Source organism: Bemisia tabaci, chromosome 9 (genome assembly GCF_918797505.1).
Source record: "Bemisia tabaci chromosome 9, PGI_BMITA_v3".
NCBI lineage: Eukaryota > Metazoa > Arthropoda > Insecta > Hemiptera > Aleyrodidae > Bemisia > Bemisia tabaci.
Window position 1 is genome coordinate 41,423,215 of NC_092801.1, and position 72,089 is coordinate 41,495,303.

The window sequence follows — 72,089 nt, forward strand, 5'->3', positions numbered from 1 at the left end:
GGGAAAAAATCAGAGAATAAGCATGATTAAGAATTCTAGACACTATATTTTGGTCACGCAACAAGGTGAGAAATGAGGGGAGAGGGGCGCCGTTTTTCTTTTATCAGCAGTAAATGTATCTGTTTTAATTGCAAAGTAATGATGTTTTGTCTAAAATGACATCTATTTCAATGCAGTTAATGAGTTTTCATTATGTTACAAAATAATAATAATAATAATTTTGTCGATTTAGCTATTAGCAGTTGAATCATTGAATTTATATTATTCGAATTTCAAAGAAAAGTATATTCTCAAAGTCCTGGAAATGCTCCTTTTTTCGGTAATATGGCAACATTGCGAATTTTTCAATTGAGGAAAACAGCACTAAAATGTTCGCGAGTACAGGGAATTACGACGAATCACTGAACTAGGATGGCCGTGAAAGTGACACATTTTTAGTTCAATGCTAAGTGTGAACGGAGGCCATAGTTTTTACGGAAAACCGATTTGAATAGTCGATTGGTCCGTTAGAGAATAGTTAGTTACCATAAAATCGTGTCAGCTACATAGTTTATTTTTAAGTTTTATTCCATGCCCGAGATAAGTGAGTTTCTAAAAAATCCGTTAATTTCTTCAATTCTCCTGCGAGGTTTAATTGGACCACATTTTGCGAGGCGGAACCACTGTTTCTGGCTTATTTTAGAAACAACATATATGTCATCAGTTTTCCTATGCAAGAAGGTGCTTTTATGCAGAGATAGTGGTTCTCCATTGCAAAATGTAATTAAGTTCAAATTCGGATAAGTATAAGTTCTTTTTAAAAAAATACAAACTCTGAAAACCGGCATATAGGCAAATTTAGAATGAAAATTGCAGCATTATTCAATGAAAACAGGGGATTTTAAACAGTTCGACAGGTGAAGTTTGCTTTTTTTCTCTAGGGAACTTTTATGCAGAAGTTTTCTTTCATATGAATATTTATGAGTAAACATGATGTACGTATCTAAGGTTATTTTTACAATGGTTTCGGGTCAGTTGAAAAGATATTGTTTGAATACTATAGCCGGAATCGTTGAGGCAAATATATATTTATCGGTATAACGTCAATGTGATAGTGTGAAGGAAGAAATAATGTTAAGCCTTGAACATACCTAAATCTTAGTGAAGGGCCTAAATAAGCAGCGTTTGGTCGAAGAAAACCAAGTTTTCCAGGCGTATAAAGGCGTCTCCTTTGTTAAATCTGATTCATCATTAGATGCTATTTTAAGCGAGTATATGTCGTCACCGTCTGGCCAAAGTCTCACAAGCGCGATGCGACGTTTCAAAATTCCCGCCGCCATTTTATTTTTTACACAGAAATCGTTGGTTGCGTTGGATCGGAGCGTTGCGGGGTATTAACGCAATTGCAGCGAATCGATATGTGCTTCAGTACAATAAATTAGTTCTGAAGTCTTATTTTGATTCTACTTGGCGAGATTTTACTAAATTAGTACTCAACGCTAACTAATTTTTTTCAGTGAATCAAGCATCGTATTTCGGTAGCCTTTTCCTTCGTCATCTTGACAAAAATGTCTCGTCAAAATATCTATAGCTTCCTTGAAAATGGAGCATTTAATCGGAGGAAATTTGGCAATTCTTGAGTACTCGGGAGGCTTTTTCTTCCTAGCACAAGAGTATTGCTAAAACGGTTCTCGAACTGGACTTCAAGTTGCAATTAGGAACTATAGATTGTGTCTCAGTTTAAAACCATCGTATGTGCCATTCGTTTCTCTATCCAGATAAGTGCTTTTACAGATGGGTCGGAAGTTATAGTTCCGAATTGCAAAATAAAGTCCAACTATTCTTTCGCGCCAAGGAAAAACGCCGTATGAACACTCGACAGTTGCCAATTTGCCCCGGATAAAAATTGTATTTTTAAAGAAAATTGTATGCGTATTTTTCCTTAAAGCGACTCGAATGTATGTATTTTTCCTTGAAATTTTCAGAAGTTTTAGATAAAGTTGCGAACAAGATTCTCTGAAAAACTTGGAGAAAAATATAAACGATTTTCCTAGTAAATTAGGTTTTTATTGAAGGAAATGTCAGCGTCGGAGGGGTCATTTGACGTTTTTCCATCGCACGACAGCATTACTCTTCGTGAATCCAACGCGCTTTTAATGCATTTTACATGGTGTAATGAAATTAGACTCGCCGACGTAACGAAGAATTTTTATCGCGCTACCGGTCTCTTTGAGATCACGGAAAAAATAACAGCATTGCACGAATGACGTCAGTAGGGCGACGGATTAGGGGGCGATAACTAAGTTACGAGGGGTGCACGGGGGTGCTGCCATCGTTTATCAAATCATCCCTTGCGATTGGGATGAAGGGATGCAAGGCGCGCACGCTTAAGCGTCGAAAATTTGTCCGGCGTCCCCTCGCATTTGCTCTGTCCCCTGGGGGTGGGGGGAGGGGGTGCAGACGTCGATCCATCATTCTCAGTTTTCGATGACAATGAGGAAAGAGGGGGGGGGGGGTTATTGAGCTAGCTACCGTCGAAAAGTCGGGAGCTGGACCCTAGTCCCATCGGACTGAACATACGAATGTCCTCGCGAGATGACTGAGATGTAAAGGGATATTTTTTTTTAGTTGGGTACCCATTTTCTATCGGAAATGGGTCAGTTGCGCTGGTCTGACTGGAAAAAAAGTCAGTCTGATCCTGTGTCCAGCAGGCCCCTAAAAAATTAGACAGGGAAAAATACTCTTAATTCAATCGCATTTTTGCTCGAATCGAGAGCCGAGGATCTTAATTTAGGTGGATTTCATTTTGATTGAAAATTCGATTGAATCATGAGAATTTGGATCACGTTTAGCAGAAAGGAACCAAGCCACATCAGCTATCGCCAAATTTAACCGGGCAATTACATTTTTTACATGGAAGCGGTTGTTTGGATGTTTGTGCGGATTCTAGTAAAATCTTGCATATTAGGAGGCAAATTCTCTAAAATTTTCAAAAGATTCTGCACAGACGCTTGTTTGTAAAAAATTAATTTGCCCAGTATATTTGGTAACAGCTAATGTGGCTTGGTTCTTTTCTGCCAAACGCGGTTCACTTTATCGTGTTACATTTCTAAGATCCTTGACTCTGGATTCAGAAGATTATTTCCAGTGCACAGAATCGTGTTTTAATGCTTGAATCTTGTAGATTTGCTGAATATAAGCTCTGCCCGGACACCAATTTTTAGTGTATTTTCCGAAGAAAATACACTTTTTTTTTTTTTTTTTTTTTTTTTTTTTTTTTTTTTTTACGTTCAATATTTACCGAAATACCGCGCATTGAAAGAATTGTTTTATGACGTCATCCACTGCGGTAGCAACACACTTGGTCTCCTTGACATAGCCTTCGTCCAAGTTTCAAGTGCAAATTGCGTCTCACTGATTGATGACAGCAAAGTAGAGGGAACAAACAGTGACGTGGCGTGCTCTGCGATCTATCGATATTCCCCTATTTGAAGCTGTGGTAAATATTCGATTATTAAGGTGTTCGCTGCGAACATCCTGTTTATCGATACTTTTCCATGGGTTTAAATGGCCGATCAATCGATATATCGCAAAGCACGCCACGCCACTGGGAACCAAGGGTGTCACTACCGCGATAGATGATATCATGAACCGAACTTTTTAAAGGGCGATATCTCGGTTAAAATTGAACGTACAGAATTGCTGTTTTGAAAAAACATCATATCATTTTTAGCTGATCCACAAGAATCAAACATCACGATTGTAACCGATCAAAACATGTGACTAACACGCGACTAACCCATTATTGAGAATAATGATTGAACGAGAAGCAGTGACTGAACGGCAAGAAGGACAAATATATTTGATATTCCTTTACTGTTGAAATTGCATCAGGCGCACGTATGAAACTCATAGAACTAAAATAAAAATTACTCTAACTACTATTAACAGGTAGTTTTCAATAATTAAAACTAAAAACAAATCTAATTAATTTCTCTTCCGTATGGGAAAATCAGCTTTGTATTCTCGTCTCTTAGGCAATCATCAGGGCCTTTTGCTCTCTTCGTGTTTCCCAACCGCACACATTTTAGCCAGCCTGCCCCCTTCACCCATATAATAATACGTCAAATGCATATAATTCTATACATGCCTTGTCTATATTTATTCATAGGTTAAAGATTTACAATAAGCCAAAATTACTATTATGACATTGAAATTCCAATCGGCTCGTTGAGCTATCAAATGAGAGTAAAAGATGATACATCAAATTACAAGCCAAAAAAACAACAAATGTAATATATTCAATCACATGCTGCTACAACTACAAGCAAGCAATCGGTCAGGTACACTAGTCACAGAATTGTGTTTTGATGCTTAAGTCATATGAATCAGTTAAAAATAATAAGCTCTGTCCAAACAGCAACTTTCTACGCGCTTGAAAAACTAGATGTATGACGGCATCCACCGCGGTAGTGACACTTTTGGTTTCTTCTACCTTGCTTTCATACTTCAAACTTATTATCCCTCCTCTATTTTTACACTTTCTTTCACATCTACTGCTATATAATCGTTTCTAATCCCGCCAAACAGCGCGGCCGCCGGTCGGTTGGATGCATATGAGCGCCTACAAGACTGCAGGAATACTTCACGCATTGCTCCAAAGACAGTGCGTCCGCTGCACTTTGGTCCCAATCCTCTTTGGACCACTCAAAAATCGATTTTTTGAAGTTGAACGAAAATTATTTTGGTAAAAACTGCTGAATGTAGCATATTTGGATCATAAACTTCACTTAATATGCTTTAAAAAATTTAAGTCACTTTGCTCGCGTCACAAACTGTGCAAGTAGTCGAATGTGAATTTTCTGACCCGTAAAATGCCGATTTCAACCATAGCGTTTGGAGTCACTCCTGATCATGGAATTGTCTCTCAGAGTTCTTGCTTATATACACCATTTTTTTAGAGAACTCTATGAAGATTGTAACGCACTAGTTACAATTTTTTCCCGAGCCATTCTGATACATTCCATACGAGGTAGAAGTTGGATACCTATTTTTTTAAGAAATGGGTGAGATTGAATTTATGACGATCGTTCTTTTTTGGCATGTATCTTGATGCATCATATTTCTTTCTTACTTAAAATATAGTTTGTTTTGTTTAATTTGGTACCTAAATTGTTACAAAACCGATAATGTAAAATAGCTAAAGATCATTGTTCAATCTCTATTGTACACACCTTATCCTATAATTTGTACTCATCCCTGCACGTACCTTATATCATCTAATGATCAACATTTTATACCAAGGTTTCTTCAATTTGGACGGAATACGAGTATACTTGAACACACGACGGAAAGAAACTTTACAGTATGATAAAATGCTTACTTCTCTATTTAGTTGTGCGTACATTCTTACAGAACTGAAATAATAGCTTAATACTATTGCTTAGTCCCTATTGTACACACTCTAATTCCTAATCTGTACTTATCTATCGCATTCTCCTTATGTTACACTTTATCTGCTAATGTGTTCTTTTATCTACTGCACGCTCTACCGTACACACTTTAACGCATACATACTTTGAAATTATCATTTAAGTCCAGCCAAACGGTGGGTAGAGGGCATCCGTGAACACATGGGGAGATGCCAGCTTCCGGAGCATCTCTACCATGACAGATTCCTGTGGAGAGTAGGCGTCGCAGAGTGCCCTACCGCGCCGTAAAATCGGCTTATACATACAGACATCATCACTTAAGTCAGTATGTTGGAGTTTTTTAGCCAACGTGCGTTGAAAATTCAGTATAAAGCTGAAAATCTCAATACAGAGGGAAAAAGCGCATATAAGCACAATTTTCCCTCAAAGAGATATGCTGTTTGGCGCAAAACTAGTCACGATCATTCAGGAAGGCAACTGCAGACGCTTTTCGGACTTGTTGGGCCAATCCTCAGTGGAGCGCACTGAGTGAATGGTCGTAACTTGTGTTGCACCAAATAGCATATCTCTTTGAGGGAAAAGTATGCTCATATGAGCTTTTCCAGATTTTCAGCTTTATGCTAAATTTTCAACGCATGTTGGCTAAAAAACTCCAACAAACTGTCTTACGACCCGTGCGTTCACCGCAATCAGTTTGTGTATCACATAAGTCTCTTCGATTTGGATGAAAGATACTTGAACCAACCACGGAATTTAAGCAAAATCGTGGCAGATCCACAGTTTCCTCCAACCGCCCCGCGAACCGAAGGCAATGATGGCTACGAGCGCTCTCTATTGGTCGTAGAAGCGGACTCTTTGAGAAGCTCCTCCTCAGTGGCACACTCCTTGACGAAGTCTTGGCACCGTTTGGCACACCCAGCGCACTGTTTGGCACACCTATCGTACTGTTTGGCACACCTCTCGCACTGCTTGGCACACCTATCGCACTGTTTGCGGAAAAGACGGAAGAAACGCTGTCGCTTGGTGACGAAGTTGTAGTAGAGGATCTTGTATTCGAGGTAGACGCACGGGCTGATGTAGAGCATGACGGGGAGTCTGGTGGCTTTGAAATGGGCTGCCACGACGCTGTCATAGTGGTTTCGGCCCCCTGGCGAGCCGCGGTAGCAGATCCTAATCTCGTTCGGGAATCCGTCGAACAGGAAGTCAGGCCCGTTTTCGTTGTAGAGATGGATCGAATTCTGCAACATCTGATAAGGAGGACCTCGTTTAGCAGAAAGGAACGAAGCAACATCAGCTTTTGCCAAAATTTTTTGGGCAATTGGACTTTTTCTGTCAAACGGAACTAAGCGCCATTGGGGTAGTAAGGTAGAGGGGGGCTTGGATTGGCGGCGGAACCGGGCGTCGGGCTCATTCCGTCCTATACTCGCAATGCTTTTTCATGACGCTTAGTTTCGTTTGACAGAACTCGCTATCCGGCATTCTAAATTCCTCAAAAGGGACTCAAATTGGCGCTTAGTTCCGTTTGGCAGAAATACGTCCAATTTAATTTTTCACATGATATGAAAACGGTTGTGTGGATTTTTGTGAAAATTTTAGTGAATTTCCTGAATAGTACGAGGCAAATTCCTTAAAATTTATATAGGAATCCGCAAAAACGCCCTCTTGTAAAAAATGGAATTGCTCGGTTAAATTTGGCAATAGCTGATGTGTGTGAATGGTAGATAACAAAATATAATACGACTGAGAAATTTATTCGCCTTATGCAGAGCCGCATTTAGAGCAAGTGCAACAAGTGCATCTGCACTGTACGGCAAATTTTGGACACTAGCAAATTATCGATTTTTTTTTTCCTTTTATTTTTTCAATAATTCATAAAATTACGAGTATGATATCTACATCGAGAAGACGATACCGCGACTTTTACACTTTCAGATGTATTGTACGTCATAGGCTATCGTTGAGATCCTTTTATTCCTGATATTTTCCATTTTCCCTGTCTTGAAGTAATGTGCACCTATTAAATTATCCGTTTTTTTGTGGGAAGGATTTTTCAACAAATAGCGGGGGAGAAGGGGATTCTCTGCACATGAGACAAAAAACCTACGTCCGGTTTTGGCCATACGTATGAATTGCGTGCTTTACTCATGCATTCTTCTTTCGAATTGTCTATTGGAACTTTTCCGGTTACAATGTATTAAAGCATGTTCATGTGTAAGAGGCCAGCACATTGAGCTTACTTTCCATTTTATAAAAAAGTAGAGAAGGTGTTTGGCTCACAAATGATTTTTCCGGATTTTTTCCAGCAATATTAACCCACAAAAACCATGCACGGCCTCGCAAGTACAGATCATGGATTGCGGCAGAGGAACTGCGCTAAAAGAGTAATCCGTGACAAAAACGCAAGAAAACTGCAAGTTTTCAAACGCTATCAATCTGACTATGTGAACCGGCGCACATTGAATTGAGTTAACAGGAAAGGTCGGACAGAAACTGGAAATTTCTAGCTTATATTTTCGAAAATATGAAATATAAACGTTGAAGGGTGGTCCCATTGGTTCTTCCGTCAAGTTTTCTTCGAGAGACACCTCTTGAAATTTAATTTGTGACGAAACAAGCAACAAAACTTGAAATTTTAGCAAAAATTTCATGTCCGACCTTTTCTATTAGCTCATTCCTCTATGCGGTGATAGGAATTTCATGACCCAGTCATTTTATTTTATATCCCAGCCTGACCATAAATTTCCAAAAAACATACCTGAGAGAGGGCGTAGATAGACTCGGTTCCACCCCAAACACTTCTCATTCCCACTTGGTCGATGAACTTTTCAATGAGCATGTCATTTATCTCTTGCTCCTCGAAAGGTTCTTCGTCGCTGGATTCCACCTCCTCCCTCCTGGACGATTCCTCTTCATCCCTCCTGAACGATTCCAATCTCTCGCTCTTTGCCTCGACGGAAGCATCCGATGATGAAGAGCGGTCAAGGGCGGGACTTGTGGAGGCGGCGGGTCTGGAGGCGGAGCCTACAGAGGCGGATCGTTTGATACCGTGCTCGAGGGCGGAGCCAGAGTGGGTACGTTTCTTTGCCTCGACGGAAACATCCGATGATGAAGAGCGGGCAAGGGCGGGACTTGTGGAGGCGGCGCGTCTGGAGGCGGGAACAGAGGCGGAGCCTACGGAGGCGGTTCGTTTGATACTGTGCTCGAGGGCGGAGCCAGAGGCGGTACGTTTCGAGTACGGAGAGGCGGGCCCGTCATTCAAAGTGAGTGAAGAGGGAGCGGAATCCCTGGTAGTTCTGGAGGCGGAGTCCCTGGAAGCTCTGGAGGCGGATCGTCTGTGGCTTGAGGCAAGTTTTCGCCGTTCTCTGAGGGTTTCCATAGCGGCAGAACGGATATAAGGATCGGCGGAGGCGGTGTTGAGGATGTTGAGATAGACCGTCTCGTCTTTTTTCCTCTCACGCTTGAGGAAAATCTGGACGGATCTCCGCAAGATTTCGACGGTTGGTGCGGGGACCTCGGGTCGCACTATCCCGAGCTGGTGATGGATGGCTTCGAAGAGGCAGTCACCGTTGCCAGGCATCCGGCGGACTTGCACGAGCCCTCGGTCCACGGTCACCCAGCTGTAGGCTGGCGTCCTTCGTCTGAACGCCACCAGCCACGAACAACCCCTGCACAAACACGATTGGATTTATTGGCACTGGAAAATAAAACACATTGGATCTAGAGTCCAGACTCTTGAAAACATTGATAAAAAAAAAATACTCTTGATTCAATCGGATTTTTGCTTGAATCAAAACGAAATCCGCTTATATTAAGAGGCTCCGTTTTTGATTTAAGCTAGATTCTGATTGAATCAAGAGTACTTTTTCTTGTCGATGTTTTTAAGAGTCTGGACTCTAGATCCAATGTGTTCCCCCCCCCCCCCCCAGTGGGTGGTTGAGTTAGCTCTGAATATCGTCACCTTCCGGCCAAAGTATCACAAGCGCCATGCGGCGTTTCAAAACTTCCGCCGACATTTATATTTTCTTACATAAATTGTTTAATGAGGCTGTCCGAAGATTTCACCGAATTTTCTTCGTGGCGCCGATTAAATTCAGTGTAATTTTTGAACATATTTAACCATCGATATTTCTGTATAAAACAGCTTGTCTGGTATGGTCATGTTCAACGAATGGCGGATGACAGATTGCCTATGAGGGTACTAGATTGGGTTCCTCCTGGGAGGAGACTCAGGGGACGTCCAGCAAAATCGTAGATAGGTGACAGTCAAGATGGAATTACAAGGTGCCATTTACCAGATGACCTCTGGGTCGATAGACAAGCGTGGCGATTAGGTGTCGCAGAGCGGCCAGGCGCGCTGTAAAATCGACATGAATGTATGTATGTTTCTCTGTAAAAATAATAATGTGGGGGCGGAAATTCTTAAACGTCGCATTGCGCTTGTGATACTTTGGACAGAAGGTGACGATATGGAGGTAAACTATAATGTGGACCTATAATGGATAAAATATTTTGTGGGGAAAACAAGGCCAAAAAGTTCACAAATTTCAATTTGAGCTCTAATGAGTACCATTACAAGAGAGATTGAGGGGGGGGGGGAGTGAAACTCAGGTAGATGCATTGATAGATTTTCGGGTAGTTTTATCAATTTATTGGTAGCTTTATGGGGTTTGTCAAAGCGAAATTTAAATTTTTGAGATCAAATGTTCAATTCGTGGGACCAAATGTTCAATTTGTGTGATCAATCTTTTTCTTGTGATAATCGAAATTTCATCACACGAATCAAGTTTTCAATCTTTCAGACCAAAATTTTGCTTCGACAAACCGAAGCATTAATCGGTGTGCCTAGAGCCCGTATCATAGATCAAAGTAGATCTGTCAAAGTGGCATCACGTGGGATCAAGTGACCCTCAAAGATTGACAATCTTTAAGGGCAATGGAGGGTCACGTGAGCCCACGTGACGTCACTGTGAGACTCTACTCAGAGACGGGCTTAATACGGTCGATCATTTTCCTTGCAACGTAAAATAATGATTTTACCAATAAATATTATGAGTCGTAATATTATGAACTGGTACAGTGCGAGCAGATTGCGGTGCGAGAAACGAGTCGTTTTTAGACAGAATGTTGGTGATTCAGCCAACGTGCGTCATGATGCAGGAAAGCTCATTTGAAAAGGATATTCCCACAATGCTCAAATGAGCATTTCCCCTCTCTCATGAGAAATTCAGCGTTGTGCTGAATTTTAAAGCTTGTCGGAAAAACTATGAACACTCTGTTTAAGAACCGCAATTGCTGAATTGGTGAGGCTCAAAGCCAGTTCAGTCTGGACGGGAAAATACATCTTGTTTCTTATGGCTCCCCAAAATTTTCGGTTCAAGTGATGGAACTTTCCTATCATGGCAATCGGACTTTCACGACCAGCGACAAGAACCTCCACTTGCCTCTTGGCGACAGGTGGAAGCATTTACTTTCGGGGATTCAACACTTCCTCGTGGACGATTCTAAGAAAACAATAGTCATCTTACTTGCTAGTTGGATGATGAGCTACGCAGATGACGCCATGAGTCAAGCAAGTTTCCCAAAACTTCGGTTTGTTCGCAAAACGGGACTCCCAACACGACGTTAACCATCGACCTGTCCGAAATTAAAGCTTCCACCATTGCCAAGATACCAGTGGAGGGTCTCTTGTCTCTGTTTCTGACAAACTGACGTTGTTGTTTATCATCTTGTTAACTAGATTACCAATCGTTTAACATGAAAATAGAACATATAAATCTTACTCTTTGATATTTTCTTTGATGTTAATATTGGGCTTTTGCCATAGTATCTTGCCCGGCAGCGAGAATCTGGCCGATTTGACCGCAGACAGTGACGGACCTCTCCTTTCCAAATGATGAGTGTTTGTGCCCTCTTCATAATATCTACCGAAATCCATCGGCAGTAAAGTCGTTCCTATGTACGAAGGAATTCATCTAAGAACATTTTCTGAGACTTGACACTTCTTGTAACGAGAAGATATCTCAGTGTGTGATTTATAAAAACGAGAAATACTGATTTTATACTTTCCTTCATTCCATTGTTTGCAAAAATGTACTATATTAAGCTGATGTATAGTGTCCACTCCAAAATTTTATCGTCTCTTTCCAGTATGCACAAAATGTACTGCTCTTAAAAAATGTCTGTTTTTTTATAAATTTATTTATTTCGAGTTGGTGAGTAACCCTGAGCTTTTGCTAACACAATACGTTACAATTCCTCAAACCCTTGACCCCTTAAACTGCATTACGTAATATCTGAAAGCTTTCAGAGGAATCCCCGGTCCCTAAGTCCCAATAAATATAGATACCTAAAATGTTTGTTCGGATTCTAGATGATCCACCCTTAAGGTCTAAGAAAAATCTCTTTTTGTCATTTCTAGTAATTTTAACAAGTTCTGTCTAAATATTCTGAAGCTTTCCCACAGCCCTTGATTTAACCTGCTATTTTTTTTGAATTTTATCAATAGGAAGATTCAGTAGGACTAGAGTCCTCAACTATTTGAAGCTGGAAACTAAAATATCGCAAGTTTATACCGCACTAAGTGCGGCACGAGGTGTGAGTTCGGAGTTTTACAGAGTGATCCATAAATCCCGCACCAATGAGCAGGCATCTTTCCTATAACTTTTGACGAATAGAGAGAGACTTGATATTTTGTTGGTGGCCCAAGTTTTAAAAAATAACTTTGGGTAACGCCCAAAATCTCAAAGGGACCACCCTGAAAACAGGCAAGAACCTAAAGAGTTTCAATGACTGTGCAGGACTTTTTGATCACCCTGTGCAATGCCGCGTATTTTGCTTTGAAGCGACTTTACATGGAGGACAGCTTTCAGTTTAGATGTTGCTGAAGTTTTCAACAGCATTAATGAGATAATGTTGGTTACATGCTCCAGTCTGAAAACTTTCATAATTGTTAAATGGACTGAAGCGCTAAAAGCCAGGTACACTTTCTACTCTTTTCTTCTAAATCAAACGTTTCTGTTCATTGAGCGGTTTACATATCTTGCGGGAAAGATTCCATATCAGGCACGTTTTCGGAGGCCTTGAACAAGGTTTCACTTGGAACATATGAATAGTTTTAAATTTTTCCGACAAGAAATTCTAAATCCTCATCGTGATTTTTAAGCCATTTTTAGGAGGAAACAACTCTTCTTCTTGCTCGAGCTGAAGATTGCAACAGACCCATTGCTTAGAAATCACAGAAATCAGCTACCCGGTTATAGACTCTGAGCAGATTTTTACCCACAGCTCCAAGTTTGATAACGGTCTCGCTTTCCGGGCGGGAACTGAAAGGAAAGTTTTTAAATTGCATCTGAAACTGCGTTGTAACGATGATGTCTAAACTTGGGACCATACATTAAAATGGGCGTACTTCTGCCAAAAGGAACTATGTGCATTACGACGTGAGCCCTGTTATGCATATATTCTCATGGGTCTCGCGGCTCACATCTTGATGCACATAGTTCTGTCTGGCAAAAATACGTCCAAATGAGCCGTGTCGAGGGTTCAAGTAGTGTGCTTTTGTCGCACTGCGAACCCGGGTTAAAAGAAAACTTTTCGCAACTGTCACATCCAAGCTGGTCACATCATCTCGCACCGAGATATTTTCTTTTTCGGAGTTTCAGGCTTCAAGCACGCGCTATTGTTTTCGGCCCTGGCCAGCCGTCCAAGAATACCAGTAAGCACTTTTTACGACTTAAACACCCCTCCCCTTCCCCCCGAGTAGGTACAACAAGAGTGAGTAATGAAATAAATCTGCAGCATTTATAACTGATTCAATATTCAATACATGGAAAAAATAAAATCTTATTTTTTTTTTCGTTAACTTTTTGAATGTTTAAAATTGTCCGCCTAAAGGCATTTTTGATTGTAGCCTGCGCAGGCGGCCGGCTAGCGCGCAAAGCGCATTCGCGCCTACAAACCTAAGTGGATACTTCAAGCATTGTGCAATGCTTGAAGTATCCACTTAGGTTTGTAGGCGCCAATGCGCGTTATGCGCCGATAGCACGCCGCGCGCCGCTCCGCGTCGGGTTTGGCTTGACCCCTTTTTCTTGGCAACTGCGGGCCAGGCAGCATTCGAGCTTCCTTCTTTCTAAAGCACCGATGTTATTTATTTAGCTTATTATATTGAGCCCTTTTATTGTATCAAAACTGTTCCATGTCCTTTCCACTGAAATCGAAAATGTTACCTTAATGCGAGTAAACTACGAGCAGACCACTCAATTTGCAGTTTCATGAGGTTTTGAACCGTTATTTCAAATTATTGTATCTTCAGTAATTTTAGTACTTTGTAGCCCCTAAGATTTGAGTGACCGTGACTATGGGCCGGCAATGATAAGATGATACTGAAATTTATTTTAAAATATATCGATGGAATGGAAAACATTTTTTTTTCGGCCTCTAAAAACCTATGAGTTTATCTTTTTCCACAAGATGATTCAGATTTGAATTATACTATCCAGCATTAAAGATAATTGAAAAACCACTTTCTACGTTTAGAAAGGCTAAACCGGAGCTCTATATCGGTCAAATTGGTTTCATCACCCAACTAGATCTTGTTAATTTTTGAGCTCAATCTAATCTTATACAACATTTATAACTGAAATTTGGGCGGGTTTTTTCGTGAAAATGTGACTCCATGAATAATGCTTTCTTTGGTCAATGTATGAACAAACATACTTCAAATATTGTATAAAAACACTGGCACACTGGTTTCTTTATGGGCACAGATAATTTTATTTGAGGCCCTCAGTAATCTTCATTAAATGACCTTCCATTTGCCTTTTTCAAAAAAGAAAATGTAGAGATCTACCTCAACTTTTTTCATTAGTGTTGGTTCAGTTGTCCAAAGGATAAAACATTTAGCAAAGCTCACATCGATGGCAAAACTACAGCATAAAGTTTTTGCATGGTGTTTTGATACTCTACTTCATTTCATTATTTCATAATAAATAATAAACCACCAATTCACAAATGAAATGTTCAGAAAATCCTCTTTACAAGGAAACAAAAATTAACCAAAGATGGAATAATTTATTTCAGATATTTTTTCTCATTCGTATCAGTGAAATATGGCTTAATTTGTGAGAGGTTGCAAAACTAATTTTTTTAATCCAAGAATTTACCATCGATATGAAGCCTCACGAAACTGGAGCCTCATTCAATTGATTTTTCACTATAAATTTATAATTATGAAATCATCGCCATGTTCTTAATGATGACGAAGAGTTCACTTAACGACGCCTGTTTTGAATCAAGCAAAACTACTAAAACAGATGAGCTAATTGAAACAAGGCTTGTGTTCTTTTTGAACTAAGTTTCCTTCAATCAATGAGAATGAGGCTCTAGCTTTTTCTTTTAAATGGTAATAGAGGGCATTCAAGTAATACGTAACACACTTAAGTTGTTTCATTTGCTACCTACTACTTTACCTAGCACTCGTAATGTTACCACAAATACGATTTCTCGAGTACCTACTGTTAGACGGGTATCTTCATCCCGTCCTTTTCCAAAATATTGGTAAAAATTTCCCGAAACAGAATTTTCCTAAGAAATGCAGTTTATTTTGTTTAATTTGCAACGCCATGCTTGCTCACAACATCACCTTTCCTCTGAAGTGCGTCACGTATTACTTGAAATACCTCTTTTTGGGGGAAAAAATATTCATGAATAACAGAACTTCATACACTACAGCTGCTGTAAACCATAAAATAATGTATATTTGTAAATTTACATCGTGACTAGTTCTCACCGCAATTTTTAATTTTCTCCTTACGATTACATTTCACTTAAATAGAGGTGCTAGAGGTTTTTTAAAATTTTACACACACACGCACACACCCTCACAATGCTGCAAAGCTCGGATTTGCATACTGTCCGACACCAAAACTTTCATAGCTGTGAAATCAAATAATTTTAATTACCACTTTCCGCCTTGTTTTTCTGAGCGTACAAGCCCTCGGTGGTGCCGCTTGGGGGCTTTCGGGGGTTGACGGGGGCCGATTTCAGTTGGGGTTCTTCGGTTTCAGCGGCCGGTTTCAACTGGGGTTCCTCCTTCACTGGAGCTGCCTTGAGGTTTTTCTCATCGTCGTCCATGTTTTCCTCCTTGGCGTCGGTTGGTTCTTCGACTTGCGGTTTCAACTCGGGTTTCTCGGAGTCAGCGGCACTCTTGTTTACGGGGTTGTCCACGGGGGGCGCTGGTATACCCTCAAGACTGCAAGAGGGGCCATCGTCGTTGAACGTCCCTGCTGTTTTGTCCTCTTGGATCTCGGTGTCACCCATGTGGTGGTACTGCTGTAGTTCTTCGTAGTTGTCCGAGGTCTCCGCCCATTTTTCTTGGTCCGATTCGAACGGTTGGAATAGGTTTACGTAGCTCGATGACGCTCCACCGGCCTGCGCAAAAGAGAAATAAGTCAAAAACAAGCAGTGAACTCCAACACAATGTGTTGATAAGGCGCGTCATTAACTCGCACATATCAACTCCTTTAGTTTTCATTTACAGAGATTTCAAAATAGGCAAACAGCACAACAAGAGAATTCACGATCCAACACTGCGAGGTCAAAGACGCACCTTGACGAGACCGTGTATTGTGAATGTAGAAAGCTATTCGATCGAATTTAAGTTTTTTGATCTGCCTCAAGCAAAATCTTATCAGATTCTTGAAGAAAAGTGCTACGGAATAATTTAAGCGAAGAAAGGAAAAATTCTGTCGAGCTCCTTGAAGATAAAGTCGATTTAAAGGTATTTTGGGGCTAAAATACCCAAATCACCGGTAGTATAAATCCCGTTATATTATTGAAAAGAAATGACTCGATATAAATGCAATTGCTTTAAATACGTCTTGATTTTGTTATTTTAAACGTCTTTCCATGCAAAGAAGTTCAACCATGTCGTTGCTTTATTCATTCATGAATTGAAAGTAAGCAATCTACATCCCGAAAATCTACTGATTTGCCGTAAAAAATTGCAGAAACTTGATATACCAGGTCGATGCACCCACTCGTTGAATTTACCAACCGATTCCGTGAGTGCAAATGTGTGGAAATCAATATGCTATAGTCATTTTGGGTGCATTTATTTTTCATGAAAAAATAATAATTTCAATCCCGAAAAACCATCAAATTTCCGTATAAAATCGAAAAAATCAAAATATGTCGACTCCTCGACGTGAAAATTAGATTCTACGTGTGTAAATACTTATGTATCGATATGCTGAACAGAAACTATGTGTGGACACAGTCAGAAGCCCGCGGCAACATTAATTCAACAGAAAAACTGTAAAAATTAGATCGGATTTTAGCCGCTTTGCCCGCCTCTCCTCGTTACTTACAACAAACCGTTCTTATGCTCATCTCAAAATTTTTCTCGGAGCTTTGGGTTATTATCAGCTTCCATTTAAATTCCGGTTCGATGGCCGAATCGGCTGCCAAAAAAGCAAGCCACTGTTGAAGGGTTCTATGAGAAATTCGTGATATTATCGGCTCTCAGGAAATCACCCCATGGCTAAAATTGGTGGTATAAATGTTTAAGTGCTTAAAATAATCGTATTCAAGAAACTAAGGCATTAAACTATGGAGTCGATTTCTTTTTAATAATATAACGGGATTTACTACCGGTGATTTAGCTATTATAGCCCCAGAATACTTTTAAAGCGCCTTAACGTTCCAGAATCTCGACGGATTTTTTTTTTTTTTTTTTAAGCGTGCCAGAAGGGCTCGCTTTTTGAAATCACTCGGATGTACCATATAGTCCGAGAGCCAGACGACTTTGAGTGACAAACTCGGGATACATGTTTTGACCCCCTAAATCGATAGCCTTGCATGCACTGAAACGGAAAATTTTTGTCTGCCGCCCTCTAGCCTGTGCCATCACCCTCATCTAGGCCCTCAAAGTGGTCCAAAAAACACCATCTGGTGACAAACTCCTGACGCTCGGCAGACAAGTCTATTATTAAAGATCATACCCAGGGTGACTAGAAAAACTTTGTCTGCCGCCTTCTAGCCTGTGCCATCACCCTCATCTAGGCCCTCAAAGTGGTCCAAAAAACACCATCTGGTGACAAACTCCTGACGCTCGGCAGACAAGTCTATTATTAAAGATCATACCCAGGGTGACTAGAAAAACTTTGTCTGCCGCCTTCTAGCCTGTGCCATCACCCTCATCTAGGCCCTCAAAGTGGTCCAAAAAACACCATCTGGTGACAAACTCCTGACGCCTAGTGCGGTTGCAGATGTACTCCTGTGAGCAGCTTGTGTAATAAAGTTTGAATGATACATCATTCTCTTCGTTTTTTCGTGTAGAATCCGATTTTCGATGTTGTCAAGTCCAAAAATGATGCTGGTGCCCCCAATTCAAGATGGCGCCCAAAATGGCCGCCCCGGGGGTCAAAATTCCAAAATTTGAGAATATTGTCGAGTTTGGTATCCATTTATATGTAATTTTGGTCGTAGAATTCATATCTGGTGTCAAAAAATAATTTCAACCCCTTAGGGTCCGTCAAATCCAAGATGGCGGCCAAAATTTCAACTTTAATGATAATTACCCAAGATGCACCTTTCACTGTCGAATGACGTGTCTTCATTTATGTTAATTAGGTCAGAAAACCTACAAGGGAGGTCTACAATGCCACTGCACCCTATGGAGGGCCAGGGTTCACCCCCTCCTACCCCCAATATGGCCGCCGCGGAGGGCATAAATAGTGACATTCTCTCAGAACGTCATAGTAGGTGTCCATTCCTATGTAATTTGAGGCGTAAATTCCAAATTTCAAGTCATAAATCGCAAATGTGAGACTTGCAATGGCTTATACCCTATATGGGGCCAGGGGAACCCCCTCAACCCCCTCTTCTTTCTAATATGGCTGCCATGGGGGGCATAAATAGTGAAATTCTCTCAGGACGTCATGTGAGGTGTCGATTCTTATGTAAGTAGAGGCTTATATTCCGAATTCCAAGTTGAAAATCGCAAATTAGAGGTCTGGAATGCCATTTCACCCTACGCGGGGCCAGGAGCAGCCCCCTACCCTCTTCAAAACGGTCGCCGGGGGGGGGGCATAGTTGCAGTGAAATTCTCTCAAAGCGGCATGTGAGGTGTCGATTCTAATGTAAATAGAGGTGTAGATTCGGAATTCCAAGTCGGAAATCGCAAATTAGAGGTCTGGAATGCCATTACCCCTACGGGGGGCCAGGAGCAACCCCGTACCCTCTTCAAAACGGCCGCCGGGGGGACATAGTTGCAGTGAAATTCTCTCAAAGCGGCATGTGAGGTGTCGATTCTCATGTAAGTTGAGGCCATTTCACCCTACGCGGGGCCAGGAGCAGCCCCGTACCCTCTTCAAAACGGCCGCCGGGGGGACATAGTTGCAGTGAAATTCTCTCAAAGCGGCATGTGAGGTGTCGATTCTCATGTAAGTTGAGGCGTAGATTCCGAATTTTAAGTCAGAAATCGTCAATATCTCAAAGTGACAAAAACACTTAAGCATGGCAATCGCTCTGGCCTTCATCTTGGAATAAAGAATGCATCTTGGGTTGGGTTCAGTTATGTCGAAAGAGCTGGAAATGAATCGGATAATTTAATGGTGATTGACATATTTCACCGGTGTTCTTTTTCAAATGTACACAGAGGATTCATATTGGTTTCTGGTTCTTTCATTATTAGATAACTGGATAATAGATGGTTCTTTTTGTAATCGATTTTCTTCTAGCAGGAGCGTGCGTTTTGTTGCAGATAACGCAGGAAACTGTAGGTGTCGCTTCTACTAGGAGACGAAACCCTGCGCTACAAAAAGCACTCAATTATCCAGTTGTTTTAATTGCAATTAAACTGAGTGCGTTCATAAACAATAACATAGGAACTCTGAATGCAGATACATACTTCGTCGGCAAAAAAATTATATTTTTGTGGGAATTTTTAAAAATGAAAAAAACAGACGCCCATCTGAGTCCTTTGCGTACATAGAAAAAGAATACGCGTGAAATTTGTCAATTACCATTAAAATCACCAATTCATTTCCAGCTCTTTCGACAAAAATGAACCCAAGCAGCATTTTTAGTCCAAAATGTAGGCCAAAGCGGTTGCCATATATAAGTATTTTCGTCACTATGGGATATTTACATGTTTTGACTTGTGATTCGAAATCCACGCCTCAGATTAAAAACAAATCGACACCTACTATGCCGCTTTGAGAGAATTTCACTGTTCCTATGTGGGCGAATATTGGAATAGCGGACATTTCAGGGTGAAAAAAGTCGATAAATCAAGTTCATAATTTCCCTTGGAAGTTATGTGTTTTCTTAATTCTGGACGATTTCTGGGATCTGAAAACGTATATGGTCCCAATGTTATGAATCGACACCTCACATGACGTCCTGAGAGAATTTCACTATTTATGCCCCCCATGGCAGCCATATTAGAAAGAAGAGGGGGTTGAGGGGGTTCCCCTGGCCCCATATAGGGTATAAGCCATTGCAAGTCTCACATTTGCGATTTATGACTTGAAATTTGGAATTTACGCCTCAAATTACATAGGAATGGACACCTACTATGACGTTCTGAGAGAATGTCACTATTTATGCCCTCCGCGGCGGCCATATTGGGGGTAGGAGGGGGTGAACCCTGGCCCTCCATAGGGTGCAGTGGCATTGTAGACCTCCCTTGTAGGTTTTCTGACCTAATTAACATAAATGAAGACACGTCATTCGACAGTGAAAGGTGCATCTTGGGTAATTATCATTAAAGTTGAAATTTTGGCCGCCATCTTGGATTTGACGGACCCTAAGGGGTTGAAATTATTTTTTGACACCAGATATGAATTCTACGACCAAAATTACATATAAATGGATACCAAACTCGACAATATTCTCAAATTTTGGAATTTTGACCCCCGGGGCGGCCATTTTGGGCGCCATCTTGAATTGGGGGCACCAGCATCATTTTTGGACTTGACAACATCGAAAATCGGATTCTACACGAAAAAACGAAGAGAATGATGTATCATTCAAACTTTATTACACAAGCTGCTCACAGGAGTACATCTGCAACCGCACTAGGCGTCAGGAGTTTGTCACCAGATGGTGTTTTTTGGACCACTTTGAGGGCCTAGATGAGGGTGATGGCACAGGCTAGAAGGCGGCAGACAAAGTTTTTCTAGTCACCCTGGGTATGATCTTTAATAATAGACTTGTCTGCCGAGCGTCAGGAGTTTGTCACCAGATGGTGTTTTTTGGACCACTTTGAGGGCCTAGATGAGGGTGATGGCACAGGCTAGAAGGCGGCAGACAAAGTTTTTCTAGTCACCCTGGGTATGATCTTTAATAATAGACTTGTCTGCTGAGCGTCAGGAGTTTGTCACCAGATGGTGTTTTTTGGACCACTTTGAGGGCCTAGATGAGGGTGATGGCACAGGCTAGAGGGCGGCAGACAAAAATTTTCCGTTTCAGTGCATGCAAGGCTATCGATTTAGGGGGTCAAAACATGTATCCCGAGTTTGTCACTCAAAGTCGTCTGGCTCTCGGACTAATAGTACAGCACACCGATCAACCAATGCTATTCAACGGGCCGTCCAAATATTTTTTTCCTCGGACCCGTTTTTCTTGTCTTTGAACCATTATACTGTCAAGCCCTGATGGTCTCTTACCAAAAAACCGAATGAACTGCTAATTGGGAACCCTTGAGAACATTTTCCTGTCAAAACCGTATTATTTCATTTGACAGATCCTTCAAAAACCCTTTTTTACGCTAGAGCGATTTGAATCTAGAATATTTTTTCCCGCCGCACTTTAATGGGTGCTTCGTACCCATTGACTATACAACATGAGCCCTATGCATTACTCCATGATAGAATGCCATATCAAAACAGCTGATATTATTAGCTCTTGGTTCAGCGATTCATTCAAGCTCATGTCTCCGAAATTTCAGTTGTTCGGCACGCTTTTCCAACATATTCATGTTGGATGTTTCTCCTTGTTTTTTTTTTGGCTTAAACGATTCAAGAGATACTGTAGTCCAAAATATAAAGATTTTTCAATTTGGACGTTTAAAAAATGTTTAACTCGTTCAGGCACACCGTGTATTGTATGGAGTACTGCTGTTATTCGACCCTTGTCTTCAGGTCAAAATTCTTACAAAGAAGCCCCTTGCAAGAGGCGAATTTTTTGTAATTTCTCCCAGTTTTTTCACCGTTAGGTATATAACTGAATTGCTTGTCAAATTCTGAGGTCAATTATATTAAATTTAATTTTATACATTTCTTTTTCCCCTCTTCATTTTATTTTTTGTATCGAGAAGTCGAGGTTTTGTTGATTTCTTCGGATTTCGATTACTGTAACTTCTCTTCCATTCGGCCGATTTTTATGAATGAGACCTCTTTCAATTCGTCTTTAAACGGAGAGTAAGGAAAAAATTGCTAGGTACTCGCGAAACAATTTTTTCGAAAATTTGCTGGATTCCAACTTGACGGTGAAATGGGTAATCGAGTGGAAGTAATTAGGTTTGACTGCGGCAAGGGCCGCGAGGGTCGCCTTATTGTTCTTCAGCTGGGAGGCCACGCGGCGAACCGAGCCACGATCGGGACAGTACCTGGGTTTCTGCCTGCTTGTGCACTGTTTTGGCCTGATAGGGGAGTGAATATCTGTATGGACCACAGTTAGCACATGGTCTAATGAGTCTCGAGGCTCATCACAGATTGCACTTACGGGTATCTTGCCTGGTCCAGGCTATCAGAGCAGGGACACCAACTTTTGAAAAGTATAGCAGGGGTATGGAGATCTGTCAAAGCAACGTTTTGAACAAAACGGAGTGAGTGAAATTCTCATTCTTAAAGTGCCGAACTGGTCAGTCATCCTCGAATCAGTTCGCTTGCTTCTGCTTATATATGCATATTTTAAATCAGCGCGTCGTACTCTTAGGCTTTTTTTAAAAAAACCAAGTAACGTATACTCTTGGTATTCACTGCACATAAACTAGAAAGCCCCAGAATGAGAAACAACTTTAAATCATAATTATTGACGGATAAATAAACTTGTTACTTGCTTTGGAAAATCTCAGAAGTTCGCGGTAGTCACTTTTCGGTAAGGAACTAAGGGACTCGGTTATTGTATCGAGCAGGGTTCGAAACGATCGCAAAGGCGGTATACTACGTATACGCGCCAATAATAATGAAATAATAATAGAAGGTGGGCCAATGCGTTATTGTGATACATACTTTATACAGGGTTATCCAAAAGTCATCTACTACCCCTGTAATTTGTTTCCGAATTGACATAGAAATTTGAAACTTTGGGTATGTTCTTAGGTCTTCATCAGCAACTTTTTGATCCCCCTAAAAGTTTTGAAGGAGCTTTTACCGCTTTGTATACCAATTCCAACAATCAGCCTGCTATTCCCATAACTCTTGTTTCAATCGATAACCATATCATCTTCTATCTGTTTCAGAAATTTTTGGGGCTCCTGTATTTGGCGGATAATATAACTGGTAAGTTGCACACAGTATGTACACGGAAAAAATTAAATTGCTGATTTGACAGTTAAATTGCTAAAAAAGTGACTGCAACGTTTCAACGTACATTTTACAACATAAAAATGCTACTTTGGTCACCCTCGTGGTTAAATTAGCTTACAATAGTGGTTAAAGTAGAAATTTTTGGTTGTTAAATCTACGTTGAAACGTTGCAGTCACTTTTTTAGCAATTGAAAGTTAAATCAGCAATTTTTTCCGTGTAGTAAAGTAAAGAGCATGCCTTAAGGCCCTTAAGTGCTTTAAGTGCCTTAAGTGCCTCTAGAACCTTTAGTCTTTTTACGTTTGACCCTAAAATTTTGTGACCAGCCCGAACTAATGTCATAAATGGAATAAATTTTATTTCAGAGAGAGTGTTCTGAAGTAGTACATCACTCGGCACAAATTTGAATGTGCGCATCGTAGGTATTTTACACTCTTTATTTACCTTTGAAAAAATGTATTCACGAGTCAAAATTCGCTCACGGTTCAGTGACCCATTAAGAGGGGCACTAGATCAGAAATTCTGTTCCTGAGATGCAATTAGTTCCCATGAAGGAGCCTTTTTAACCGTTCACGTACTGCAAGGAAACTTTCCGATTTATCGAAAGAAACTTTCCTGAGTTTAAACGTTAGTTTTGCAGACTCGTGGTTGAAATCTGTGAGAGATTTCTCCGCAAAAACACAGCTCTAGTTTCAGCCTTTTGATTGGGTGTTATTTGAAGCCTGCACACGTTTCGAGAACTTTCCGACCACTTAGGACGTGGTGGAAAATCGTAGGAAGGAAAGAATGAGGAATCAATTTCTGTTCTTTTCTAGGTTATTGCGCGTCAAATACGCTCAAATAAAGCTGTAAGCAAACAGGAGACAAAATATTCCAATCAAGTGCTAACAAAGTGAGCTATCGAACACATAAATAGAGGGAATTTTGACTATGAGAACCATAGTCATGGCTACTATACTGTCGTGTGAAGGAAAAACGTCGTATGAATGGACTAAATTTTGCAATAAGGAGCCACAATTTCCGGCCCATTTTAGACACGATACAAGATACATGCCATTGGTTTCTCTATGCGTATATGTGCCTTTTATAAGAGAGCCAGAGAGAGTGATTCCTTATTGCAAAATGTACTCCAAATATTCGAGAGTTGCCAATTTCCCCGGATGAAACATACATTTTTGTAGAAAGCTATGCATATTTCTCCTTGAATTTTCAGACATTTTAGATTCAATTCTGAATAAAATTTTTGAAAAATCTTAAGAAAAATATTAGAAATTTCCCAGAAAATTCGTGTTTTGCTGCAAGAAATACGGCAACGTGTCGTCAAGCTCATACGGTGCTCTTCCTTAGCACGACAGTATACATTAATGTGTCATAACCATTATAATTTCGATATTTTTAGGTTATTCATACTTCCGTCGCTATCAAGTATTGAATTTGTATCTCTATGGTAAGAACAACACCGTAATTATTGGTCTTAATTACTATCAATTACCGACATGTATAGAAACTACTCTCCCCGTACATACACTCTAAGCAGGGTAACATGTGGAACCTTCAGGCATATACCTCAGAAATGGACGAATGTAAGTTGAGTCCCAATGCATTGAGGTCATTAGGAGAGAAGGTAAATTGAGTCCCGACTCCTAATTGGTGGTACGTAAATTGAGTCCCGGTAGCATTATCACTGTATGCGTGAGGATGGGAGAGTGTGCGTGAGAGGCAAGAAATGAAGTAAATGTTTTGTGAAGTTAAGTGATTGTAAAAAGCTTAAATTTTATCTGCAAGTATTCAAGATTCATGGTTACTACAAAGGTCGATTTGTTCCATTGGTTTTCTTGTTATTGCCTGACAAAAAAACTGATACGTACGCAACAGCACTTCGATTTGTCGTCAAGCGCTGTGAATATTTAGGTTTACAGTTTCAACCGAAAGAAGTTTTTTTGGAATTCGAAGAAGGTATACACAAAGCAGCTCGTTGAATATGGCCGAGTGTTAGACTTAAGGGATGTCGCTTTCATCTTGGGCAGAGTTTGCGGCGCCACATACAAAAGTGCGGCTTAGCGACCGTGTATAAAGACTCTCGATCTGAACTCAGCGATTATTTAAAATATTTCTTCGGCTGGATAATAGTGAAGGAGATGTTGACGATGCCTTCGTATTTCTATTTATTTCCACTACTATTCACTGTTCACCAACGCAAATACAGTGGGACTCAATTTACTTATGGGGGATTAATTGACAGGACTCAATTTACCTATGGGTGATTAATTGACGGGACTCAACTTACCCTCAAAACATCATTTGGGACTCAACTTACCTTTCCCTCAGAAATAGCTCAAGTGGACCCCGTCAAAAGTCTCTGTCAAAGAGACACGTATACTCGTAAATTCAGCAAAATTCCGGAGACGAATAGCTGGACTGAAAATCACATCCGCGTCGAAGCTTGAATCGGAAAAAATCATCCTGTGGCGGAAAAATCGAGTTTCAATTGAAGTTGACTCAAGTCAAAATCAATTGTCGGAACTTCACCGGCGTTTTATATTAAATCAGTCGTCTTTGATCCAGCATCTGTGCCGTTAGTTGAATTTCAATTTTCGGACTCTAAATCACGCTGAAATTGCATCGATTTACGATTACTACGACTTGGCGCCGACTAACATCTTATCCTTTCCATTTACGACTTATCTTCCATCGACTCAATTTTCCCAGAAACAAAGGGATTTACGAAACGGAAGGGGTGGGGAGGGGAGGAGGAGGGTCAGCTATATTTACGTCTGAAAACTTAAGCTCTAAAATGATTATCAATCAAGAGTATATAAAATTAGGGATCTGCATCAAATGGGTGTGACACACTGATTCTTAGCATACGGAGAAAGAAGTGCGGTTCATATAGAACAGTTGTGTTTTCCGGTTTAAATTATTGAAAGAAGCCTCTTTTTTGTCAAATTGTTACCATTTATCCGAGAAACTCTTAAAAAAATTATTTAGATTATTATAAGTCAATCAATTTTATTTCAATTATACATAAAAAATGATATTATTCATTTCAAGACGGCCATAAGTGCGATCTTCTGCATGCATTTGTGGTTGCGTTCCAGACGCACAACAAACACATTTACAAGTTAGCAATGTCAAGAAAGGGAGGCATTTTACTTAAAAGCTCTGTTTTCATTGGCTCTCAGGAGGAATAATGCCAGTTACGGCTGTCTTGTCTGAAACTACGTGATTGTTTGCGCACTTACGACTTTATCATAAGTCTCCTTTTCACGCAATTCAGACGAAATTTCTTATTTTACCTATTTAGGTGATTTAATCTAAAAGAGATTAGACAAATTTTGAAGGAAAACTTGATTTCGAAACTTTGAAAGTTACGGTTCTCTTCTGTTTTAATTGGGTCTGTGGAGGAATAATGTCACATACAGCTGTTTTTCTTGAAACTACGTTATTCTCTGCGCATACTTACGGCTTTAAAAGGCTTAGGAGAATTGAATCAGTGAGTTCGAAAACACACCAACTCGGGGAAAAAAATTGTTCAGGAAACACTTAGAACTGCGCAGCGGGCGAAGAAGTTAGTTTCAGAAAAACCTTTTTGGTGCCAAAGGACAAGTACTTAGAGACTTTGTAAAGCACCAAGTTGCAATCGATACACCATGTTTGATGACAGAGAATTAAGCGTTTAAAAATTTCAGAGTTGGTGGGTTTTCGTTCTCACCGACTCTCAGATACTGACTTTCCATATAGTCTGCCCTGAAAAAGGTATATTTTTCGACCTGAATAACGCTTGAATATTTATATAACTTGTTGGTACAAGGTTTACTGAACCAAAAAAAGAGAACCGTAAAAATGGATGGTCACCCGTTTCCCTTGAAATGGCCAAAATTTGGTATTTTCAATGAAATACTTCGATTTTTCCCTTTTCCCGTCGCTGTTTCGAGCACTTCAGATTGCAATTTCGAAACTTCCTTTTGCGTGCAGATGCTTCTATTCATAAGTGTTACTAGACCGAAAAAAAGTAAAAATCGAAAAAACCCGAGTTGGTGTGTTTTCGAACTCACTGATTCAATTCTCAGATGTCTCTACATAGAGATAAGACGTTTGCTATTTTAAATACTTCAGTGATTTCACCTGAAAGAGTTCATGCAGACGAATTTTGAAGTAAACTCGATTTGGAAAATTTGACAGTTTCGACTCTCTCCGCTATCACGGGAGAATATGCATGTTTGTTTTAAGTTTGACTCGCGGCTCGGATTCGTGAATGCTCGTACGGGCTCACCTCCAATCTCGATTCAAATCTGCGGGTGCAGCAGCTATATTGAAGGGTGTTGAGGGAAAACCGAGACCGGAACGTGAACGTAGTGTTCTGCCGTGCTAAAGGAAAAACGCCGTATGAACCTTCAGGCGTTGCCAAATTTGCTTTAATAAAACGTGAATTTCCTGGTAAATTTATGAATATACCCCATCTAATTTTTAAGATAATTTTGTTCGCAACTCCACCGAAAAGTCCTGAAAATTTCAAGGATAAATATTCATAACTTTTCTCTAAAATGAACATTTTGTCGTAGGAAATTTGGCAACTCTGGAATGTTCCTTCCTGAGCACGGGAGTATTGGAGAACTTGGTGCCGGGAGAAAGTTTGCTCCTCGCAGATATAAAACACACGGGCAACTTCGCGACCGGGGCTTTCGATTCCCCGTCGGATCGCTTTATCTAAACACAGCTGCTCTGAAAGCAGGGCGGAGAGAAAACAGGAAACGCGAAATTGCTTTTCTCCGTCGCTCTTCGATTCTTTTCTTTTTGATGTAAAATCGGGTTGTCTGACTGTACAGTTTGGAAGGGGGGGATTTCTCTTGGTCCAGGGCTCAAACTGAGAGCTACTCTATCCCGAAGAACTTTCGCGGAAAAGTACCTGAGAATTTGTGACTAAAATTTACTTTCCGAGCGGGCTGATGGTTGGAATTGGTAGACAAAGCTATAGACAAAGGGAATTTGGAGGGAGCCTCTTGGTGGAAGCGGTTGGTTTGGACGAAGAAGATAAGTGATAGACTGAATAAAATTGCTTTTCCCCGTCGCTCTTCGATTCTTTTCTTTTTGATGTAAAAATCAGGTTGTCTGACCGTAAAAATGGGGGGGAGGGGGTTGAAGTCTTCTCTTGGTCCAGGGATCAAACTGGGGGCTACTTCACCCCGAGGAACTTTCGCGGAAAAGTACCTGAGAATTTTTGACTAAAATTTACTTTCCGAAATTGGTAGACAAAGCTAGAGACAAAGAAGACCAAGGGATTTGGAGGGATGCTATTGGTGGAGGCTGGTGGTTGCAATGCTACCGTGCTAAGCAAGAACACCGTAAATCCATCAAGATTTTAACGCGTTATAAAATAAAAATTGTTTTACCCACGCACCTCAAAATTTTAGGTTAAGTTCTTCATAGTATTTGCGAACTGTAAAAACATTGTCCCAAGGTATCCAAGTTTTTCTGCCATGATACATTGTTTCCAAAAAAAAAATGTAAAATGGCGTTTGCGGCGTTCGTACGTTCCACGGCAGAATGGACGAAGAAGATAAGTAATAGACTGAATAACAGCAACCGATACGAGACCCGACAGTTAGTCCATCCCCTTAGTCTGTAAGAGCCACTGGTTGCGTCGAATAGAATCGCTCTGTACTCTCTATGTCTCTTTTGTCTATAACTTTGTCTATAAATTTCAACAATAAACCCGCTGTTCAAGAAACGACGATAAATACTGCCGACGCCTCTATGCACCAACTCCAACTCTAAGATAAATGTTCAATAGAAACGAAATGGTCAGGCGATGGGAAAGCAACTATTCGAACGTCAAAGCAGTCAAATTGCCTATATGCATAATTGAAGGCGTTTCATTTGAGTACGTGGGAACATTCCTCGTACTTTCCTAGGAATTCCCTCCTTATTCCTTGCACTTGATTTTTTTTTTTTAAAAACTTCGATCGCTAGATACGTTAATGGCAATAAAGAACCAAAGTCATCGTTTAAAAATTAGAGAACAGGTGTGAAATGATCTAGAAGTTATCAACAGCTGAAAGCTAAGAACGTCTTGGAAATTGGGCAAGGTGATCTCGATAAAAAACTCGCGTAAGAAAAATAAAAATTGAAGAGGTCATAGAGCTTGTAAAGTAATAACATGCCAAGGTTCAAATAAGAAGAGGCTTAACTCCACAGAACCTAAATTTTAAGTAGAGAAATTCGCTTTGAGTAGACAACTTGGATCTTATTATATTTGTGAATACCTTTCTTTTCTAGTGTTGTATAAGGTATGAGCCGTTTGGTACACTTCTGTGCCGATCAAGGGCGCAAATTTGCATTATAATCCGTCAATTTCCTGTTACAACACAGCATGGTGAAACATAGAATTGCAAGCTTGTCTCATAGGTTCAAAAAGTGAATCAAGTTCTTGGCGTGAATTTCGTCGTTTTCCTCACGAAATAACGTAACTCCATTTCGATGTTGCCAAATCTCTCCTCACAAATTGCATATTAACCAAGAAAATCTTGGGCATTGCTAACTGAAAATTTATCTGATTTTTCCTCAGATTTAGTGCAAAAATCAGAGAAATTTTGGGTAGAAATTGCAAAGGAACATTTTGGTAAAATAAATTAATTGTTTAAGTCAATTTGGCAACCTTGGGATGTAATTGCGTTCCTTCGCCCGAAAGACGACGATTTGCACCGCATTTTGCAATTTGGAACTATAAATTCTAGCCCGGTTTAAAAACAACGTATGTGCCATTAGTTTCCCTATGCACATATAGTGCTTTTTCAGATGAGCCAGAATTTATAGTTCCAAATTGCAAAATGCAGTCCATTCGACGTACTTATAAGTCCACCTGAAAAGAAGTCAATGACATTCGAGTAATATCGCAGCTCGTCAATGTGTCGTGAGAGAGGGTTGGGGTAGGTATCGGTGAATGTCGAAGCACTCAAAAAGATGTACGGATCAGAAAAATGGTATTTACTCACCACGCAAAGGCAAACGAATGCGCCAAGCAACACGCACGAATTCCGTAACATTTTGCAATCGAAAGAGTTGGGAACTCTCGGTCTGGGCCGTATTTATACGCTCGCGAGCGGCTTAAAAAATGTGAAAAAATTCTCTGACGTGGAAACATGTGTTTTTGCCTTTGCTCCTGGCTCCCATTCCGAAAAAGAGCGGTTGAATCGATGTGCGTAGTTTCTGGATAGTTCCTAGGCCACATCTCAAACGTCACTCAAAAAGTAAAACATCGGAAGGTATACATTCGGTGTTGTAAACCTTCATTTTGTCCGTACCAAACATGGACGTATTTGAAGACTTATCTGTAACAATAGCGGATGTGAAAAATTACCTTTTCGAAACACATTCAAAAAACTGTTTTGACATCGAGAAGCTTTTGAGAAAATACTTGAGATGTGATCTTCGAGATCTGTACATTATGCCAGAGCCAAATGTATTACATTTTTGTGTGAACAAAACAGTTTTTTAAGCGTGTTTCTAAAAGGTAATTTTTCACATCCGCCATTGTTACATATAAGGCCTCATTTCTGCCAAACGGAACTATGTGCATTATAACGTGAGCCCTGTTATGGATATATTCTTATGGGTCTCAGGGCTCATGTCTTAATGCACATAGATCTGTTCGGGAGAAATACATCCACATGGGAATACTATCATATGGACGTGTTTCTGTCAAACGGAACTATGTGCATTATAACGTGAGCCCTGTTATGCGTCTATTCTTAAGGGTCTCAGGGCTCATGTCTTCATGCACATAATTCCGTCCGTATATCAACGACAAAACTCCTAAGCCACGTATCCCGTGTGCGGTGCTTAAAAATCTCCGCCTCAATAATATTTTTTTGAAGGAGAACAAAGAACATCAATACCATTCCTGTACATTTTTCAGAATTTGCACCGCACAGGGAAAAAGACTTTAAGGAGGTTCTCAAGAATCGATGTTGAATAATGTTTCATCTAAAAACTGAAGTACGAGGGGAAGTCTGCAACGTCGCAAACCAAGATACCTTTTTTTTTTTTTTTTTTAAGAACAGATTAAGATGCGTAGTTTGGGTGTTCACCATCGATATGTGGACTCTCGGAGTCACAAAATTTCCGGTTCTAGAGTTGTACCAAAATTGTCAAATACCAATATTTTTTGCGGCATTTCAGGCTTTAAGTTTTTGAAAAATGACATAAGTTTTTTTATACTAAGCTATATAATGGGCCTGTTGCATGCAAGAGATACAGCCGTGCGAATAGGCTTTTTAAAGGTTAAATGACACGAAAATTACGATGGTCATATTAAAAAAGTCTGAAATACACTCCTTACTGCGCAATTTGTGTTGTTAGGAACGCGCTTTTTCAAATTTCCCGCGGCTAGGGGCAGTTTTCTAACGGAAACAAGTAACGGCAACTCGCGGCTATTTCCGGCCAACTAAAACTAACAACATAACCTGAAAATCGGAGATCGTGATATCGTGAAATGAAATGTAGAAGGATTGCGTTGGATATTTAAAAGTTGATTAATTTTGTTACTGCGTAAAGCGTATGTGGACCACTATGAGAGATCACGTTGGGTTAGTAAACAAACTGAAGGAAAAAAGAACAACAACAACAACAACGACTCGGCATCTTCCGGAAATCACCGAGCCCGCCGTTTGCTCGTTTCCGGTGATTAGAAAACTGCCCCCAGACGCGGGAAATTTGAAAAAGCGTGTTTCTAACAACGCAAATTGCGCAGTAAGGAGTGTATTTCAGACTTTTTTAATGTGACCATCGTAATTTTCGTGTCATTTAACCTCTAAAAAGTCTATTTGCGCGGCTGTATCTCTTGCATGCAACAGGCCCATTGTAAATTTTCTATTTTAATTCAAGTTAAACCTTCTTTTCCCGTAACATTTTCTTTTTGAAATCGATTGGTACAATTCTCATAACTTTTGCGGCTGTAGGTAATAAACTATTGATGAATTAATTTGCTTTAAATTTGACACATTTGACCCTTGAAGTGGTCCTTTGAGGGCACGGAGTGTTATTTGGGGTTAGGTCGCATAGCGGCCAGTAGTAGTATACTTCCTGATACAGATTTGCAAGAGAGGATGCTAATTTCAAAACAGAAAGCTATTTTCAATTAATAATACCAGAGCTCGAAAAATACGTTTTTCCTCGGGAAATCCTAGAACAAGAAAAGAATCTTGATCGTTATTTCTTGTCCTCAGAGATAATGAAGCGTGCTATTTCTCCTTTTAATATAACTTTTAAAATATCTCAGAGCCAATTAGGTATCAAAACTTGAATTGTTGTAAGTCCGATTTGAGTTTCTTAAGTCAGGAACGTTTTGACCTTCTCTCCTCGAAACTTCTACTCTGCCTTCAGACATTGCCAAGTTTTCTTCTATAAAGACCAAGTGTAACAAACAAACTGAGAATCCCCCCACCCAAAAAAAAAAAAAAATGGTTTAGAAAATTTCGTAAAGAATTTTATCTAAAATATCTGAAAATTTCAAGGAAAAATATGCATCATACCACGCTTTTCAAATTCCTGGAAAGTTGACTATCACTCAAGCCGTGTAGATCGTTTCCCAGTAAATCGTGTTTTATTCTTCAAAATTGGAATGATTACGAACGGTATGGGATTTCCGCTAAGACTTCAAGGTAACACAGCCGCTAATGGATTCCAATGATGGAATGGATCTCAGTTTTTTTCAACAGATTCCCAAGACGCAAAATGCTTCCTGGAATTCTTTTCAGCATACACTATATTTTTTCCTTCTTTTTCTTCTTTTTTTTCGTGATCCGGTTTAAATTGTTATCAAACAATCATATTCATCCATATTGTTCACGGTTCCAAAAGCGCATCTCCTACAACGCTTCCCGTAAATTGGACTACATTTTGCAATTTGGACCTATAAATTCTGGCTCATCTGAAAAAATACTTATGTGCATTGGGAAACTAATGGCACATACGTTGTTTTTAAACCGGGCCGGAATTTATAGGTCCAAATTGCAAAATGCAGTCCAATTCTTACATTCTCTTTTCAAGGAGAAACGGGTTTATTTGACAATGTTTCTGTCAATGAATGCAACTCAATTCATACCATGACCGGAATACAACTATTCGTCCTCGCAAGATGGCCTTGTTGCATATCCGCTTGATTGAAGGCATCTCGGTTTTTTTTTACCCTCAGTGTTCCTTCTCAACTTTTCCGCGGACACGTTTAACTTAGTTTCTGGAAATCAAGTCATAACCAGTAGCCTTATTGTTCAAATTTTGGAATTGTCGATCTTTTAAGACAAGATTAAGGAGAATCCAGCTCTATGGTTGGTCAGTTTAATCGCTTGTCTCCTTTTGCTCGCCGATGAATAACGTAATCATTGAGAAGCTAAAAGCAATTCTTGAGTTTCCGATACTATGTCGTCAAACCCTGGTTTAAATCCATCATTTTTGGTGCGAAATAGAGTACGGAGGATAAAGCTGACCGTTCACAGAACTCAATTCCTCTTAATACTGTCTTAACCGGACCACAAAGACACAAATTTTGTACGATTTTGATTAAAAATAAAATCTTATTGACGACATACTCAAGAATATCTCTGCCGTCACTTTTTTCTTTAATGAAATTCAAAAATTATGCTAAACGTTATTACACATGGATGCTAGGACTTAGAGATTTTTTCGACCATCGCTCTCTTTTTGTGCCGTATTATCTTAATTTATTTGGCAAGAAAAGCTCCGTATTTTAAAGGATGCCTGTCATTCGTAATATGTTGGAGTGCCTTCAATTTCGTATGATACTATGCAACACACTGTGTTGTGAAATAGTTGCTTGAGGCGCCGCGCCGTGGCACGCCACGGCGCGGCGCGGCCGTCGCCGGCTACAGCGGAACACGCACAGGCGCCTACAAACCTAAGTGGATACTTCACGCATTGCGCAATGCGTGAAGTATCCCTGTTGGGTTTGTAGGCGCCAGCGCGTGTTCTGCGCTGGCAGCACGCTGCCCCTCCGCTGTGTGTTCGGCTCATGGAGTCAGCGTTTTTCAACTTATGATTTTGAAATGTTTGCTAACTCTGCATAAATTATTCTCATTTAAATTGAGTTAAGAAAAAAAAGAAGAAAAACAAGCAGTGAACTCCAACACAATGTGTTGATAAGGCGCGTCATTAACTCGCACATATCAACCCCTTTAGTTTTCGTTTACAGAGATTTCAAAAAAGGCAAGCAGCACAACAAGAGAATTAACGATCCAACAGTGCAAGGTCAACGAGGCACCTTGACGAGACCGTGTATTGTAAATCTAGAAAGCTATTCGAACAAATTTAAGTTTTTTGATCTGCCTCAAGCAAAATCTTATCAGATTCTTGAAGAAAAGTGCTACGGAAAAATTTAAGCGAAGAAAGGAAAAATTCTGTCGAACTCCTAGAAGATAAAGTCGATTTAAAGGTATTTTTGGGCTAAAATACCCAAATCACCGGTATTATAAATCCCGTTATATTATTGAAAAGAGATTTATACTCGATATAAATGCAATTGTATTAAATATGTCTTGATTTTTTTATTTTAAACGTCTTTTCATGCAAAGAAGCTTAACCATGTCCATGCTTTATTCATTCATGAATTGAAAGTAAGCAATCCACATCCCGAAAATCTACCGATTTGCCGTGAAAAATTGCAGAAACTTGATATATCAGGTCGATGTACCCACTCTTTGAATTTACCAATCGATTTAGTGAGTGCACGTATGTGAAAGTCAAAATGCTATAGTCATTTTGGGTGCATTCATTTTTCATGAAACAATTGTAAGTAATTTCAATCCCGAAAAACCATACATTTTCCGTATAAAATCGAAAAAATCAAAATATGTCGACTCCCTGACGTGAAAATTAAATTCTACGTGTGAAAATACTTATGTATCGATATGCTGAACAGAATGCCCGCCTCTCCTCGTAATTTACAAACCGTTCCTATACTCATCTCAAAATTTTTCTCAGAGCTTTGTGTTATTATCAGCTTCCATTTAAACCCCGGTTTGATGGCCGAATCGGCTGCCCAAAAAGCAAGCCATTTTTGAAGGGCTCTATGAGAAATTCGTGATATTATCAGCTCTCAGGAAATCACCCCATGGGTAAAATTGCTGGTATAAATTTTCGAGAGCTTAAAATAATCGTATTCAAGAAACTAAGGCATTAAACTATGGAGTCAATTTCGTTTTAATAATGTAACGGGATTTACTTGTCTTCAGGTCAAAACTCATACAAGGACGCCCCTTGCAAGAGGCTAATTTTTTGTAATTTCACTCAATTTTTTCTCCTTTTTATAATTGAATTGCTTGTCACATTCTGAGGTCAATCATATTAAATTGTAATTTATACATTTCTTTTTTTTCCCCTTCATTTTATTTTTTGTTTGGAGAAGTTTTGTTGATTTCTTCGGATTTCGAATACTGTAACTTCTCTTCTATTTGGCCGATTTTTATGAATGAGACCTCTTTTAATTCGTGTTTCAACGGAGAGTAAGGAAAAAATTGCTAAAAACTCGCGAAATAATTTTTTCGAAAATTGGGCGAATCCTAGCGTGACGGTGAAATGGTTAATGAAGCGTAAGTAATTGGGCGAGGAGCTGAGGATCCCGGCCTAGCTTGGCGACCGTCATTAGCTATTGTTCGTCGAGACGCCGACGCAGTGATCAGGAGCGTGGGGAAGAGAGGGGTAAGTGGATTCCTGTATGAGCCACGTTTAGCTAATGGTCTAATGAGTCTCGAGGCTCATCACAGATTGCACTGTATTTCTTAGTTTTAATAAGAAATAAAATATAATTCTGTAAAATTAGTAAATAAATACCAAGATAATTATTCAGGATGTCAAAGACTGACTGAAAACTTTTTATTAACCTCATATGATAAAAATATTATTATCAGCTGACACTGACATTGTTGTCAGATGAACAGCACTATCAGAGCACGGGTACCAACTTTTGAAAAGTATAACAGAGGTTTGGAGATCTGTCAAAGCAACGTTCTGAACAAAGCGGAGGAGTTAAATTCTCATTCCGAGAGTGCCGACCTGCTCAGCCATCCTCGAATCAATTCGCTTGATTCTGCTTATATATGCATATTTTAAATCAGCGCGTCGTACTCTTAGGCTTTTTTTAAGAAAACCAAGTAACGTAGACTCTTGGTATTCACTGCACATAAACTAGAGAGCCCCAGAATGAGAAACAACTTTAAATCATAATTATTGACGGATAAATAAACTTTTTACACGCTTTGGAAAATCTCAGAAGTTCGCGGTAGTCACTTTTCGGTAAGGAACTAAGGGACTCGGTTATTGTATCGAGCAAGGTTCGAAACGATCGCAAAGGCGGTATACTACGTATACGCGCCAAAATGTATTGAGGGATATTATAATTTTGTAAATATTAAGGTGATTCCATTTTGAGTTCAATGATATCCAAAATACTTTAATATTTTCTTTCATATTTTGTGATTTAACTGCGCTGCAGCGTGGTGTACGCGCAACCAAACGCTCAAAATTGGACGTATTTGACTCCAAAGATCAATGTAGAAATGGGTTAAAACCAAAGTGAGCGTCACAATGAACACAGTTCCGATTGATAGAAATACGTCCAATAATCATTCTGCCGTGCCGTGTCGTGAGTTACGCCATGATATCGTTTTAGAAGTGAAAAGCTTCAAGAGATGCATATTTCTTAGACAGATTGCAAAGTTAGGAGTATATTTCAGACCTTGATGCGTCAATTGTCATTTTGGACCGCGGTAAGCAGAAAGGAACCAAGCCACATCAGCTATAGCCAAATTTCAGTGGCCAATTTAATTTGTTACGTGAAAACGGTTATGCGGATTTTTATGCAAATGTCAGTGAATTTTCTACGTAATACGAAGCAAATTCCTGAACATTTTCAAAAGAATCCGCACAAACGTTCTCATGTAAAAAATTGAATAGCCCAGTTAAAATCGGCTGTAGCTGATGTGGCTTGGTTTCTTTCTGCCAAACGCAGTCCAATTTTGAGCATTTCACAACAAGAAACAACTCTCTTTTTGCCTTGGCTGAAGTTTGCAACAGGCTCATTGCCTGAAAAGTTGGAAGAAAAATATTTTTCAACTTTCCTAATTGATTCGTATTTTATCGAAGGAAATTTTGCAACGCTTGGAGCTTCCTGCGACATTTTCCCTCATCATGGCAATATACTGTCGTGCTGAGGAAGAACACCGTATGAGCCTTTAGACTTTGCCAAGTTTCCTCCGGTAAAAACCGAATTTACTGGGAAAATATCGAATATTATTTTCCATAACTTTCAGACAATTTTGTACGCAATTTAATCTAAAATATCTGATAATTGCAAGGAAAATGATGCATGAAAATTGTCAAAAATACATGTTTTATCAAGGGAATTTTGGCAACTCTGGAATATTCATGCGGCGTTCTTCCTTAGCACGGCTGTATAGGTATATTTAGCTTTTCGCAGACCTGCAGCCACACGCAAGTGCGTGTTTTTTGCACTGCAATTTTTTCTCACCCGTTCGCGCGTTTGTAAAGCACGTACGATGCAAACTTCCAAGAAGACCTTGAACTTTTAGCGTGTATCCTCGTGAGGGGAGAAGGTTGAGAAGCAAGAATAGGCGTCACGCACGTTCGCACAGCACGATATCATACGGTATTAACAGCGATAAACTGAATGGCAAACTTTGAGGGCAATACGGAGTGAAGTGTTCGTCTCGCCGGAAAAGATGTGAGTACAATGCTGCCTTGCTAAGGAAAAACGCCGGATGAACTTTCGAGCTCTGCCAAATCACGATTAATAAAACACAAATTTCCCGGTAAACTTTTCACATTTTTTCCCCCAATATTTGAACGTATTTATGCTAAAGGGAATGGAGATGTTGCATGTGTGAGGAATTTGCGATTTGACTGTTGATTCTTATGTAAAAGTTCGCGAGAAACACGATGGTGCCACTGGTTGTCTTTTAAATCATCTCCCAAGCTCAAAAAAAGCTCTCAAGTTGAGGTCAAAATGGAGGGGATACCCCACGCTATCCTGAGAATCCACCTCTACATCCAAGACAAACTATCCACGCAAAGATAGGGAGCAAATACATTGACAGGGCTGCCACTTTATTTGGAGACTCAAAACTGAAAACACGGAAACACTGTCAATGTATTTGCTCCCTATTTTTGCTTGGAGAGTTTGTCTTGATGTAGAGGTGGACTCTCAGGATAGCGCGGGATATCCCCTCCATTTTGGCTTCAACTTGAGAGCTTTTTTTGAGCTTTGGAGTTGATTTCAGAGAAAACCAGTGGCACCAACGTGTTTCTCGCACACTTTTACACAAGTACCAACAGTCAAATCGCAAATTCCTCACACATGCAACATCTCCATTACAAGCAAGCGGCAAGATGGGGTGTGCTTGTTTGAGCTGCATAAGGAGCAATGTAAAAGTGGATATGGTTCCTTTTGAGAAAATGAAAAAGCGGGATTTGACATTAAATCAAAAGGAACTGAGCGCTATCTCGTAAGCCGCGGTCATATGATAAGAGCGTTGTGGACAGGGCTCATGAGCTAAAGCCCTAAAACGACGAGCTCGTCACCGTTTTGCATCTCGATCGTTGCCGCTGACGTCACTGGCGCTTTAAATCCCCATTCATTCTTATGGCCCGACCACTAACGAGCACACCCCATCTTTCCACTTGTACATAGTTCCATTTATCATAAATACATCCATTTCAGATAATGCTGTTTGCAATTTCACCTAAAGTTCCAGAAAATTTCAAGGATCAACATTCACATTATTCGTCAAAAATAAACATTTTAGAAAAGAAATTTAGCAACTCTCGAATATTGATGCGGCGTTCTTCCTCCGCACGACAGGATGCACCGCTGGAAAAGCGGCTACAATATGGTGGAAATATGCCGGTGTCAACGTTGCCGTAGCGTAGCCCGGTAAACAAAGATCTCGATTGAACAGTCTCAAAATCCTATCTGTTTTATTTGTTTACAGTTTCATTTACACAAAAAAATGTTGTACGTATTTTAAGCAATACACAAGTGAAAATATCATTAACCACACGGAAAAAAGAGGCAGGGGGTAAGTCCTAACTTGGAAATTTCCTATCGTTTGTGGTCGTGCCTCAATAAAGTAGGTTACCAATCTAAATGCTGCAGTACCACCAAATTAATTGGAATGATCCATTTCATCCAAAAATTGGTGTTGTATTAGAATTTAAGGGGATAAGCCGTAAAACTTTTTTTTTTTTTTTTTTTTTTTTTTTTTTTTTTGCGTGTACAATTTAGTTCAATTCCCCAAGATTTGTGGTTTGAAAGAGAGCAGTGGAGGTTAGGAGTCGTAGAGCGCGAGGAAGTGCTGTAAAGCGACCTTTATATATATACAATTTAGTTCATGAGCAGATACAGTTATTCAACCTTGAAAGATTCTTTTGTTGCATATCCATCTAATTGAAGGCATTTCGGTTTTTTGTTGCCCTCGCGATGGTTTCTCAACATGTCCACGGAGGACTTAGAAATCCATGGTTTCCTCTACCTCTATTTCATCAATCAGTAAGATCAATCTTACTGATCATCAATCAGTATGCATAACCGTGGTGTATGACGTCATGAACCGAGTTATTTCAAATCGCGATTTCTCGGTTAATATCGAACGTAGAGGGTTGCTCTTCGGCCAGATCCCATTATTTATAGTGATCTACAAGAATAACCAATCATCAAAATACGGCTCGTTGACCAGCGCAGCTGATACATTCTATAAAAATCACTTGACATCATTTTGAACGACCAATTCCTCAGAAATAGGTTGACCCTCAACCGATTGTATGGCTCAGACTACATCAGCAAGTAGGAATGAACTCTCATGTAAGAGTGTTTATTGACTGGGTTTACGCAAAATCATAACTACATTTCAAGCTGTTTTATTTTCTCTTATGTTCCTTTTTGTAACCGATAAGTGAATCATGTAAAACTAATAAACATTTTGTGAATTTACCATAGATTATAAAAAATGTACTAACAATTATTTAAGTTTCTCGGTTTTCTCAGATTTCCATTCATAAAATGAAGCGGCAGAAAAAATTAGCAACGTATGATGTCGTTAAACTGATTCCGGATAAATCTGTCCACTCAAATTCAGATAAATTTGACTTCATTTTACAACTAGGAACTACAATTTTTGGCTCAGCTAAAAAAAACGTATTTACCGTTAGTTTCCCTCTATCCATATGTGTTTTCAAGGGTGAGCCAGAAATTGTAGTTCCTAGTTGTAAAATGTAGTTCAATTGATGGGCTTGGAGGGCAAGGCGCAGTGCAGTTTTTGCTATTTTGAGAAATAAATGTCTGAATTTTCGAAATTAAACGGATCCTCATGGCGGAAAAAAAATTTCAAACTGACTTTTTGATGCTTGAATATTAGAATTTCAGTGCGAGTATTTCATAGAATATGGATTAAAACTAGGTTTACTTGAGATCATTATTATCTCATTTTTTTTTTTTCAAAAGCAGCACTTATGCGCCTTATCCTCGAAGCCCTAAATTGGAATTGAAAGTTTGTGATTAGCATTATGTCTCACACCATTGTAAAATCGAAATGGTTACGTTTTAATTTCACAGTTAGGTAGCTCAAAATTTTGGATCAAATTTTGTCCACGAGTCTAATGGTGCATTTTGGTATCGTGAACCACGCCCTAGTCCCAAGGGACCCCTTCCTCCGAGACCGTAAGGGCCTGGATTAGGACGAGGGGGTTGTGGCTTGGATGCCTCGGGTTTCGACTCAGGACCGTCGTCAAATAAACTATCAATATCGTCATCGGGGTCCTGTTCAGGATTATTTCCAAAGTCGTCGTCAGAGGGATTCCACTCAGATTGGTCGGTGGAGTTGTTGAAAGATGGGTTCCACTCAGGTTGGTCGGTGGAGTTGTTGAAAGATGGGTTCCACTCAGGTTGGTCGGTGGAGTTGTTGAACTCGTAAGATGGGTTCCACTCAGGTTTGTCGGTGGAGTTGTTGAACTCGTAAGATGGGTTCCACTCAGGTTGATCAGTGGAGTTGTTGAACTCGTAAGATGGGTTCCACTCAGGTTGATCGGTGGAGTTGTTGAACTCGTAAGATGGGTTCCACTCAGGTTGGTCGGTGGAGTTGTTGAACTCGTAAGATGGGTTCCACTCAGGTTGGTCGGTGGAGTTGTTGAACTTGTAAGATGGGTTCCACTCAGGTTGGTCGGTGGAGTTGTTGAACTCGTAAGAAGGAGGCCAGTCATCGGATGGATCGGTGCTATTAGTGTCTTGTCAAATGTGGGTTCCACTCAGGTTCCGGCACGGTTCCTTCATCGCACGGCCCAAAGTCGCAGTCGGTCGAATCATTCCATGATGGGTTCCATTCTGGCTGCGTTTCGTTCTTCGGTGGTGCTGGTACTGCGTCGGTTGAATTCGATGGTTGAGGCTTCGGGTTGTACGGGTTGTAAGGGTTGTATGGGCTGTAAGGGCTGTTGGAGTTGTTGGGCCGCTGGTATTGGTTTGGCACTGAACCGGGTGCGTAATATGCTTGCGCCTGCGCAAAGAAAAATTGATTAAATCGCCAATTAAATTACTCGTGTACCTAGAATTGAATGAACTGCGTTAAACAGAAAGGAACCAAGCTACATAAGCTATTGTAAAATCTAATTGAGTAATTTCATAATTTTTTGAATAAAAACGGATGTGCGGATTTTTATGCGAATTTCAGTGAATTTTTTGCATGGTACAAGGCAAATCCCTTAAAATTTTCAAGAGAATCAACACAAACGTTCTCTTGTAAAAAATAAAATTGCGCAGTTAAATTCAGTAATAGCTGATACGGCATGGTTCCGTTTCCCAAAGAGAAATTGATTAAACCGTTAGTTAAATTACGCGTATACCTAGAACTGAATTGACTTAGACAAGCAGAGAGGAACCAAGCCATATCAGCTATTGCCATATCTAATTTAGAAATTTAATTTTTTAGATGAAAACGAATGTGCGGATTTTTGTGCAAATTTCGGTGAATTATCTTCATAGTGCGAAGCAATCCCCTTAAAATTTTCAAAGGTATCCGCACAAGCGATCTCTCAAAAAAAATGAAATTGCCCAGTTAAATTTGACAATAATTGATGCGGCTTGTTTCCTTTCTGCAAACGCGGCCCGAATGGCAAAACGACGGCGTGAATCCGCAACCACGTGTGTCGCTTGCGGTGTTTGGAAATCTCAGCTTCTATTTTTTTTTTTTTTTTTTTTTTTTTTTTTTTGTAGGAGTACGAATCGGCATCATTCCTTGAAATTTTCGTAGGATTTACTCCGCACAGAGTAGAAAAATCACGGCAGTTTTTAGGAAATCCCGTTGAATGTTTTTTCACTTAAAATATAAAGTACGGCAGGAAGTCTGCAACGCCGCAGACCAAACTCACACCGTTGAAATGCGGAAATTGGGGAGGTTCCTTCCTGCAAACATACTGCACATTTGTAGTGTATTTAGAAGTTTGAGATTTCAATAGTTCGTACTTTATAAAAAGGAGCTATCCCTAAACAAAAGCATGAAATCAAGTTGATTCCATATAGCATGCAACTCTGCTCACATAATACCTTTTGATTTAATGTGTTTCCGAATAGTTCTTTTAGCATAAATATTCATCCAATTTTAAGAAAAACTTACGCCCTTTGATTCGGATTTGGTTAAAGAGGGCAATCGAATTGAAATCACGCTATTATATAGTTAGAGTATGCATTAAGGAATTTAGCTGACTCTTGAAATTACACTGAGATTGATGTCTACTTGTGTTTGTCTAACCATGTTCCTTGCCCAAGTTTTTTGAAGTGTAAATTATTTTATTTTATTTGTTTCAGGTATGTATGACAAAACATTATGTCACGTGTGGTAGGCATTTTTCTTAAAATAATGTGAGCAACAAATCTGCATGTTCAATAGTAACCCCATGTGTTTTTGTAGTTTCGTCATCGTACATTTGGAAGTTATTTGCATAAACAATGCATATTTAGATCGTTCAGGACCTATTTCTTCAATGGCATGCTGATTTCCGATGAAAATAACGGAATGACTTTTCTAACTTCGGATAAGTGCAAGAAACCCTGCATGAGTTAGGTAATGTCAGCATGGAATGTTATCACAAAGAGGCTGTAGCACTTACTGAAGTGGGAAAATATGGTTGGACAACGTAAGAAAACCGGTTTGAAATCAGTCATATTTTGAATAGCTATATGAAATACTTAACGCGGAGGTAATAGACCAGTATCTTGCAATCTCTACGGAAAAACCATTGTATTTGTATTTACTCAACCACAAATCAAATCATCAATTGGATTAGAAACTTGCTTAGATCTTTTTAAACGCTAATATTGCCTACTGGTTTTTAATTTGTGGGAAAATATTGAAAGCTCTTTGACCTAAGCAATCTAACCTTCTAAATGCGCTTTTCTCGAAATATTGCCATATTTGTCGCAAAAAACTTCTCAACTCCTTCTTTTAGCGTGATTAATTTGTTTCTGGAAGTTGAAGATATGTGTAAAGAAATTAAGAAATTCAGGATTCCAGTCTATCTTAAAATTAGCGCAAATAGATTTTTTAAGATGATTTACATATCAAATTTATCACAATAGAGGATTTGCAGGTGGCTGAAATTTGATGAATTTCGTGTTTTAAGGGAGTAAAGTGAACACTAGGATACCCTCGGTTCATAAATTGAACAATTATCAGAGGAGAGATGACAAAATGATCTAATCTACCAAAATACATGTGTTTAAATAGGAAATTTTGCCAGATGATGTCACTAGGCGTCATATTATTCATTTTTAAATCTAATTTTATGCCATGTCCCATATTCGAAAAGAAATATAAAAACATTGCAAAATCAGCTCTTTTAGCACTCTTATATGCATCATCAAAAAAATTGCTTGCAAATTCTCCAGTATAATATTATAAATTAATTACATAGACCATGACTCAAAAGTAGCTTATAGGGTAGATTTTCTACAACTGCACCTCAACATTATTTTTTTCATATCAATACGACAGATATTTAAAATAATAAAATCTCTTTGGCTGATTTTAAGATAGATTTTAACCGATAACATCTTATTGTCATAGATATTTAACTCTTAGAAATAAAATTTTCTAACAACCAAAATCGGTAATTAAGGAAGTCTCCGCAACAAAACAAAATGCAAGAAGAGCAAAATTTTGAAAAGTAACGCCCTAGGAGGGCTAAAAACATCAAAAGGAATGCGGGAAAAAATCCGAATGAATATGGAGTACACTTACCGCGCACAAGCAAACGAAGAGAACACCAGATATGGTCAACATTCTGATGTACTCAACCACCAAAATCGGAGTTAATTTCCATAGGCAGCCGTATATATCCTCGCTTGCACGTAAGACGCATCGAACAAAAAGAGGGCGCATATTGGAAAAGACAGCGTTGACATGACGTTGAACATGCAATCTGAGCGCTGTAATTTTCCTTTCCGCGGAAGTTCAAAAAAAGGGCGCTAGGAAAAAGCTTACTGCGTTGCAACATCCAACAAACGCCAATTGTTTCGAGGAAAAATTCATCAGGAATGGGGTTAGAAGTGGGGTCGTGTCTTTGGAAAAAAGCAGACATGAGTGGAGATTTGACTTGGTGTCATTGGGGCCAGATGTATTTACCGAATTACATTACTCACCCGAATATGCTAATTACTTTATGCTACCTAAGCTCTTATCACGCATCTATCCTCCCTGGAAATAAGGGAAGCATTGTTGCCAGCTAGTTTAATCCGAATATATTTAACTGATGGTACAAAATTGAGTATAGATGTCTGCATGTAATTTAATTTATCTGAGTATAAAAAGCGCCATTTTTTTAAGCCGACGTTTACCGGGTGTCCCCTTCGTCTTCTCCCAGGAGGAACCCAATTAAGCATCATCTTGGCAACCTTCCTTCCGTCATCCCGTTATCATGAACGTACCAGACAAGCTATTTGGGAATGACGTCAAATATTCTTTTCACTGCAACGTTGTAAAATTTCCTCTCGTTCCTTATCCATATCCGTTGATCCCAAAGAATTCCATTCGACATCGGTTTAGGCCTCCTTGCTAGTTAGGATACACGAGGTTAATTTTCCGCGAACTCATTATTATTCTACTCTTCACTTCTCAAACTTCTTCTCTTTCTTGGTCAAAAAAAAAATCATTTCACAAGCTTTCTCCATGGAGGGACAGTAAAGTTACTGAAAAGTTTCCGTGAAAGCGTGGTTCAAACTTTTTGTCTTCGTTTTTGCCTTTTTCAACCGTTTTCCTTATTAATTTATTTTTTGCACACCTCTCATGACACAATATGCAATAATGAAATGAGACCTTGAAAGTATTCTAAGAGTGTCATGTCCTTCTCTATCCCCCTTTTCCTACTCCCCTCCAGAAAAAAAAATTATTTTTTTAAAGTTTACTGTTCTCAGCTGATGCGTTTGTCAAACGCAAGTAGAATCGTTTTTTGCGGGATTAGAAAATATTCCTCAGTCAATTGAAAATATTTTTTATCGTCGGTGTTGCCAGTTGACACCTCGTGGTCTCTCTGACGTAAAGACGTATCTCAATTTCCACGTGAACCTTGTTGTCCATAGAATCCCATGCTTTCCAAGGCTCATGTGGAAAAAAAGATACACTCTTAAGTAAGAGGAGCGACAATTTATGTGGTGGCATGCAATTTTTTCATGGCCTTCAAAAACTTATCAGTAAGAAGAATGTTCAAACCACGGGATCCAAACGCGTGGAAAATAACGAAATAAATATGAAAGAAAATGGAGAAAATTGTAAATCTACCAGAAAAATGGCAAGCATTTTGCTCGCAATGTGCAAATTTAAATTAGGAGGCATTTACTGCTCTGCTCAGGAATCACCGTTTCATCCTGAAAACTTCATATCGGTATCGTTCCAAAAACACATTTACCAAACAATTTTGTCACTGACATGGCTCTGAGGCCAAATACCTGGTAAATACTAAAATTTATTTGGGAAAAAACCTGCGTATAATTTCCATTATTCTTGTAGGTTGAAATATTTCTGATAAATTTTTAGAGCTCGTGTGAATCATAGGAAAATCGTCCAAAAGCTCACCTTAAAAAATTTCTCTTTGATTACGTGGACGAGCTTTATAGCTGCGCACTTAGAGCAAATGAGTTCCTCGAAAAAAATCTTGTTTTTCACCGGTTACACGCAGCGACAATATTCGGAGAATGAAGCGAAGCCATGCAACGTAATGGAAACCTACTTTGAATTCTACTTTTAAGAGGAAAACAACTTGTAAATTTTAGATTTGAAGCGCAGAGATTAAACTTTGAGACAAAATAATCATGAACATTTACAATCAAGTTTACTCGGCCCCGTCTTTTACAATATGACATGAAAGAAGTAATCGTTGAAATATAGCTTTTCCGGGTTGCTACAGTATTATGTAAGCCATTTTGAACAACTTTCCGATCCCTGGAAGCCATTTATAAGCCAACCACTCTCCCATTTTTTGAAGAACATAAACCTGGTTTGACTTCCACCCTCAAAAATTTTTCCCGTTAATAACGCAAAAATTAGAACAGTTTTTGAAACGACTTTCACCAGATCCAGGATTTGCTAGGTTACGATCATCGTCATCAGAGTGTTACACTGCCATGCTAAGGAAGAACGCCATATGGACGTCCGAAATTTCCCCTCTTCAAATGATGATTTTTTTTTGGACAAGTAATGAATATTTCCTCTTGAAATCTTCTGATAATTTAGACCACATTGCGAAGAAAATTCTGTAGAAAATTGGGCCGAAAATGTTCACAAGTTTTCCAAAAAATTCGTATTTTTTTTTCAAAAGAAATTTGGCACCACACGATGGCTTATACGGCGTTCTTCCTTAGCATGGCAGATTATAGCTGATAAGAGACCGGAAATGACCAAATCATTCCGGAAAATATAGACAGTCAATGAAAATTCGTAGATTTGAGGAAATTCAGTTGAGGTGAGCTCAAAACGTCCCTTAGCGGTACCTTCCTTTCCAGATTGTATCTTCCATGAAAAATTAGCTGCTACCCTGCATTAGAGTATGGACAACTCGATTTATGTAGCTCTTAGGGCCCAAAAGTGCGACAACGTGAAAAACGATAATCACTAGAAAAGTGCCGCTATCAACCTATGCATTTGGAGGATTACTCAATATGGCCAAGAGCGCATTACAATCAAGCGTTTTTAAAGATTAAAACTTTGAAATTGAGAAAATGTAAGCGAAATCAAAGTTTCTTACGAGCTTTATAATTTTTGATCAGAGTAAATGGTTCAAACGGACTGCATTTTGCAATTTGGACCTATACATTCTGGCTCATCTGAAAAAACACTTATGTGCATAGGGAAATTAATGGCACATACGTTGTTTTTAAACCGGGCCGGAATTTATAGATCCGAATTGCAAAATGTAGTCCAAATGAGAAAATTAGTACCACTGGATACTTGGACTACATTTTGCAATTTGGAGCTATGAATTCTAGCCCGGTTTAAAAACAACGTATGCGGCATTAGTTTCTCCATGCACATAAGTGTTTTTCCAGAGGAGCCAGAATTTATAGTTCCAAATTGCAAAATGCAGTCCAATTCGAGTTCATAAGTTGACTCCTCTTTTGGGCCTCAAGAGTAAGAGCTACATGACCTGATCAAATGTAACCTCCAAATTTTCAAGTTGTCCATACTCTCCCCATGAAAGTACTCCACCCTGCATGTGCAATTTTTCAAAATACGTAAAAAACCACAGCGCGGGCAGGGGCTCCCGCAGTCACACCGTACACAATCCGTTCCGCATGACCGGATCTGGGATTCGCACGGCTGCGATCATGATCGCCCCCGCTTCCGGCTCCGGGCTTTGTCGCCGGAACAATACAAAATGTAAATCGCGGGCGGTCCGATATAAAAGCTCACCCGGCGACGACTCGCCTCTCATCTCTCATCCATCCGTCGCTCGGAATCTCTCAAACTTTTCCAATTTTCCTCAATCATTAAGCACGACGACTTATTCAATTTGACTCTTCGTCCTCTACCGTGAGAGCGTCTCAACAGATGAAACTTGACGCCGGCCCCCAACCCTCCCCCTCCCCCTCCCCTTATTCTCACCCACCCCCCCACCCACCATTCACCCCGCCGAACAGTGGATCGAGTCAATAGGGGAGGTTGGATAGAATTTGGAAACTTTAAAAGCTTATAACTCCGTTTACAAACAACTTTGAGGTTTTAAAAGTGGTTCCATTGGTTTTCTCGTGAAATTTTCTTCTCAAAGCACCCCTTATTGTCTGGACCGCGTTGAACAGAAAGGAACCAAGCCACATCAGCTATTGCCAAATTTAATCGGGCAATTCAATTTTTACATGAAAACGGTTCCGCGGATTTTTGTGCAAATTTGAATGAATTTTCTCCATAATCCCAAACAAATTCCTTAAAATTTTCAAAGGAATCCGCACAGACGTTCTCTCGTAAAAAAATACCATTGGCCAGTGAAATTTGGTAGTAGGTGATGTGGCTTGGTTTCTTTCTGCTTACCGCAGTCCGAATACCTACTTAATATAATGTGAAACGCTCAGGCATTGGGAAGCAACTATTCGAACTTCAAAGCAGTCATATTGCCTATACGATTATTTGAAGGCGATTTATTCGCAGTGATGTACACAACAAACTCGTATCTTTTTGGCTGCACAAATGGACCGCGTTAAGCAGAAAGGAACCGAGCCATATCAGCTATTGCCTTTAATCGGGCAATTTAATTTTGTACATGAAAACGGTTCTGCGGATTTTTGTGCAGATTTGAATCAATTTTCTCCATAATACAAAGCAAATTCCTTAAAATTTTCAAAGGAATCCGCACAAACGTTCTCTCGTAAAAAAAATCAAATTTCCCAGTTAAATTTGGCAATAGCTGATGTGGCTTGGTTCATTTCTACTTAACGTAGTCCATTTAAAATATGACGAAAAAACATCGAAATTTGCAGCTTCAGTCAAAAAGTTCATGTGCGACCTCTCCAATTGACTCGATCCACTGTGCGGCGCGCCTTCCCCCACCCTCTCTCCCTCCTCCTCGGCGACCGGTCGCCGGCGACGAATATAAATGACGCCGACTCGAGCGAACTTTTCAATCCGTTTAACGAAGTTTTTTGCTTGTCTTTTCGCTGCGAGGCGTCCGGGCCCGGCCTCGCGGGCAAAACAGCGTAAGTAGAGGCTCGATTTGAGGTGTGGTTGAGTCGTTTTGTTGAGATAGCGACGCTTGGAGCCCCGCGCTTGCAAATTAAGCGCCACACCTGACAGAGTTACCTCTCGGCGTGCGGAGAGGATTATTAAAAATCAGAGGCGCTTGTTTTTTGAGTTCAAGGAGGAGGGATTTTTTATTTCCTGGAGATTCCGTTTTGCTGCGGCTTTGTGGGGGAGTTCCGTTAAGAAGCGACGGGTCGTCGCTGGTCAGCGTTTTGGAAATATCATAATACGTCGTTAATGTAAAATTTGGACCACATTTTGCAATTAGGAACTATAAATTCCAGCCCGGTTTAAAAATAACGTATGTGCCATTAGTTTCCCTGTGCCTATAAGTGTTTTTCCAGATGAGCCAGAATTTACAGCTCCAAATAAGAAAATGCAGTCCAATTATGAGAGTAACGCGGAACGCATAATGCCAGAGGCGCGAAGCGATTCGGGGGTCGAACCGCGAAGCGGTCAGGGTGCGTGCCCCCTATCTACAAACTAACAATTTTGCAGGACAAAGAGAATTTTTGTAATTATGAGGTTACATTCGAGATTTTTTCATACACAACAGCGTCATTGCAGCGCTCTTCACAGAATTGTAAAGAAAAACATCAGATATTATTTAGACCAAATGAGTCACTGAAAAAAGTCAGAAGTAGAAGAAAACGTTACACATATTTTTTGCAAAATCCGACGTAGAAAATTTTTTTCCCAACATTAAGTTTTAAATTCCACTCCCTGAACGAGCGATTAAGAAGTATTTTAAAGACAGATCAAGTGGAAGTACGATTATAAAAATGACGTCATATGTATTTTTTTGCCTCGATTTTTCCTCTGATTCTATGCAAAAATCAGAACAGTTTTGGACAAAAATAGCACAGGTGTGTTCTTGTTAAATATTGAATTATTAAAGTCAGTTTTGTAATCTTAACATGGAGTTACGTTCCTTCGTCGCACTGGAAAAAAACACATTGGATCTAGAGTCCAGACTCTGAAAAATATCGAAAAGAAAAAATACTCTTGATTCAATCAGATGTAAGTTGAAATCAAGAACCAAGCTCTTAATTTGAGCGGATTTCCTTTTGATTTAAGCTTAAATCTGATTGAATCAAGAGTCCATTTTCTTGTCAATGTTTTCAAGAGTCTTAACTCTAGATCTAATGTGTTTTTTTCCCCAGTGCGGGGAGACGACGATACATTGCTTTTTTGTGACTGGCGTCTAGATAATGTCATAGGATCCGAGCCCAACATAACAACGCAACCAGCGATGAATGATGAAATCCTAACTGGGACCATCCCTCAACCCCTCCTCAACTCTGGAGAATGAATATCTTGACCAGGAAGTATGCGAGATCCTAGACGCGGGAATGACCCTTGATTAAAAGGAATGGTGCCCGCGGCTGCGGTCGGATTCGGAGAGCCGTCGCACAGTGCATCGAGTCAATCAGAAAGATCGAGCATGACATTTTTTACTAAAACAGCAAATTCAGATGTTTTTCCCACCACATTTTAAATATCAATGGGTGATTTTAGAAGACATTTTCATGGGAAAACAAATGAGACCACTTTTAAAACCTCAAAGTTTTGTATGAACGGAGTTCTGAGCTTTTAAAAGTTTCAAAATTTCGTCCGATTTCTCGCATTAACCCGTATCATTGTGCGCACCGACAAGGATGACGACGAACGGGATGGAAATTGGAAACTCGCTCGGAATAGGAAGCGGCGAGAATGACGACTTCCATTCACAGCTGTTTGCTCTGCCCCTGCCAGATAGGCCGCCGGCCGAACCGTTCCGAGAAGCAGGCTCGGGAGTATGGATATTCTCGGATTGAACATCGATGGACGGACTGAAATGCCGTGTATGTCACTTCGTGGAGTACGTTGTCGGCTCTGAGTATTGAGTACAATACTGCCGTGCTAAGAAAGAACGCGCGCCGTATGAGCCCTCAGACACTGCCACATTTCCTTCAGGAAGACACGGATTTACCTGAAAAATTTCGACTTTTTTTTTGAACAGCATTTCTACTTTATCAGGTTGGTGTGAAAATGTATCTAGCTTCCCACTCATGAAAAGAGATATTGAATTTTCATTATATGCCACCGTAAAGCAGAGTCCCTTTATAGAGAGAGTCATGACAACTTGGCTCATGGACGTCACAAACGGGAATGAAGATTATAGAAATTGAACGTTTTTCGTAATCTTTGATCGGCCCATTCTCAAATGCTTCTCTCCGTTCCTCCTCTCATTCCGTTTGTTCCTTGCCGTGCCCCCTATTCCCCGGTCCATTCCAGTTTATGAGCTTTGCAATTGGTGAAAATGTAATCTCTATTCCCGTTTGTGACACAATGGAGGCCTAAAATAGGGAACCAATCAGAAATGGATTCGTATTGTCTTTACTCTGAATATAAAGGAACTCCACCGTAAAGATGAGATGCATCAGAATAATACCGCGGCAATTTGACGCCGCCGCGTCCAATTCGGGGACCAATCTATGGAAATCAATTTAGAGAGTGGAGTGGCGCTAGCATTTTGTCAGCTCGGACTTTTGCATCTTCAAAAGCCTTTCGGCAAACTTGCCCCAAGTCAGCTCAAAGATTATTGCAACTCGACCGACAAAGCACAACAAACTTCGTCCGAGGTTAAGACTTGGCACAGCCGAAAACTTGCAACTTAGCGGAAATTCCGATATCAGCTCTCTGCCCGATACTCGGAGTGGTGCTCCTTGGCAGTGGTGAGAAGGAAAGAGAGGGACAGATAATACGTTCGCATACCGCGTGTCGATGCGAAGAAATTGGCAAAGGGAAGCTCTCTCGTGCGCGAAAATTGCCTTCAACCCCGGTGTACAATCCTGGTTGTATTACTCGAGGCGTGTGCACAACCCATGACAGTCATGCTTGAATTTTTATCCCTGCCCATGCGTTTGGTTGGGAGACCTGTATTTGAAATACATTGGTATTTTATCGTCATTTTTTTTTCTCATTCAAAATAAATCACCTTCAGATAAAACATGGCATTTTTGTACTCACAGACAGCTCATGTTTCTACATTTCACGGTATGCCCATTTCCATGAAATTTAATGGTGTGCAAACAATTTCTGATGGCTTATCCACTCTGTTTTACAACTGGATAATAAACTGACACTACGCTGAGTGCCAGAGATGTCAACGATCTTTTTGATATTTGCGCGGTTGGATAGAAATGTTGTCACTGTTTCCTCCACATCATTGGATCTATAATTTCCTGTCTTTTAGAACAATATCATTTTTCGACTCACTCACATTTCCGCTTAATAAAGTTACTTAGAATTTCGATACACTCGAGATGTAGCTTTCGTGTTTTCATAATACAGCTTATTGAAATAAATTGAGAAGCATTCGTATCACCTAAATTGATCCAATATTTGTGGTGCTTGAAGGACAAGGCGCATAAGTGCAGTTTTTGGAGAAACGTTGAGGTATTAAGGTGATTCGATGGACGCCATATTTTGTGTCAGAACGGCATGCTATATATCGCATCAACTGGTTTCATTTTTTCAGCTACTCGTCATTTTTCTCCAATTTTGAGATCTCAATTCTATTTTCAGGAGACTAAAGCACTCACTTACCAATTTTAACAAAGAAATTCAACGTAATAAAGGCGTGGTTTTTTCAGAGAGAAAATATCGCATTCGAGTGCAGTTTCTTCTTCGAAAAGGTTTTCTTATGAATCAATAAAGAAAATAATGCTCGTTTAAAGAAAGAAAGATGCGTGTATAAAAAGAAAAGTCACTTACAATTAGCAGAAACCTGCTTTCATTCAGCTATTCGATTCGATTCCGTGGTACACTGCGGGGCAGCAGGCGGCCGGCCAGCGCGGAACGCGCATTGGCGCCTACAAACCTAAGTGGATACTTCAAGCATTGTGCAATGCGTGAAGTATCCACTTAGGTTTGTAGGCGCCAATGCGCGTTATGCGCTGATAGTACACCGCTCCGCTCTGTGTTAGGCTGTAATGGTTAAACTCGTGGAGTCAGCGTTTTTCAACTCATGATTTTGAAATGATTTTCATGATTTAAGTTGCAACGTTTTCATCTGTTTCCCATTTTTCTCCAATTTTGAGATCGCATTTTTGCGCATTGTTGTCAGAAGACTAAAGCACTCACTTACCAATTTTAACAATGAAATTCAACTTAATGAAGGCGTGGTTTATTTTAGAGAGAAAATATCGCATTTGAGTGCAGTTTCGATATCAGTATCGAATGCTATGTTTTCTCTCTAAAAAAACCACGCCTTTATTACGTTGAATTTCTTTGTTAAAATTGGCAAGTGAGTGCTTTAGTCTCCTGACAACAGAATTGCGATCTCAAAATTGGAGAAAAATGACGAGTAGCTGAAAAAATGGGTCCAATTGATGCGTATTTCGCATTCTGACACAAAATATGGCGTCCATCGAATAGTAGGGCGGATAAGGGGAAAAAGTTCCCAGAATCGTGCATTTCTGGAAGAAAGCATGAAACTTTCAGGATATCATCTTTACCTATAGAAGGTTCAATTTCGCAAGTGAGCCCAAAATTCTGAGGCCATGGGGGCCGGGGGGGCAGGGGGCCCTGATTTCGCTATGTTTTGCCGAATTTTCGCGTTGGATCATCGTGAGAACGCCGTTAACAATGTAAAATGTGATCAAAACCTGTGTAAACGTCATTAATAGGTTCTCTCAAACAGTATCCTAAAATGCTAGCACTGTCCGATCCCGGAGCACCCCTCAAAATGCCTAAAATTCAAAATGGCGCCCATAATAAGGCCTCCGGAATATCGGTATTTTCACTTGTGCATATCCTGTCATGTGAGGTATCGTTTTCCATGTAATTTTGGTCGCAGATTTCATATTTGAAGTCAAAACAACCCCCCGGTCAAAATTGGTGCCTCCAGTCCAAGATGGCGTCCAGATTTGAAAGGCAGGAGGGTGCATTTTTTAAACTTTTACGCGATAAGGCAAGTGATATGTCATTTCCTATGTAATTTTGGTCGTAGATTTCATTACTGAAGTCAAAACAGTCCTCCGGTCAAAATTGGTGCCTCAAATCCAAGATGGTGGCCAAATTTTAAAGGCAAGAAGTGTGAATTTTTATGAGAAAAATAATCACGTGAGATGACAAGAGAGGCAGGTATCAATTCATACGCATTTTTAGTCAACAAAACGAATCTAAAAGAAATGTAAAAAAAAATCTTTTATACAAAAATGATACGAGATAATTAAGAGGGTGATCAGTTTGGCCGTCCACGGTAGGAATGATGTTAACAGGAGCATCTATAATGAGCTATTTTATTCATTTTTAAGCCCATATAAATTCTCAATAAAGATAAGGACATTTCACGCGACGCACCTGCCGTACCCTCTCCAGTCAGTATAGGAGAAAATCCTAATAAACACATGCTGATTCACATTCCCAGTGAGGCTCTTCAGGATCTTCCTCCTACGGTTCTGTAAGTTTTTACAGTTGGAGTCTTCAGAACTTCTGCATGAGTCTAAGAACGAAAATATTATTTTCTTGGTGGTACAGCATGGTGTCACTCCCTTTCTTACAATTACACCGGATAATTTTAAGCGGGGATTCCGGAAGCTGGAGACAAGTCACTTAAAATAGGATGAAGCTCCTTGTTTTTATTCATCCATCCCCAAAGACAAGCATCCAGATCACTTCATCCCATCCACAGTTGAGTATAAAAGTAGCTCCTAAATTAATGTTACCTACTTCATTGCTGATGATATCGAGGGTAATTTCTCTAATTGAATGAAGACTTTGAAAGCTGGAAATTTTTCCCTCTATATATGATGACGGAGGTCTTCGAAAGTCACATTTTTTTGGCTACCATTGAGGAGTAATATTTCGACGGTGAAACAGCAAAAGTGCGTATCTTGGTTGCAGGATTTCAAAATATTCGCTCCTATTTTATTTGTTGAAAGGGGACCAAACCAACATCATGGCTCGACATTTTTACAGAATATTCCTCACATAGAGAGTGAAAACAAGCAAAGTTTTCAAGAAATGACTCCAGTATTTTTTAATGAAGGAACGGAAGTATGACAAGAAGTCTGCAACACCGCAAACCGAAATAGTATTTAAGCAGTTTCACCATCGATTTACTCTTTTCCAGCTCTTTATATCCGTTCATGGTTTTGATTAGGTTCCAAGAACCTTTCTGTAGATTCTTGCAGGTAAGGATCACATAAAAGCGTACAGAATAAAGTTGCTGTTCCTATTTTATGGATGTGAGGGGTTGAATGGCAACCAGTAAACGCATGCAAGAACAGCTATCATCTCGGATTTTGCGCGTTTAACATCACTTTGAAAACGCAAAGAAACATTGGTGTCTGCTCATCAATTTGATGGAACATAGGTTTGTGCAATGGATTCGTAAGTATGCCTATGCTTCGATCGCACTCGATGGAGTAGAGACCCACCAACTGAAACCGCCGACTGAAAGTTTTCTAAATTATTTTCGGTACTTATTAATTGTTCATCCTCTGAGTCTAGGGCATCTGAAATTGAGTTCAGAGTTTTTGTGCAGTAACCAGCAAGACACCTCACTATTAGTGGCTCATCAATTTTCACTTGTCAGCCATGATGGCAATCATCTTGATTACTTCGTTTCATTTTTGTGTAAAAGATTTTTTTTACATTTCATTTAGATTCGTTTTGTTGACTAAAAATGCGTATGAATTGATACCTACCTCTCTTGTCATCTCACGTGATTATTTTTCTCATAAAAATTCACACTCCTTGCCTTTCAAATTTGGCCGACATCTTAGACTTCGGGCACCAATTTTGACCGAGGGGCTTTTTTGACTTCAATAATGAAATGTACGACCAAAATTACATATGAAATGACTTATCACTTGCCTTATCACGTAAAAATTTGAAAAAATGCACCCTCCTGCCTTTAAAATTTGGCCACCATCTTGGATTTGAGGCACCAATTTTGACCGGAGGACTGTTTTGACTTCAGTAATGAAATCTACGACCAAAATTACATAGGAAATGACATATCACTTGCCTTATCGCGTAAAAGTTTAAAAAATGCACCCTCCTGCCTTTCAAATCTGGACGCCATCTTGGATTGGGGGCACCAATTTTGACCGGGGGGTTGTTTTGACTTCAAATATGAAATCTGCGACCAAAATTACATGGAAAACGATACCTCACATGACAGGATATGCACAAGTGAAAATACCGATATTCCGGAGGCCTTATTATGGGCGCCATTTTGAATTTTAGGCATTTTGAGGGGTGCTCCGGGATCGGACAGTGCTAGCATTTTAGGATACTGTTTGAGAGAACCTATTAATGACGTTTACACAGGTTTTGATCACATTTTACATTGTTAACGGCGTTCTCACGATGATCCAACGCGAAAATTCGGCAAAACATAGCGAAATCAGGGCCCCCTGCCCCCCCGGCCCCCATGGCCTCAGAATTTTGGGCTCACTTGCGAAATTGAACCTTCTATAGGTAAAGATGATATCCTGAAAGTTTCATGCTTTCTTCCAGAAATGCACGATTGTTATGCTTATCCGCCCTACTAGAATCACTTGAATGATTTCATTTAAACCTTGTCTTAATGTTCATTCTGTGAAAAGCTTCCAAATTCTAATTTTTAAGCATCAAAAAGTCAGTTTGAACTTTCTTTCCGCCATAAGGAACCTTGTAATTTCTAAAATTCAAACATTTATCTCTTAAAATAGCAAAATCTGCGCGCGTGCGCCTTGTCATCCAAGCCCATCAATTGAACTACATTTTGCAGTTAGGAACTTCAATTTATGGTCCACACGTAAAAACACATATCGACGGTGAAACTACCAAACCACGTATCTCGGTTTGCTACGTCGCAGACTTCCTGTCATACTTTATTTTTTAAATGAAAAACTACTTAACATACAGTCTTGAAAATTTCTGTGATTTTTCCTCTTTGTGCGGAGAAAATTCCGTGGAAATTTCAAGGAATGATATTGATTTGGTCTACTTCAAAAAAATAAAATGTGAGCGTAGATTTTTAAACACCGCAAACGAGATACGTGGTTTGGTAGTTTCACCGTCGATATGTCTAAAGTAAAACCAATGGTAAATACGTTATTTTCCCAAAACATGTATTTATTAATTCGTGATTCTAAGCTAAAACTATCAAAACATAATTCTCAGATCAGCGCAATTGACTTATTGAATTCATCACCCATAGCGCCACCACGAGCAAAAATCTGTAGCCTCTTCATTTTTTCTACATGCAACATAGGCAACTTTGGAGAACTAGTAGTGGTATTCATTATCCTGATAGTTATCGTCAACATTGTATCGAATTCTTTCGGCAACTTACCTCAGCAACCATTGTCATTTGCAATTTCTTGCGTTTAAATGAGCTTTCATTTCTTTTTAAATATCATCAGGGTACTCAAACTGTGTGTCCAGGCTCACGAGAAGCGTTGTAAATTCCCCTCCTCTCCCCTTCGTAAAAACAGTAAAAAACTAATAGTCTGAAAAGCGCAATTCCATTTTCAAAGCTCCATCCGTGCGAAACTTTCATTTACTAAGATCCTCGCGATAAAAACCCATCCCCACTGACGCAAACGAGAATCCAACACCGTGAGGACAGGAGAATTCCGCCATGCTACGCAAAAATGCCGTTTGAGCCCTCAGACGTTGCCGAACTTCCTATGAAAAAGCACGAATTTTGAGGTAATTTGTGACTATTTTTCCTCCAAATTTTCAGGGAATTTCGTTTGTGATTTGATCTAAAGTGTCCGAAAATTTTGATTGAAAACACTCATGGCTATCCTTAAAAATCGGCATTTTTCGAGAGTGAATTTGGCAACTTTCGAATGTTCAAACGGGTTTTTTCCTGAACTCGGAAGAGTATTGAAGCGGAATAGAAGTGGTGAAAGGTGCGGGGAAAAAAGAGTCGCGAAACGCAATTATACGCCGCGTCGAGTTGAGCCGGTCCTCTCGAGTCGGATAAAAGCGCCACGAAAAAATGAAGAACAATCATTTTAATAAGACCGGATCCGTTCCGGCGGGGAGACGGGCTCGGGGCGGAGGACAGCGGAGATAAGGCGCGGAGTTGGGTGTAATTACGTAATTAGTAATCAAGAAAAAGTTTTATGAGCGACAGGGATTTTCCGCCGTTTGCTTTTTCCTCGGCTGCCCCTCGTTCTGCACCCTTGGAACCGTTGAGTGGTGCTCAGCTTCCGAACGCTTATTGCCGGCCGTTGTGATTATTATCAAGATTTTGGTCTTTTTCGAGTCAAGGCCAATTTAGCTCGAACGAGGGGTTTTACTTGATTTTAAAGCGTGGATTGCTCCGACCGTCGCACAGTGGATCGAGTCAACAGGAGAAGTCGTTGGACAAAATTTTGAAACTTTGGAAGCTTATAACTCCGTTTATACAAAGCTTTTAGGTTGTAAAAGTGGTTTCATTGGTTTTCTTGTGAAGTTGTCTCCATTGAGCACTCCTTGAAATTTAAAATGTGTCGAGAAATAAACATCAAAATGTGCAGTTTCAGTCAAACATTTCATGTCCAACCTCCGATTGACTCGATCCATTGTGCGTAGTGGTCCTCTTGGACTTAGCCAAATTTGTATGAGTAAAATCCGACTTTTATAGGACGCATGCGAATTTTTTCATTCAGATTTTTTTTTTTTAGTTTTACTCGTAAATGAATCTAAAGTATTCTGAAATTTCAAGGGGAAGCGTTCAGAACTTCTCTCGGAAAGACAAATTTTATCGAAGGAAATTTGGCAATATTCGGGTGTGTATACGTCGTGTTTTCTTAGCATGGCAGCGTCCTAATTGAGAGTTTTAACAAATAAAATAGCATCTCGCTTTTAAGATGTTTAGTTTTTATGATTGTTCTCTTCAAGAATCAGAGATAATTTGATACAATTAAAATCTGCAAAGGGTAATTTTTTGACGCTCAGAACGGGAATATTATACTCGAAAATTTATCAGTATCGCTCCAACCAACGATACACCCTGCCTTCCTCCGTTTGTCCGTCTTCACTCCGTCTCCTTAACAAGATAAATCTCTCGTCCTATCGGAACTGACATTTAGATGAGTTTAACCGAAATTAGTTGTATTTCACTGGAAGTTGTCAAATTTATGCTCATGTTTTATTCTTTTCAAAAGACTAAGAAATGATTTGACTTGAAAGTTTATATTATTAGTTATTTAGGGAATGTTTTCATACATTTTGAAGGCATGTGAAAAATCCCAATCAATCCACACCCTGGTGCAACAGTTTTCCTAATCTGATAAATCTTTCAAGAAGGCATTTTGGTTGCGCCAAGTGTTGACTCGTGGAGAAAAATGGGGCGTCCATTGTTTCGGTAAAAAATCTCGAAATTCTAACTTCGAAATCCTGAAACTTCGCACATTATGATTGATACTTGGATAACAATGAAGAGGGATATAATAAGTTGAAAAGCACAGTAAACAACAATTTAATTTAGGAGAGGGCGGCAAAACGAAAAAACCAAAATTAAATTATTTGAAACCCGGTCGCATTGAAGAAAAATATCTTAATTTTCAACCGGGAAACGGGAAGAAGCAAAGAAGGATAAAAATTTGATTCTCTGTTGTTGAGAGACCGAGACTCGAGATTGATCATAAAGCAGGCAAGCCCACCCTGAGCCAGTGCAGCGCAAAATCAAGACACGTAGTGATAAAAATTATCTGGAAGTCGAAGATTGAATCATCCAGTTCCCGTTGGGGGAAAAAACTGTTGATGAAAAGCTCAGAGATCATCAACATCGGCCCGGTGTAATTTCGAATTGTGCCTCCATGCTTAAGGATTTTCAAACTTTTTCAACTTTTAAACAGCCTTGTAACCACGCGCCTTGATTTCCACTGAACTGGAGCGGGTCTCTCAACTTTGTAATCGGTTTAGTCTGGTGCATCAACGATTCATTTTTATTTGCGTCTTCATGCTTTTTCGGTTGAAAATTCCATAGGCCGAGAGAAAATTTAAGTGCTTTGATTGAAAAACCGGAAGAATTGGATAGTTTGGGCTCTCTCATGACGAAGGAAGGAAGGAAGGAAGGAAGGAAGGTAGTAGTAAAATAATTTAGAAGGAAGGAAGGAAGGAAGAAGGAAGGAGGAAGGAAGGAAGGAAGGAAGGAAGGAAGGAAGGAATATTTGCTATGAGTTACCGCTAATTCTAGTAAATTTTTAAAAGGCAAATTATCTTATTGAAACGCAAAAGTTCACGGAAAAAATGAAATTGCTGATTTAACAATTCAATTGCTATACAAAGTGACTGCAATGTTTTAACGTAGATTTTACAACAAAAAAATGCCACTTTAACCATTCTTGTAAGCTAATTTAACCACGAGGGTGGTTAAAGTAGCATCTTTTTGTCGTAAAATTAAATTGAAACACTGCATGCAGTCACTTTTTTTAGCAATTGAATTGTTAAATCAGCAATTTAATTTTTTCCGTGTTATGATAAGGAACTGATTTTTTTAACCCGCTTCAGAGGAAAACGAATCGATCCTATTAAAATATCAGCGTGCCAGGATCAATTCGATCTTTTAAAATATCCAGGCACGATATGCCATCAATCAAAGTAAGTCCCCTCGCGTGCTTTTTAATTACAATAAAATCTCTATAGATTAAAACTAATCAGGTTGATACACGAGTTGATGACGGCCTTATCAACACATTGTATAAGAGGCCACTGCTTGCTAATTTATCATTTTGAACGTGTTTTCGAGCCTTTGCCCTGATTAACTTGTTGTTTAGCACCAGTCGAACTTGTTTTCGAAGCGATTATCAACACTTTTACCGCTTTATGGACTTGATATTGCCGCTATATTAACAGTCGTGGAAACGACCACGTTCCCAGTCGTAAATTTGCTGGAAAGTCCACCAGGGGGAAAACTCCCTCGATGAATTGTCAACCGAAACTATAGGAGGAGCCAGGGATCGGAATAGTTCTCCCGGGTCATTTTTCAGAGCTCTGTCTAATTGATGGGACCTAACGCCAAAGCGAACGGCATTCTGACACCCACCCTCCCCCCCACTCCTTCCCACCCCCTCCTCCCTCCTCCCAACCCTCCCGGGCTCCCTGCGGAAGCTGTTTACATTCCTAGCGGAGTCCCGTTTCGCTCCAAGTTCTAAATCAATTGGAGCCTGTGAATGGGCGGCGGTGAAATATGTGCTGCGCGCGTGTCGAACGGGTTGCCGTTTTAATTGATGCCGGCGCTGGGAGCAATACGCAGATCCCGCGAACGACCGGAAATGCTCGATCCTCTCAACCGGAAGCGGATGTGTCGAAAGCTCTCGCCCGGAGATTGATATATTGCAGCGTTCTTCCGATCGGCTCTGGTAACGTCGGTATTAACGCGGGGTCGCGGAATCTTCCGGAGCGTTAGTTTGACCTATTAGATGCGAATTATCCCGGTTGTCGGACTTACGGAGATTCTTCAAAATCTGAGGCTTTAGCTGTAGGGTAGCGTAGAGTATCTACATAACGAGAGTATGGACAGATCGCTTCATCTCCATGAAGGGGGTTTAGGGCTTATGGCCTGGTTACACGCTCAAATTTCCGTCAAATTCCGATCAAAATGATGACCAAGATGACGGTCGAGAGTTATCTAGATTGATGAGTAAAATTAATTAAAACAGCGTGTTGATTGAAATAAGCATGAAATAAGCACGGTTGTGTGGAAATCAGATGAAGGATGAGCCCCACAGCTCCATCATCTACCATCAAATTTTTGCAGGCCGCAGAAATTTGATAGTAGATGGTGCGCACCAGTCACTATTTGATCGGAAATTGATGGAAATTTGAGCATGTGTAACCAGCACATTAGGGCCCCGAAGTGCAGCCATTCTTCTAACCAACTTCTAACACACAAAATTTGACTGCTAGTCTGCAGAGTCTGCAGATTTCAATTCTAACCAAGACGACCAGGAATGTACATGAATGAGTGTTCTTCCGCAAAAATGAGTAAATTTATGCAAAAACTGAGTCAAATACGCGCTTTATAAACAACAGTTCCCAATAATTGTATTAGTAAATCGCTCTGGATAATTGAAATCCATAGGTTAGCTGCATTTCTACCTTGGCCCGAACTTCTTTCTCGGAGGTATCGGTGAAGGCCTGTTGGATTTTTGGAGTTTCACATCTGTCCATACTCTGGCTTTGTAGGTACTCTAAGGTAGAGTGCCCTCTTAGATTAGGGATGGGCAGCTAGGCATTCATTTATCAGTTGGAAGAAAGGGTTGGATGATTTTAACACAGCTGCCTCGAATTGGTGATGAGCATCAATTTATTAGCAATGCACAGGAAATTTGTTTGAGTTTTACGTTAGATAGATTGTTAGCGTAGCTCCAATTTGTTCGAGCACTACGCCAATAATTGGCCATAATTGGTGCACAACATCGATTTGTTTTAGCTGTTTCAAAACAATTCAATCCTTTTTTCCCAGTGGGATGGATGGATCTGCTCTGTCTCAAACGTCCAATGTTCAAAGTGTTGAATTTTTACGTCTTAAAGATGTTAATAATCATTTGAAAATGACTCTAGAAAACTTGAAAAACGCACAAACGATACCATACCTTATTTCCTTAAAAACTCCAAAGTATAGTTCTTGAAGGGGTTTTAATTGTTTATATAGTGGTAAAAATTTTGGAGTAAAATTATTTGCCGGAGACTGTACAGCGCCCGAAAACCCCGGAGTGTAACGAATGTTGAGCGAAATCTATTATCCTTACGGAGTGACTTACACTATTACGGAGCGGAATCTCTTTCTTTTTGCGGAGTGCTTAACGCTTTTATGGTGCCAATTTCACTTTGCATTCATATCACTCGAGGTTTTTTGGCGCTATATAGACTCCGGCGACGAATTTTACCCCTCGATTTCTAAAAGAGTATGTTTTTTGGATTCGTCTCTGAACTGTTCTATCGAAAACCTACAAACATTTTTTTAGCTCATTGTGCTTTACTACCGTGCTAAGGAGCCTTCTGACGTTGTCAAATTTCTTCAGACAAAAAAAGTATTTTTGAGGAAAATTATGCATGTTTTGGCATGAAATTTTCAGATGTTTTAGATTGAATTATGAACAAAAGTGTCTGAGAAATTAGAGGCTACATATTCAGAATTTCCCCATATAAATTCGTTTTTTACTGAGGAAAATATGGCAACGTTTGAAGGTGCATACGGCGTTTTTTTTCCTAACACGGCAGCACACTGCCGTTCAAAGTAAAAACTCCTTTTCTTCATTAAAATTTTCTTCTGAAAAAACGCTGTTTTACAAAAAACCTGACATTCAACTTTTGAATACAACTCAGCCCACCATTGTAGGAACGGAACATGGAAAAATTATGCCTTGTGGCGATTGATTTTCTCGTGATAGAGCAGGACGTGCTGGTGAAAAGGGAACGACTTTGAGTTGAGTTACGACGTTTTTGCTGTAAACGGCAGTATAAGGGTGTGCATCCCCAGTTACACCCCGACAACTCGTTTTTCCCCCTTTTTTTCTTGGCAAATCGGCAACGACGAAGATGTAGATCCAAATGATGGAAGAAATTAAACTCAACGGAAATTAATTGAGGAGCGGCGAGAGGAAGCGACCCTTTTTCACACGCTCTTGGCGCTCATTTCCCGCTCTTTGGCACGTTTTTGTTGTCTCCGCGGCTCGCCGCCGGGGGCGCTATCGTCGGCGAGCAAATATCGCGGATTAGTCGCGGATCGCGGAAGCTCCGAGCCCGATTTAATTTATTCAAACCGCCGCACACCGCTCGTTACCTTCATCGTCCCAATGTTTCATCCCCGACAGGGTTGCTTCCTTCTTGTAAATATCCCCTTTTCCACCCCGAGTCAAAAGGTCCTATTTTTAAACACCTCCATGACAGTCAAGACCTTCGAGACCAGTTAGAGAGTAGCGCAGGTTTTCTATGCATAAAGAGTTGAGAACTCCAACTTTGCCGAACAAAGCTCCTTCAATCACGCGTCTAGGCAATTTGACTGCTTTTATGTTCGATTAGTTGCTTCCCATTGCCTGAACGTTTCACTCTTCAAAAGTTGGGATTTTTTTTTTTTTTACTTTAGGAGGTTGGTTGTCCTCTTGGGACCAGGAGACCAGTCAGAGAGCAGCGTACTTTTTTTTATTTAAATGATTGAGATCTCATTCTCAAAACTCTTCATAACTTAGATGCTCTGCCTAATCAATCGCCTTCAATTACGCATCTAGGCAATTTGACTGCTTTGACGTTCGAACAATTGCTATCAATCATAGACTGGTCAGAGAGCAGCGCAGTTTTTGTCTTGTTCAAATGATTATCATGATAAATACTCTCTCTAAAATAGATATTTCGGTTCTACCTCGAATAAATCGCCTTCAATTATGCGTATAGGCAATTTGACTGCTTTAACGTTCGAATAATTTCTTTCCGAATGCCTAAGCGTTACACACCGAATTGAGCAGGAATTTGTCATGAAGTTGGCACCGAGAGGTTTATAAGGTTGTGTTCAAGGTCGTTCCTAAACAGCTCCTTTTAAAAAATGTCCAAGCCATCGTCATTGAAATGACAATTTTAACGAATCTTGATTAAAATTTAACCGTAAAAATTTGAAAATAGAGAGTTTTTCTTGAAATAATATATTTTTTTTTTTTTTTTTTTTTTTTTTTTTTTTTTATTATTTATGTAATCACAATAACGATATACACAAAGAGATTTTAGACCTGTGTAGTCTTTTAAATCTTAACTTTAACTTATATACTAAGTATAAATAAACAACTGCTTTTACATGGTTATATGGTAACAAGGGGAATCAGAAAATCAGAAATGTAGAAAAATCAGAATAAGTGAAAATTAGAAAAATCAGAAAAGGGGGTATTAAGGCAAAGAAGAACAACGTAGAATGCTTTGTGGTAATCAGGCCAGGTGGCCCGAAGTGAAAACTGCAAGAAAATGAAATTACTAAGTTACGAAAATTATTGAAAGGTAAGTACGGTAGATTACTGAAGTTTAAGAATGATAAGAAAAGCAGGAAAATAACTAAGTTTAGCTATGTCAAGCCTCACGGGTAACGTGAGAACTTTTGCCTTTAGCAAGCGTGTACCCCTTCAGCCGACATAGGCCATCAGGGGTCAGAGGCAAGAGCCTAACACCGGCGGAAAAGGGGCGAGCTCAGCTCAAACGTTTTACGTCTTTTTAAGCGTCGCGGGGCAGCAGACCAATCCAAGAGCGATATCGCTTCCGGATTGGAGTGTCTACCCAGCCGATCCTCATAGTTCAAGTAAAGTCTAGAGATATAGACTTCCATGGATTCTATCCCGAGCTCGCCTCTAATATCGGCGTTACGCTCGTACCATCTGGCCCCGGTCATTTGGCGCAAGATTTTATTTTGTGTTATCTCAATTTGGTTTAGGTTAGAGTTTGCTGCGCAGGCCCACATCTGGCTGCCGTATGCCCAGATTGGCCTTATCATGGATTTATATAGGAGAATTTTATTATTTAATTTTAATTTTGAACGCTTACCTAGAAGCCATAACATTTTTCTATGCTTAAGTTCGATTTGCTTACGTTTAGTTAGGATATGTTCTTTCCATGATAATTTACTATCCATGATAAGGCCAAGATAAGTAGCCTTTGAAGAATGGGGGATAGCAGTATTCTTTAGGATCAGAGGTGTGTGAACGTAGGGGCGTAAAGTAAATACCACGTTGACCGATTTAGTGGCGTTGAGCACAGTACGATCGTTATCTGTCCATTCCTGGATGTCGTCCAGGCTTTCTTGCAGATTTCTGACCGTTTCATCATATGTGGGAGCTGAAGACGCTACGGCTGTATCGTCAGCGAAAATACCCAATTTGCCCTTTTTGGGCTTTGGAATATTGGCCGTAAAAAGGCTATAAAGAAGGGGGGAGAGTACCGACCCCTGCGGTACTCCTGCTCTAATCTTTTTAAAATCTGAGTAAGAATCCTCGAAGCGAACCCGAAAGAAACGGTCAGAGATGTATGACATCAGCAGCTGAACATGGTTGCCCGGTAGTATTTTGGAAAGTTTAAATGCCAGTTTCTGATGCCACACCCTATCGAAAGCCTGGGCGACATCCAGAAACACGACATTGCAGTATTGTTTTTCTTCTAACGCTTTTTCAATATAGGCGGATATTCTGTGTAATTGTTCAATCGTACTGTGCCCAGGCCTAAAACCAAACTGTTCGTCTGGGAGTAGATTTTTCTTTCTAACTATACTAAAAATTCTCTTTATATACAATTTTTCGAAGAGTTTGCAGATTAGCGGAAGGAGGGAAATAGGTCTGTAGGAGCTAGGAGCTGAAGCAGGTTTGCCCGATTTGAGGATTACAATAACTTCCGCTTTTTTCCATTGCAGAGGTATGTATTTTAACTTAATTACAGCATTAAAAATAGCTGTTAATTTTTTTAAAGCGGCCGGGGGAAGTTGTTTTAAAACTACTGCTGATATCAAGTCATATCCTGGGCTTTTTTTAATTTTTGTTTTGTATTTAATTTCGTTAAATACATCCTCGTAAGTAATTTTTTTGATTTTTTCGTCTGGAAGAAATTCTAAATTCTCTACTTCAGCTTCTAATTCTCTTTCTTTATCAGGGCTTGAACTTGGATTGGGCTGAAAAACAGATTCCAAATGGGCAGCGATGGTATGCGCCTTATCTTGGCTGCTAGTAGCCCAATCGCCATTATCCATTTTAATCGGAAAACTAGCTTGGAAGGGACGTTTTAAGCCTTTTGTTGCTTTCCATAGTGAGTAGTCGTTTGTCTCACTAGCGCTTAGATTTTTAATAAATTTTTCGAATTGTTCATTCCTATAAGCGTTTATTCTTTTTGAAACGACTTTATTTAGCTGGTTATAATAGGCTTTGTCTGCAGGGAAATGGGTAGTCTTTTTCCTCCGCGCAGCTCCTTTTTTGTGGTCTATGAGTTTTAAGATTTCTTCGGGTAAAGTACACTTGGGGTAAAAATTTGTATTATTTCTTGCAACAGGAGTAGAACTTTTGGCAGCCTCCTGGATTAATGAAGTTATCGCTTCTGCCTCTTTATTGAGAGTTTCGTAATTATTTATTTGGGTTGAATTATCAATTCTAGATGTAAGTAATTCTCTAAATTTATTCCAGTTGGTTTGGGCCGAAAAGAGGCAAGGGGGTCTTTTCGTCAAAGTGGGAGTAGCAAGAATGGATAATTTAACTGGAATATGATCTTTAGGTTTTTGTCCTTTCTTGCATTCCAAAACGTCACAAACAGTTTTATTGTTTAAAGAAAGATTATTAAACACAAAAAAATCAAGTATGTCTGGTTCTTTAATACCATCAGCCGGATAGAAGGTAGGCTTACCCGGAGTTATGAAATCTCCACCAATTAGATTTACTGCTGTTTCTAGGCCAACTCCTTTAGGATTGGTGAGGCGAGATCCCCACCTAAGATTTTTAGAATTAAAGTCCCCGCCGAGGATAAATCGTGGACCCATTCTTTCTAATAATTCAGAATAATGAGTTGTTTGGCAGCGTATACCTGGCGGTGCATAAATTGCTCCGACGTTAAAAGAACCGAGCGATGATTCAACCTGCACAATCACAACTTGAAATCGCTCCGTTTCAATGATATCGATCACTGAATGTTTTATGCATTCCCTTATAGCTACAGAGGCCCCCCCTCTCGCCTTATTGGAAGGGTGACGAGCATTATAAAATCTGAAACCTTTTATGAATCCTCTATTTTCGTTTGCAAAATGAGTTTCCGAAAAAAGAGCGATATCGGTTCTCAGTTGAGACATGGTTTCACTAAAGGCTAGGGCTTTAACGGGAGTAAGGCCGTTAGCATTCCAAGTAATAATATTTAAAATACTTTCAGTCTTGTTGTGATTCATCACATTAGTTGCGAGAATTTTTGTTGATAACTTGGCCGAGTAAGGCCATTAATTACAAGTGAATTATCAATTTTATCGGTCAAAATGGCACGAAATTTTTCCCAGTCAGTTTGAGCGGAAATTAAACATGGGGGTCTTTTAATGAGAACAGGGGTAGCAAAAATAGAGGGAGTAACAGGCACATGGTCTTTTGGGCGTATGTCTTTTTTAGGCAGTAAGACATCACAAACAGTCTTATTATTCAAAGTTAAGTTATTAAACACAAAAAAATCGAGCAGGTCGGGTTCCTTGGTCTCATCGGCCGGGTAGAACGTGGGCTTACCAGGAGTGATAAAGTCCCCGCCAATTAGATCCACCGCTTTTTCTAAACAAATACCTTTGCCGTTGGTGAGTCTAGACGCCCACCTGACATTCTTAGCATTCCAATCGCCCCCGATAATAAATCGGGGACCCAAACTTTCAAACAATTCAGTATAATTAGCCGTGATACAACAATGTCGAGGCGGCGCGTAAACTGCACCAACGGCAAATGGCCCCATCGATGATTCGATTTGTATGATAACAGCTTGGAATCTCTCCGTCTCAATCACCTTAATGATGGAGTGCTTTATACACTCCCTGATAGCTATAGAGGCGCCCCCGCGAGCCTTATTGGACGGATGCCTAGAATGATACATCCTGTATCCTTTTACATAACTCCGAGATTCACGCGCATAGTGGGTCTCTGAAAATAGGATAACATCAGAGCGTAATCTCTCCATTGTTGCGCTGAACGCCAGTAATTTTGCTGGAGATAAGCCATTTGCATTCCATGCAAGAAAGTTTAGAATGCTTTCCTTGGAGTCACCCGACATTTCACGGTAGTCGAGCAGTAGCGGGGGAGCCGATAAGACGGCCGAGAATAAGTTGTTCGTACTTTTCCTGTCGTTTGGACATCTCGTCAAGCTGTTTCCGCAGTGACTCAATCGTAGCGAGAAGTTGACTTATCAAGTCGTCTTTTTGATTAGCCCCGTTTGCCGCATCTGCGAACGTCACGCCGGGTTGCAGAGCGGCCCGGGCGTTTTTAACCGGCGTTGCATTGGAAGCAGCTTGAGATTTGTATTTTAACGCGGGTTTTTTGGGGAGAGGTGGAAAATTACCCCCCGGACCCGATTTTTTTGGACCATTCTTTTTATCCCCCGGACCCGATTTTTTTGGACCATTCTTTTTTAGAGCTTGCGAACGCTCTTGTTGCATGGCTTTCGCGAAAGGGCATCCTCTATAGCTAGCTGGGTGGCCCCAGGCCCCACAATTTACACACTTGGGATTGATGACCCTCTTAGGCCACTCACAGTCAGAGGATAGGTGTTTCCCTGCACAACGGACACATCTAGCCTGCTTACCACAAAAGTTAAATGAATGTCCAAAATTTTGACAACGTTTGCATTGGATTATCCTCGCGGATGATACTTTGATTGGTTCTACTTTAACTCGCATAGAGCAAATACCTAAGATCTTATAAATTTTTTCAATATCATCATCATGATCAAAGTCCACTTGGTGGACGGGAATTTTAATGAGTTTTGTCTTACTAACATACTCCTTATCCTCACTAAATAGAGGGGTATTATCGGTATCCAAGATTTGTTCGCCCTGACCAGTTGTGTCCATGGCAGTATCAGTGCCAGGGGCAGAAACGGCAGAGGTACTATTCTGAGTTTGTGAAACCTTATTAGCTTGCTCCTGAGTTGGAGCCTGAGTATCCTTGGGGGGAACAGTAACGGAGCGTAAGGCCTTAAGTTCAGCTTCAGTGAGAGGTACTCTTTTCAATAAACAGATGACCCGTTTGGGCTTAAATCCTTTATTACGGAGATCTTCAAGTATCTCCTCCTGATCTAACGTAGGGTGAAGCCCCCTGATAATGACCTTAAGGTCCCTAATATTTTTATTACAGTGGGTGTAAAACTGAATTTTTGGATTCACTGAGTTAGCGTTACGAAGAGATTCCAAGATAAGCTTGGCTGTCTCGTCGTCTTTTGGATTGACATGCCACACTTCATTGTTCACGATACGAGTCTGAATGTCTGATTTTTTAATGGTTTTTTGCACCAGTAACTCCATGAGAGTAGAGTAGTTATCGACACCAATTACTTTGATGGGAGGAGGGGGAAGAATATTTTTCTTCTTATCTTTATTTAGAGGGGTAGAAGATGGATTGATCTCACCCGCTGCACGTTTTGAGGCAGGATCCCTGATATCATCACCACTGGAATTGGAAGTGGTACCACGTTTCCGCTTCTTCTTCATCTGAGTGAGAACTGCTTTACGTTTGGTTGTATATTCAGGATCCGAGTTGTAATCAACAAAGGCATCCGAGGATTCCGATCCATCAGTATCGGAGTTGGAGTTTTCCACATCATCGTCCAATTGAGCGTATTTATTATGAGTAGGAGTACCTGGCTGATTTGGTTCTGAAGTCGGTGCAGGTTTCTTCCGGGAAAGTTGAGATTGAAAACTTAACTTCGATTGAACAGTTTTTTGTTTCTTAGAAGAAACATTTACATTAGTATTCGCCGGAGCAGAATGGTTTTGCGACGGAGCCGCTTTTAGAGTGTCAATTTGAGTTTGCAGGCTAGATAAGAGTTTATTTGTTTCTAACTGCGACTGAGAAAACTGTGCCTTTAAGGCTTGTTTTTCTTCCCGCTGTTTTAACACAATTTTATTGAGTTCACTCACTACAGTTTGGGCCTTGGCCATATAAGTTTTAATGGACTCGTGCGTTCGGGAGTCAGTAAGAATAGGACGAAGGTCCGCATTAAGAATGTCTTCCGAAAGGGAACGGGCAGTAATCACATCACTGTTTGTAGGTGGATCCTGTGGGGGAGGACCCGAAGCTACCCCCGCCATAGCAGGGGTAGATATTATTTACTTTAACGAAAAACAGGAAAAATTTAGAGTGTGGCACTTCGAATAGAAATAGGCCACTCCGGCCTCGTATTTACAGCGCACAACGTTATCACAAAATCAGATAAGAGAGCACGGGAGCTACGACAACTGTCCGCTTCGGCGTATCGGACCGCACTGTCGAAATAATATATTTAAAAATTCTGAGGTAGTATGTGCGTACTCCTTAGGTCGTACCATTTTTTAATTTTTCCTTCCGTATTTTTTCCTCGTGCCAAATCATTGCAATTTTGTCCTGTGTACGATAACTTCGCCACGGCGCCGACGCGACACGGTGCTTCAAGCTACTATTTCGCTACAGGAATGTTGCACAGTATCATACGAGATTGAAGGCGCCCCAAAGTATCATGATCGATGGCATATTTCAGAAGTACGAAGTTCCCTCGCAAATAAATCGTGTGTCGACGGCAAAAAAGAGAGCGGTAGTCGAAAAACTTACGAAGTCTTAGTATCGGCATTCAGTAACGTTTAATATGATTTTGAATGTCACTAGGGTAAAAATTAACTTGATTCAAGCAAAAATATGCTCAAATTTATCGCCGAGAAGGTTTTCTTATGAATCAATAATGAAAATAATGCTTATTTAAAGAAGAATATGTGCTTGTATAAAGAGAAAAGTCACTTACAATTAGCAGAAACTAGCTTTCATTCAGCTATTCGATTCGATTCCGTGGTACACTGCGGAGCAGCAGGCGGCCGGCCAGCGCGGAACGCGCATTGGCGCCTACAAACCTAAGTGGATACTTCAAGCATTGCGCAATGCGCGAAGTATCCACTTAGGTTTGTAGGTGCCAATGCGCGTTACGCGCTGACAGTACGCCGCTCCGCTCTGTGTTAGGCTCAAATGTTTAAACGCGCAGATTCAGCGTTTTTCGACTCATGGTTTTGAAATTTTTGCACGCTCGGCATGGATTATCCTTATTTAAATTGATGAAAAAATATGTAATGAAGGAAAAATAATGTTTGTTTTGTAAATATTAAGGTGGTTCCGTGTCAAATTTAACGCTTGCCAAAGCTTTTTAATTTTTATTTTACTCG

The 72,089-nt window shown here is 40.0% G+C and overlaps 3 protein-coding genes across 3 annotated transcripts; all 3 read right to left on the reverse strand.

Moving 5' to 3' along the window:
* Nucleotides 1-3,467: 3,467 nt before the first annotated feature.
* LOC140225426 (uncharacterized) lies at nucleotides 3,468-11,578 on the reverse strand. Its single transcript, XM_072304330.1, has 3 exons — nucleotides 11,192-11,578; nucleotides 8,167-9,076; nucleotides 3,468-6,658 (listed from the first exon to the last, which is right to left on the reverse strand). Exons 1-3 carry the CDS (start codon nucleotides 11,344-11,346, stop codon nucleotides 6,230-6,232), a joined length of 1,494 nt encoding a protein of 497 aa, XP_072160431.1. The 5' UTR covers nucleotides 11,347-11,578; the 3' UTR covers nucleotides 3,468-6,229.
* A 3,563-nt stretch (nucleotides 11,579-15,141) lies between these two features.
* On the reverse strand, nucleotides 15,142-30,085 carry LOC109036858 (uncharacterized). Its single transcript, XM_019051263.2, has 2 exons — nucleotides 29,936-30,085; nucleotides 15,142-15,839 (listed from the first exon to the last, which is right to left on the reverse strand). Exons 1-2 carry the CDS (start codon nucleotides 29,984-29,986, stop codon nucleotides 15,363-15,365), a joined length of 528 nt encoding a protein of 175 aa, XP_018906808.2. The 5' UTR covers nucleotides 29,987-30,085; the 3' UTR covers nucleotides 15,142-15,362.
* A 9,263-nt stretch (nucleotides 30,086-39,348) lies between these two features.
* On the reverse strand, nucleotides 39,349-44,414 carry LOC109036856 (uncharacterized). Its single transcript, XM_019051261.2, is given in 3 exon segments — nucleotides 39,349-41,254; nucleotides 41,256-41,515; nucleotides 44,255-44,414. Coding segments are annotated over 3 exon segments (1,065 nt in total). The 5' UTR covers nucleotides 44,396-44,414; the 3' UTR covers nucleotides 39,349-40,590.
* Nucleotides 44,415-72,089: the final 27,675 nt, after the last annotated feature.

What these genes read in the sequence shown, in the direction of transcription:
- LOC109036858 (XM_019051263.2), bottom strand. Translation starts at nt 29,986, where the DNA reads ATGTTACGGAATTCGTGCGTGTTGCTTGGCGCATTCGTTTGCCTTTGC. An exon ending in CATTCGTTTGCCTTTGCGTG is followed by an intron (nt 15,840 to 29,935) that starts GTGAGTAAATAC and finishes TCTTTTGCGCAG; the next exon opens with GCCGGTGGAGCGTCATCGAG.
- LOC140225426 (XM_072304330.1), bottom strand. Translation starts at nt 11,346, where the DNA reads ATGGATTTCGGTAGATATTATGAAGAGGGCACAAACACTCATCATTTG. An exon ending in ATCAAAGAAAATATCAAAGA is followed by an intron (nt 9,077 to 11,191) that starts GTAAGATTTATA and finishes GTGTTTGTGCAG; the next exon opens with GGGTTGTTCGTGGCTGGTGG. An exon ending in CTATCTACGCCCTCTCTCAG is followed by an intron (nt 6,659 to 8,166) that starts GTATGTTTTTTG and finishes CCTCCTTATCAG; the next exon opens with ATGTTGCAGAATTCGATCCA.